The sequence below is a fragment of the Phyllobates terribilis genome, unplaced genomic scaffold (assembly GCF_046119375.1).
Source record: "Phyllobates terribilis strain yellow unplaced genomic scaffold, ASM4611937v1 Scaffold_11__3_contigs__length_659146591, whole genome shotgun sequence".
In the NCBI taxonomy this organism is placed as follows: Eukaryota; Metazoa; Chordata; class Amphibia; order Anura; family Dendrobatidae; genus Phyllobates; species Phyllobates terribilis.
The window spans coordinates 646,152,616-646,224,704 of NW_027362771.1; the positions used below are offsets into that span (position 1 = coordinate 646,152,616).

Genomic DNA, 72,089 nt, shown 5'->3' on the forward strand with positions numbered 1-72,089 from the left:
ACATAAAAGAAATTCATGAGTAGAGATGAGCGTTGTTCTACTCGAACTGTTCGCCAATCTCAAATTCGAGCTGTTTTGGGCGGTGTTCGAGCCGTTCGGCGAACACGAACAATTTGAGAAAAATTCGGCTGTTCGAGGTTATGTTCGATAACTGTTCGTGCACCAAAATCATAACTGGATTTTTTCTCAGTAATGATGAAAATTAATGTTAATCCGCAGTTTGAGTGTACAGCGGGGCGGGGGGAGGGGCAGGGGATGGATCTCTGCAGGAACAATGAAGATCTCCATTTTTTTTTCTCTTTCCCGCATTTACAGTGGGGAGGTGCAGTCTGTCAGCCTATCAGCAGCGCACACACGGAGCAAAGTGCTTTTTTTCACACAAGCAAGGGCATGTGTCATTGGCAGTGTATGTCACATGTCCTTGCCCTATAAGACCAAGCCATTTTCCCCGTCGCCACCATTTTCTCACTGCTGCAGCTGCGTGTTAGACGGCACCGCTGTTGCTGTGTGCGCTATACCTTGTTAATTTCAAGCCAATTTTCGCACAAATCTACAGATAGCTTGGGAGTAGGGAATAGTTGTGATTGCAGTCCTTTTAAGGACTAGGTTACAGCATTTCCTACGACTTTTATCAGGCAGGTCTGTGCTCTTAAATAGATAGATTGTGGGAGTAAAGACTAATTGTAATTGGAGTCCTTTTCAGGACTAGGTTACATCAGTTCCTATCAGTTTTTGCCAGGCAGGTCTGTGCCAGTGCTGTGCAAGTTTTTTTCACAGCATTTGGCTGAATCTAGCAAAGCTAATCCTTTTTGGCCTATTGCAGAGTGTGTTAGTCAGTGGAGTAGCCTATCTGTGTTGCAAGATATACCACCTGTGTATAGAATACCAATTTTTTTACTGCACCTAGTGAAGTAAAATCTTTTGGGCATAGCATCATTCTATTAGTCCATCTATACTGACCTCCATCAGGTTGCAAACTGAATATAATTTTTTTCTGCATCTAGCTCTGAAAAAATATTTGGCCTTCTAGCAGTGTGTGGGACTTGGTCTATTAGTCCATCTATACTGACCTCCATCAGGTTGCAAATTAAAAATAATTTTTTTCTTCATTTAGCTCTGAAAAAATATTTGGGCTTCTAGCAGTGTGTGGGACTTGTTCTATTAGTCCTTCTATACTGACCTCCATCAGGTTGCAAATTAAAAATAATTTTTTTCTGCATCTAGCTCTGAAAAAATATTTGGGCTTCTAGCTGTGTGTGGGACTTGGTCTATTAGTCCTTCTATACTGGGGACACCCTTATCAACCCCGTCTAAGCACAATAGCCAGCCCTCGGTCCCTCAGATGTGGACAAGTAAAAGACCATTTCCTCCTAGCCATGAGAAAGCTAAGAGGTTGAATTTCACCATCTGCAAGCTCTTGGCTACAGAAATGCTGCCTTTCCGCCTGGTGGACACAGAGGATTTTCGAGACCTTATGTCCGTCGCAGTGCCCCAGTACCAGATGCCCAGTCGGCACTACTTCTCAAAGAAAGGTGTGCCTGCGCTCCACCAGCATGTCGCACACAACATCACCGCTTCTTTGAGAAACTCTGTGTGTGACAGGGTGCATTTCACCACAGACACTTGGACGAGTAGGCATGGACAGGGGCGTTACATGTCGCTGACTGGGCACTGGGTAACTATGGTGACAGCAGGACAAGGGGCTGCTGTCCAAGTCTTGCCGTCCCCACGAGTTGTGCGTCAATCCTCTTTATGTCAAAGTTCCTCCACTGCTTCTGCCTCCTCAACCTCCTCTCGGTCTTCCACCTGCACCCAAAGCCTGTCTGGTCATGCCACAAGCTTTCTAACTGCGCAGAAGGGATCCTGCACACCTCCTTACTATGCTGGCAGTAGGGCTCAACGTCATCAGGCGGTTTTTACATTGAAATGTCTGGGAAATGTGAGTCACACAGCTGAGGAGTTGTGGTCAGCTCTGGAGAACCAATTTCATGAATGGTTGTCTCCACTGGACCTGAAACCAGGGAAGGCCGTGTGCGACAATGCTGCAAACCTGGGTGCGGCCCTTCGCCGGGGCAATGTCACACACGTGCCTTGTATGGCTCACGTGTTGAACCTGGTTGTCCAGCAATTTTTAGCCCACTATCCCAGACTAGATGGCCTTCTGCAGAGGGCACGGTCGCTGTGTGCTCACTTCCGCCGTTCGCATCCCGCAGCTCAGCGACTTACATCTCTACAGAAGTCGTTGGGCCTGCCACTTCACCGGCTAAAATGCGATGTGCCTAATCGGTGGAATTCAACTCTGCACATGTTGCAGCGACTGTGGCAGCACCGACAAGCCCTGGTGCAATACGTTCTGACGTATAGCCTGGGCCAACGAGATTCAGAGGTGGGGCAAATCACGCTGGAGGAGTGGTCTCAGATCAGGGACCTATGCACCCTTCTGCACAGTTTTGAAATGGCGACGAAGATGTTTAGTGCTGACGATGCCATTATCAGCATGACTATTCCGGTGATTTACATGCTGGAGCACATGTTAAACAGAATTCGGAGTCAGGTGGTGGCACAAGAGGAGGTGGAGGAAGTAGAGGAGGAGGAGTTGTATGCGGAAGGGCTAACATCTGCAAGGTCCAGACGGTCGGCAGCACCAAGGCGGCAGGCATGTGAGGGTGGGGGAGATGATTTTACCAGGGCGCATGGTAGCAGCCAAACTAGTGAGGAAGGTGCAGGAGCCCAGGAAGAAGTGGAACACGAACTGATGGAAGACTCATCAGATGAGGGAGACCTTGATCACATTTCTGTTGTGCGAGGTTGGGGGGAGAGGACAGAGGAAGGAAGCATGATTGTTACCTCGCCACCAACACAACAGGGACTTGGTGCTCCTGGATGCGCAACACACATGAGTGCCTTCTTGCTGCACTACCTGCAACATGACCCTCGAATTGTGAGAATTAGAAATAATCCTGACTACTGGGTTGCCACACTGTTAGATCCCCGGTACAAAAGTAAATTTGCAGAAATTATTCCTGCCATAGAAAGGGATGCACGCATGCAGGAGTATCAGCAGAGACTGTTGCAGAATCTTACATGTGCTTTTCCACAAAATACCAGTGGTGCACGTAGTGAATCTCACAGTTCCAACTTGCCAACCGTGGGACCGTCAAGTGTTCAGCACTCAAACCGTAACAGAACCACAGTATCTGCTGGTAACATCAATTTTGCGGAATCATTTCACCAGTTTTTTAGCCCATCCTTTGCAAGGCCACAGGAGACAAGAAGTCTGACACATAGTCAACGCCTAGAGACGATGGTACAGGAGTATCTCCAAGTAAACATTGAAGCCACGACTGTGTCACTGGACCCTTGCTCTTTTTGGGCTTCCAATCTGGATAAATGGCCGGAGCTAGCCACTTACGCCTTGGAGATCTTGTCATGCCCCGCAGCCAGCGTTCTGTCTGAACGTGTGTTCAGCGCTGCTGGTGGTGTGCTGACAGATAAGCGCACGCGGCTCTCCACTGATAATGTAGACAGACTCACGTTCATAAAGATGAACAAATCATGGATCCGAAACGACTTTTCTACCCCTGTGTCATCCTGGGGAGAGTAAAAGCTTGATGATTGGTTAAAATCACCCTACCAACCGTTTTAAGCTTTCAAATTACTAATCATGTTTATCTGTATCTTGACTGGAAAATAATTTGGGCTTTGTAGCAGTGTGCAGCACTGATCCTATTAGGCCATCTATACTAAAGCTTCACCAGATTTAAAATTAAAAATAATTTTTAGCTGCATCTAGCCCGGAAAATAATTTTGGGGCTCCGAGATGCGCAAGGCACATAAGTGCCTTCTTGCTGCACTACCTGCAGCATGACCCTCATATTGTCAGAATTCGAAGTAATCATGACTACTGGGTTGCCACACTCTTAGATCCCCCAAACTTTTCGATCAACCTTTTCATTTTAATAAAGACCAAAAAAATGGTCATTTTTGAAATTATAAGCATTAGCAGGTTGTTAGAAACTGAAATCAAACAGTTTTCAACTTAAAACTTTATTCTAGGTGATGTTACATTTTCACATAGGACCCCTTGTTCGAAAGGAGCTTCTGAACTCTCTCGTCCATTGAATTTGTCAGGTTTTGGATGGTTTCTGCTTCAATTGTTTTGCATGAGGACAGAATACCCTCCCAGAGCTGTTGCTTAGATGTGAACTGCCTCCCGCCATCATAGACACTCCTTTTGATGATGCTCCAGAGGTTCTCAATGGGGTTGAGGTCAGGGGAGCATGGGGGTCACACCATAAGTTTGTCCCCTTTTATGCCCATAGCAGCCAGAGATGCAGATGTTTTATGTGCAGCATGAGATGGTGCATTATCATGCAGAAAAATGATCTTGCTGTGAAATACACGGTTCTTCTTCTTGAACCATGGCAGGAAGTGCTGTTTGAGAAAATCCACATACATTATGGAGTTCATCTTTAGAGCCTTCAGGGATCCTAAAGGGGCCGACAATCTCTCTCCCCATGATTCCAGCCCAAAACATTACTCCACCTCCTCCTTGTTGGCGCTGTAGCCGTGTTTGCGTGGGGTGTCCATCAACCAGCCATCCTCCACTCCATCCATCTGGACCATCGAGCGCTGCACGGCACTCATCCGTGAACAAAACTGTTTTGAAATCAGTCTTCATGTAATGTTTGGCCCACTGGAGCCGTTTCTGCTTGTGTGAAGTGGATAGAGGAGGTCGACAGGATGGCGCATGCACAGCTGCAAACCTCTGAAGGACCCTGCATCTTGTTGTTCGGGGGACGTTGGAGGCACAAGCAGCTTCAAAAACTTGTCTGCTGCTATGACAAGGCTTTTTTGCCGCTGCTCTTTCAACCTGACGTAATTGCCTGTAGGAAAGAGTCCTCAATTTGCCCTTATCAGCACGCACACGTGTGTACTGTGAATCAGCTACATACTTCTTGATTGCCAAGACACTTCATCCTGATCATCGCACAATGTTGATTGTAGTCATGCCTTGACCTAAACACTCCACAATTTGTTGCTTCTCAGCAGCCGACACATCCTTTTTCTTTCCCATTTTGGCAGAAAATGTAGGCTGCTTAATAATGTGAGAGAGCCTTCTTAAGTAGTCTTGCCTTTCATTGGACACACCTGCCAAACTAATTAGCACAGGTGTCTGCAATTGCTTACAGTGATATAAAGAGCCCTGACACACATCACCATCAATGAGTTTAACTGACAAACAAACAAATTCTTCCCTTATCACTCCTAAACACTTTTTGCATAATAATTTGGAACGCGGTGTACATGTGCTTTTGCACAAAACACCAGTGGTTCACGTAGTGAATCTTACAGTTCTAACTTGCCAACCGTGGTCTGTATGGAGTTGTTCAATAAAGGGCCCAAAATTAAGATAACATAGATGGGAGAGGTCTCTATGAATAGGAATTCCTAAGTATTTGATACCCTGTGAGGGCCAGGCAAAGGGAAAGTTGGACTGGATGGAATCCTATATGGATTTGGGGAGGGAGACATCGAGGGCCTCAGACTTCGCTGCATTGATTTTAAAATTTGACCATGTAACAAAGTGATCTATTTCAGCCATAACAGCAGGGATGGATATATGTGATTGAGTGATATATACTAGGACATCATCAGCAAATAGAGAGCACTTGTACTCGGTGCCTCCCACCTCAATCCACCTAATATTGGGGTTATGGCGAATTGATGAGAGCAGGTGCTCCGTCACTAGGATGTATAAGAGAGGGGACAGAGGACATCCCTGCCTTGTCCCATTGGTGATTGTGAAAGGTGATGAAAATGTTCTGACGCACCCCCTGGGCCTTGGGACACCCGGAGCCGGACCCTTTTTGGTGGATGCTGGTGGTTGTAGTCTTCGTGGCGGCGACCCGGTTCCGTGGCTCAGGGCGGTCAAACCAGTGGCGGAACTATTTATGTGGTTTTCATGTTTAAATGTCCGACTACGCCACCCGTGGATTGCGGTCAGAGTGAACCGCCGCTCCAGTGCAGACCGCTGAGGCTGGTGTTGTGGGTGCAGCAGAGCGTAGCATAACTCCCCACGGGAGGAGTATAGCCTCAGGGCAGTGTATGCGGAGGATGGGGGTGATGGTGCAGGGCAGCAACAGTAACGACACGGAGTCAGTGATGCAGTTCAGGGCCTTTACTCACAGTTCTTATTATCCAGACCACGTCTGCAGGTAACGGCTGCCCACGTCGTACTGTGCTCACCAGGTGAGGGGCTCAGACAACTCCCAGATAACTTTGGAGCGCTTCACAGGACCCCCTTTGTGTGTCCTTTGTCTGGCCTTTCTTACCAACACTTCTGTCCGGCTGCCTCGGGCCTCCTCTTGGTAAACTTGGCGCCAGTTTCCCTGACCCTATGTGGTGCCTTCCTAGCGGGTGTAGCGAGGGGCTGCGCCACATAAAATGTCAGAGCCTCCGGTTTCTAGCTGAGGGTCGTTTCCTGCCTCCACTAGTTCGGGGACCGGTCTCCCCCTTTGGCCTGACCCCTCCACGCAGGTGGATTCGGGCGTGCGGTGGCTACTCGCCCGTCCGCACCCCTGGGATCCCTTCATTCCTCGTTCCTGGAGCCTTCTCCGCTCCTCTTCCTTCCTTCTCCCTCTTCCAGGCCTGGGCCTCTGTTACTAGGCCCGCCTCCGGAGCAGAGCTCATGCAGAGCCCCTGCTCCCTGCCACTTCTGCTCAGACTTCTCTGCACTGAACTAAGATGGTGCCCACCTTTTATACTCCCTTCTCAATGCACCCAGGAACTGCTTACTCCCTGCTCCTGCACTACAGGGTTCCCCTTCCTCAGTGTTCCCTCCCCCCACTCCAGCCAGGGACAGGGACTGTCGTGCCCATCTCAGGGGCATATTGGTCGCCCTGCCCCACGGCAATGTGGTGTAATGCATGCAGGTGTCGGGTCCTGATCCACACTCCATCCTTACCTGAGAGTGAGATATCACACCTCTGGGTGAGGTGCAATACGTCTGTAGCAACCGAGCCCTCAGGGTGCTACAGTTCCATTTATCTTCAGCCTAGGTGACGTATTGCGATACAGGGCCGTGATTTTGGCTATAAAAGGGTCCCCTAGACCCCTACCCCAAGCTTTTTAAGAGAATCATATATGGCGTGCCAGGAGACTCTATGGAATGCTTTCTCAGCATCCAACGAGAGTATCTAATTACAAATTTTTAACTGCATCTAGCCCAGGAAATACTTTGTGCCTAGTAGCAGTGTCTGCTAGTGAGCGGATTATCCCGGCTGTTAAGCAAGCTGCACCACCTGTAGTTTAGACACTTAATTTTTTCAAAGGAAATGCTTCGGGACCATGGGATACTTAGTGAAGAGCATCAGGAGGCACCCCAAGGCATAGGGGCTGGGACTGGCAGTAGGATGCCTTGCGGTGGACAGCCGAGCTCGATCCTTATAAAAGCTTTTTAACTGCAGCAGCTTTAGTGGACGCTACTGGAGCTGGAATTACCGCGGCTGCTGGCATGAGACTTGCCCTCCAATAGATCCTTGTAAATGGATTTAAAGTGTATTCATTCAAATTAGGGAGACAATTTAAATTAAAAAACTTAGAGCTGCCTCCACCACAGGGGGGCTCGCTCGACCCACCAGCGGACAGGCACCAGTATTGGGAGAGGGGGGCTGGCCGTCAGGGTTCACCGCGGCTCTGGCACAAACCCGGCGACACGGAGGTGGCACGGGCAGGAGCGGACTGGCCGTGTCGGCTTCTCACTTTTTGGATTTTAGAAGGGCATGACATGCCTATATCTGTGTCTCCCCCTCCTTTTACTCCTCCACCTCTTTTATTTTCGCATGACTATATGTACTTGTCACTTTTCCATGTGTTAGTTATGTCTTCTGAGCAGTTTGTCAGCTTTTGGACACCTTTGAAGGTGTTTTCTATGTGTTTCTATGTGTTTTTGTTTGCCTGCCATTGGTTTTAACGGTGTTCGAAGGTGTTCGACGAACCGAACCGAACTCGAACACTACGGGGGTGGCTCAACACTATTCATGAGATGAAATACACAAAATTGTTGCACATAATAAGCAGATGAACAGAATGGATTTGCACAATGTCTCAACCAGTACAAGGAGAGAGAGGTTTAAAATTTGATATGAGGGCAAAAAGTTGTGTAAGTAGGAAAAATTGATATGAATATATTTTTACTCACTTATATAATGCCATTAATTCCACAGCACTATACAGACATTTTGGGCACTGTCCCCATTGGGGCTCACAATCTAAATTCCCTATAAGTATGTCTTTGGAATGTGGGAGGAAACTGGAGAATCCAGAGGGGAGAACATACAAACTCCTTGCAGATGTTGTCCTTGGTGGGATTTGAACCCAGCGCTGCAAAGCTGCAGTGCTAACCACTAAGCCACCATGCTGCCTTATACAGTGGGTACGGAAAGTATTCAGACCCCTTTAAATTTTTCACTCTTTGCTTCATTGCAGCCATTTGGTAAATTCTAAAAAGTAAATTTTTTTCTCATTAAAGTACACTCTGCACCCCATCTTGTAGAAAATGTAGAAATTTTTGCAAATTTATTAAAAAAGAAAAACTGAAATATCACATGGTCATAAGTATTCAGACCCTTTGCTCAGTATCCCATATAGCTGCCAGCATCAAGGCCTAACATCAAGCCAGTAACTGACTTGTGTATCATCTGCTTATACTTATTGTACTACCAACTTTATTTGCATATCTGACCATTGTATATGTATATCCATTGTGTATATAGTGGTTTGTTTAGTGTGCCCTTAAGGCGATTAAATATCCTTGGGCTGCTTTTTATATCGATTCACGAATTCATACGTCCGTGTTCTCGGTTTAATGTCACATGCTACCAGTGCTGGTTTCTGGCCCGATATAATCCTGTTAACGGATCGGGCTTATATCTAACAAGGAACTGGTGGCAGACCTACCGGGCTGGCAGGGCTCTGTTTCACTGGTGATAGTGAAAGGGGTCTCTCAGCCTGTCAGGGTTTTGAGCGTGTGTTGTGCCACGTCGAGACACCTGGGCCATTCTCTCTCACTCCCCGTGCCTCCCTTTGCCCATGTGGACCCACATGGCTTGAACCCTGCTTGCCGCATTTGTATCCTGGCCCCTGCTCCACACAGGTCCTCCTTGACATGATAGAAATCTTACATTTTACGTTATTGCTCTACTAGAATTCTGCTTACCTGCACCTGCAACAGATGTCCTTGACAAAGACCATTCCCAACCAAAACACTGGACAAGATCTGTTTTTGACTCCTTGCCGGATCAAAATAAATTTACACTGCAGCAAGACCCACATTCTCATTTCATTGTCTTTTGTGGTGCTGAGGTTCCAGCTTCTATATAAGTCTGGACCATCAGTCCTTTCCTCAAGCACACAATTCTTTCAAAAGGACAGTGTGCCGGTCTTTCTCCTGATCTGGGACAACAAGCTCTCATACATTTTCTTGATAGGTGATAAATGTATTTAATGGAAAGAGCCCTTTTGTGATATGTGTCACCCACAGATTATCCACTCTTTTCTGTACATTATATGTGATTTTCCACGTTATTATATCGACCTTTGCTCTAATATCTTTTAACTGTTTTTCAAAATCGCTAAAACATCCCATAAACATAGCTAATAAACCTTGAGAAGCAGAAGGAAGTAAGCGTTTATACAGCAGAATTATCAACCTTCTCTTTTAATAGACAATTCCTCCTATTTCACTGTCTATAAAAATCATCATATAACAATAAGCTGCTAAAGATCAAGGTGTGCAATGTCACCGTTACATTGTATGTCAGCAGTACACAATGTCATCTGATACTAATAGTGATGATTGAGTATGCTCGTTGCTCGAGATTTACGAGCATGCTCGGGTGAGCACCTATTATCTTCAGCGTGCTCGGGCATTAAGTTTTCGTCGCTCCCTGAACATGATTTGAGACTGTTTGACAGCTTTAATACATGTCAAGAATGCTGGAAAAACAGGCATTCCTCACATGTGTTAAAGCTGTCAAACAGTCGCAAATCATGTTCAGGGAGCGACGAAAACTTAACTCCTGAGCACGTTAAAGATAATAGGTGCTCGCCCGAGCATGCTCGTAAATCTCGAGCAATGAGCAAGCTCGCTCATCACTAGATACTATATGATGGAGACATAGGTATGTTTCTGAATACAGAGATCTGATGGGAGGTGATCTCAAATGATGGACCTACTACAATTATTTCCTTACGCCCCTGTATCACTGTCATTGATGGAGTACACACCTGATATTTGGCTGCTTCTACTTCTTGGTGTTTATAGCCTGGAAACAGTCACTTCCAACTTTAGGGTACCGTCATGGGGTCCAACATCACCTCTCAAATCATATATATGGACTGGTATTCATCATTGTCTCCCTATGGAAGAAATACATTTTTTATATCATGGGAAGGATCAGAAGGGAAATTGTGTGTTAAACGAGAATCTGTCACTCCTCTATAAATATGTTTTGTATTTTTACCTGGTGTAAATGTCACTGTTCTTCAGAATGTGGCATCATTTTAATTTGTTCCTGCTCCTCTTTATTCCTGAGGCATGGCACCATCTTTTCTGTTTTTAAATCTAGTCTTTTTAGGAAAGTGGGACTGGTTCTCAACTCATCTCTTTGGAAATTTTGAGGATCATGCCCAGCTGGCAAAAAAAACTAGGGTGTCACACTTCTACTTAAAGCAAGATGGCACAGGCAAAACAGAAGAGAGAGAAACCTCTGCCACTTGGGAAGGATACAAGGGGGCACCCATGATACTTGGCCTGTGCCACCCTGAGCTTCCTAGCGTTCCTAGACAGGTTCTCTCAACCCGTGCGGCAATCATGTTCCTATCCCTGTCTTACATTAAGTACCAACCTGTTTAGTGAGTAGGACAGCAGGAACTCTAGTCCTGCTCTACTGAAAAGACACAAGGGGTAAACAGACAGGGATAAAAGAAAAAACCGCAATCTTACAAAAACACTATCAAACAATCAAGTGGGAAAATAGGGAAGGAGAGGGTGAGGCAAACCAAATGGGAATAGAGACTGGGAGACACAGACACAAACCAACTACAAGCAGATATCTCTTAAAACAACTCCAAACACCGGCTCCTTTCTCAGTTTACTCGTCCAGCTCCAAACCAGGTAGTTGCAAGCTATCACTGGCAACAACTAAGGCTATGTTCACACTTTATGTTTTTTTCTGTGTTCATTTTCTGCGGCAAAACCTGATCTCTTGCCAGGAGGTTGTTCAGGATTTTTGTTGCTGTTTTCTTGCTTTTTTGCTTTTTTTTTTGGTACGTTTTTTCAGTGTTTTTTTCACTGTCCGTTTGTTTCTGTTTTGTGCATGTACATCAAATTCGTTGGAAAAAAAAAAAATCTCATTCTGGTTTAGGCATAAAAAACACTTCGCTCTTAACTCCACAATACTGTTAGAACCTTGCTGTTAGGTTTTTTTTCCTTTGCTGGTCACATGACCTTGTTGGCCTATTTAATCCTGCTCCGCCCTTCTGGCTTTGCTGGACTTCATTGTATATCTACTTTCTAGCTAGCCTGTGCTCTGTATCTAACTCTGTTAGTTTGCTTGGTCTACGGACCTCTATGTTCTATGTATTTTGTTTGTTCGTCTGTCTGCTACTATTTCTGTTAGGAGGTGTCCCATATTCCTCCCAGTCCTTAGTACTTGTAGGGATTCCCTCCCCACATCTATAGGTCTCCGTACAGACTAGCTTAGGACTTTAGCAGGTCTGATCGCAGGATCAGGTCCCCTGTTACATCGTAGGGATTAAGCTGAGTTCTATCGTAGGGACAGATCTCCTCTCTTTCCTTAGCTCTGGTAGCAGAACATAACAGTAAGTCCAGCCAGCAAATTCTCTAAGGAAAGATTTTTCTGTTCCATCATGGTGTCGGTTCAGGATTTGGTTCATCACCTGCAGGGACTCTCTCTGGAGGTGGCCGAGCTCCGTCAGCACGTGAGTAACTGTCCTGGAGCACATTTCTTGGAGCCTAAGGTATGTTTGCCGGATTTATTTTTTGGTGAACACCGAGAATTTTTTTCATTTAAAAATGCTTGCTTATTGTATTTTCGTTTGAGACCTAAGTCCTCTGGGGATGAATCCCAGCGCGTAGGGTTCATAATGTCACTTTTGCGCAAAGAGCCTCAGGAGTGGGCCTTTTCTTTGCAACCTAGTGATTCATGCTTCAGATCAGTGGATAGTTTTTTTTCTGCTTTGGGACTATTATATGATGATCCTGACCGTGTCGCATCAGCTGAGACTGAGTTGAGACGTTTAAAGCAAGGATCAGGTAATGTGGAAAAATATTGTACTCATTTTCGTCGTTGGTCCACTCAAACAGGGTGGAACGATTCTGCTCTGAAAAGTCTATTTCTTGCTGGGCTCAGTGAAAGGGTTAAAGACCTGCTAATTGCTTATCCTACACCTGAGGATTTGCAACAGGCTATGCAATTAGCTATACGGGTGGATAGAAGACTGCGTGCTAGGGTTAATGAGAGCAAATCCTCTGCTATGTCAGTTTCTGGTTATGATAATGTGTGTACTAACAGTGGTGAACCGATGGAGATTGGATCGGTGGCACCTCGCTCTCAAGAAAAAGACCGTCGTTTTTCGGAAGGCTTGTGTTTCTATTGCGGAAAATCTGGTCATTTGATTAAAGGCTGTGAGCTTCGTATGAAGAAAGAAAAAAAAATGGTCAGTCACGCCCGTATTGCCTGTTTAAATTCCAAGGGTATATTTTTAGCTGCTTCCACGATTGCTCAGGAAAAATTGATGGAATTTCGGGTGTTTGTCGATTGTGGGTCTACACTGAATGTAATTGATGGGGGATTCGTGGAAAAACTCAATTTAAAACCTGAACCTTTATCATCCCCCATTGCTGTGGTTTCTGTGGATGGTTCCCCTTTGAAGAATATTACTCTCAAGGTCTGTGAATTTCCTCTCACTATTAATGGTGTTCACCATGAGAAATTGGATTTGGTAGTGTTGAATAACTTGCCTTCTCCAGTAATATTGGGATTGCCCTGGTTAAAATTTCACAATCCTGTACTGGATTGGTCTACCAGTGAAATTAAATCCTGGAGCCATAAATGTTATGACAAGTGTTGTAACGGGCGTATTGCAGCTTTGGATAGGGGAGAATTGCCTGTTCCTATTCAGGATTTTTGGAGAGTTTTTTCTGAGAAGGAATCGCAGGTTTTGCCTCCCCATAGAGACTATGATTGTTCTATTGAATTTGTCCCTGGAGCGACTCTTCCTAAAAGTCGTTTATTTAACCTTACCATTCCTGAGAGGAAGGCTTTGGAGGAATACATACAGACAAGTTTGGCCGCCGGTCACATTAGGCCCTCTAAGTCTCCTGTGGCGGTTGGATTTTTTTTTTGTAAAAAAAAAAGACGGCGGTTTACGTCCTTGTCTGGATTTTCGTGAGATTAACAAAATTACGGTACGCAATCCTTACCCACTGCCATTGATTCCTGATCTGTTTAACCAGTTATTGGGGGCCAAGTGGTTCTCTAAAATTGACCTTAAAGGGGCATACAATCTGTTGCGCATGAAGGAGGGTGATGAATGGAAGACTGCTTTTAACACTCCTGTGGGTCATTTTGAGAATCTGGTTATGCCTTTTGGTCTTACCAATGCTCCTGCATTTTTTCAGAATCTTATTAATGACATCCTTAGACCTTTGATCGGTAAAAATGTGGTTGTGTATTTGGATGACATTTTGATTTATTCGCCAGATCTGGAGTCTCATTGGCGGAGCGTGCGTGAGGTATTACAGTTATTAATGGACAATTCGCTTTTTGCTAAGCTGGAGAAATGTGAGTTCGCTGTACAGAGAATTAGTTTTTTGGGCTACATTATCTCCAGCAAAGGTTTTGAGATGGATCCGGTTAAGGTTCAGGCTGTGCAGGAATGGCCTAGGCCTATTGGTTTGAAATCGATACAGAGGTTTTTGGTTTCGCCAATTACTATAGAAAATTCATAAAAAATTTTTCTAGTATTGTCAAACCTCTGACCGATCTCACCAGGAAAGGTGCTGATGCGGTTCAGTGGTCTTCTGAGGCCATTGAAGCTTTTGTGTATCTCAAGGAGAGGTTCACCTCTGCTCCCATCCTTATGCAGCCTGATGTTACTAGGCCGTTTTTGGTTGAGGTTGATGCTTCCTCTGTGGGGGTTGGCGCAGTATTGTCTCAGGATAACGGGGATGGATTACATCCCTGTGCCTTTTTTTCAAAAAAATTTTCGGAGACTGAATTGAATTACGATATTGGTAATCGGGAATTATTGGCTATTAAACTCGCATTTGAACACTGGCGCCACTTCTTGGAAGGTGCGGAATTTCCCGTTCAGGTTCTTACGGATCATAAAAATCTGATATATCTTGATGCTGCCAAGCGCCTGAATGCCCGTCAGGCTAGGTGGGCACTGTTTTTCTCGCGGTTTAATTTCTCCGTTACTTACATCCCTGGTACTAAGAATGTTAAGGCGGATGCCTTGTCTCGCAGTTTTTCTCCCATAGTCGGTGCTGAGAAAGAGGAAAACATTTTACAAGAAGGTGTTGTGATAGCTGCTTTAGACTCCGTTTTGGAAGATGAGATTCTTAAAGCTCAGGAGAATGCCCCATCTAACACTCCCCATGGGAGGTTGTTTGTGCCTGAGACCTTTAGGAGAGATTTGTTTGTTGAGTGTCACGAATCTCGGTTGGCAGGTCATCCCGGAATCTCTGAGACCAAGAGACTGGTGGGTCGCAGTTTTTGGTGGCCTGGATGGCAGAAGGAAGTCATTAAGTGGGTGCGCCAATGTACTATATGTGCTAGATCTAAGTCCTCACATACTCCTGCTGCGGGGTTACTTTGTCCTTTGGAGGTCCCCAGTGCTCCTTGGACACATTTGGCTATGGACTTTATAACTGACCTTCCCCCCTCTGAGGGTTTTACTGTCATCTGGGTGGTCGTGGACCGTTTTAGCAAGATGTGTCACTTGGTTCCCTTCGTCAAACTGCCCTGCGCTAAAACTCTCGCTAAGGCCTTTGTCAAGGAAATTGTCAGACTTCATGGCGTTCCTACTGACATTGTTTCTGATAGGGGTCCTCAGTTCGTGGCTCGTTTTTGGCGTGCCTTTTGTGACAGGTTGGGAATTCATTTGTCGTTTTCGTCCGGATATCATCCTGAATCTAATGGCCAGACAGAAAGGAAAAACCAGGATGTTGAGCAGTTCTTGCGTTGTTTTGTGGCAGACAATCAAGAGGGGTGGTCTGAGTTTCTGCCACTTGCCGAATTTGCTCTGAACAATCATACATCTTCTTCTGCTGGTTGTTCGCCTTTTTTTTGTTGTTCTGGGAGACATCCGTCGTTTGGGTCGTTCTCCAAGTTGGGATCTGCCGTGCCTGAGGAGGAGAATTTTTCCGGTGATTTGGAAAGAGTTTGGACGGATGTGCGTGGTAATCTTCAGGAGGCCAACAGAAAATCTAAAGACTACTTTGATAGGAAACGACAGGAGGTTTTGTTCGCTGTTGGTGACATGGTTTGGTTGTCCTCTAGGAATCTGCGGTTGAGGATTCCTTCTAAGAAATTGGGTCCCAAATTTGTAGGGCCCTTTAAGGTGCTTCAGGTTGTCAACCAATCTGCTGTTAGGTTGGAGGTTCCTACCTCCTGGAGAATTAATCCGGTCTTTCATGTCTCTCTGTTAAAAAAAGCTGTTGTGTCGGATGGTGACGCCTCTGCCTCTGTTCCTCCGGTGGTGGAGGACGGGGAATATGAAATTTCTCGCATCCTTGACTCTAGACGGTATAGAGGTAGTTTGCAGTATCTTGTGGCCTGGAAAGGTTTCGGACCCGAGGATAACTCTTGGCTGAGGTCAGATTATGTTTCCGCGTCCAGACTTATCAGAGCGTTTCACAGGAGATTTCCTGATAAGCCTGGTCCTAGGGGATCCGGAGGATCCTCTTAGAAGGGGGGGTACTGTTAGAACCTTGCTGTTAGGTTTTTTTTCCTTTGCTGGTCACATGACCTTGTTGGCCTATTTAATCCTGCTCCGCCCTTCTGGCTTTGCTGGACTTCATTGTATATCTACTTTCTAGCTAGCCTGTGCTCTGTATCTAACTCTGTTAGTTTGCTTGGTCTACTGACCTCTATGTTCTATGTATTTTGTTTGTTCGTCTGTCTGCTACTATTTCTGTTAGGAGGTGTCCCATATTCCTCCCAGTCCTTAGTACTTGTAGGGATTCCCTCCCCACATCTATAGGTCTCCGTACAGACTAGCTTAGGACTTTAGCAGGTCTGATCGCAGGATCAGGTCCCCTGTTACATCGTAGGGATTAAGCTGAGTTCTATCGTAGGGACAGATCTCCTCTCTTTCCTTAGCTCTGGTAGCAGAACATAACAAATACCATGTATCGCTCTGATAGTCTGCAAGAGAAGCTTTCACCGACAACTACCCTATCAGAACGGCAGGTATTTGAAGGAGTCCCAATACTGCAGAATTAACTGCAGCTGGGCGAGGCTGGGCCTCCTCTAGCACAGAGAGAGAGAATTAACACCCTCCCTGCCGAAAAACACCAAGCACCAAAAACTCAGCTGCGAGAAGTCAGGCTGTGTAATCGCGACGATCTTCGTGGCGACACACCCGTGACAGCAAAGCACAAAATCCTGAACAAAAAAGAACCATGATGTGTGCATGAGATTTCTGGAATTGCATAGACTTAGCTGGTACTGTAAACCGCAGCTGAAAATTTGCATTAAAAACGCATCAAAAAACGCTGAAAAAAAACATGATGTGTGAACATAGCCAAAAGCTTAGAGGAGAGTATTTAAACCAGAGGGAAGTGGTGAAGTCAGAACAGCTGAGACAACTCATGAGGGCAAGCTTCAGGAGACAAACAGGACTGTTTAACCCTTTCAAGAGCAAATAAAACCTGAACTGCTAATAGGAAGGTGAAGTAGTTCTATCCAGTGTTATATAATCAAATATTAATCTCAATTCTGTACTTGTACATTGCACCAGCCACATGGAAGATTTTAGCTGACAGGACATTCAGGCTATTCTTGTGCATTTAGCTCAGGGTAGATGTTAGTGCCATATATGAAGAACATGTGCTATGTAGGACATATATAACCCATCTGAGACAGACCCCGGGGCCTCCTTTGCCACTTCACACCGACATCAGACACAGGGTCTGCACGATGAGGACAGAGCTGACAATGTAGGCCCGGACATGTGCTCAACAAAGACAGATGGAAACTATCATTCAGGACCCAGGGAAAGATGGACACTCATGAATGAATCTCTTTGTAACTACTTCACCTATTTTATGTTTTGTTGCAATTATTCTTTTTAATGGACAATCCAAAAATAAACCGCTACATATTTTATAAGAATATCGTGATATGTTCTTTGAAGAATTGCATCTGGTAACAAGTCCTGTATAAATAAATATACGAGAATAAATATACTGTATATATACAGTTATGGTCGAAAGTGTTGTCACCCTTAACATTGTTATTCACATGTTTATTTCCTTTGTGTGTATTAGAACACCTCAGAAAAAAGGCAAATTGGAAACAATTTCACACAAAACCCCAAAGATGGGCATGACAAAATTGTTGGAACCTTTTCAAATTTGTGGGTAAACAACTTTGTTTCAAGCATGCGATGCCCGTTCAAACTCACCTGTGGCAAGTAACAGGTGTTGGCAATATGAGAATCACACCTGAAACCTGATAAAAAGGGGAGAAGTTGACTCAATCTTTGGATTGTGTGTCTGTTTGTGCCACACTAAGCATGAAGAACAGAAAGAGGAGAAGAGAATTGTCTGAGGACCTGAGAAACAAAATTGTTGAATAATATCAACAATCTCAAGATTACAAGTCCTTTTCCAAAGATCTTGGTGTTCCTTTATCCACGGTGCGCAACATAATTAAGAAGTTTTACAACCCATTGCACTGTAGCTAATCTACGTGGACGGCAGAGAAAAATTGATGAAAGGTTGCAACGCAGGATAGTCCTTGTAGGTTCCCAGCAAAAAAGATCGCCTTGTCGTTGGCTTTTGGGCACACATGAATTGGCCAAATTATGCGCTAAGTATCTTCATTTTAACTTATAGAGGCATGTTCCTATGAGTTAAGAGCGCATCCACCAGATAGGTAACATATTAGCTAGCTGTGAGGGACAAGGAGAAGCATCATCATAGGAGTCTATAAGCTGATGTCTGATTGTGTCTGACTGTAAATTGCTACTGCAAGGCATTGCTGCCAAAAGAGTTGACTGTGAAAAGGGCCAACGCCCTTGGTATATTCTATACTGCACTGTGAGAGACACAGAGACTGAGGGTGAAGGATGTGCTGCTGAGGAGATTGTCAGCAAACTATCACAAGAATGTCTCTGTTGTCTGGCTTATTCATGTTATTACAATTTACATTCTTGACATTTATAGGATTTTTACTTCCTTCAGTTTAACATTTTTATTGGGAGAGGAGGCAAAGGTCCTTAATACTGATGTATGTTTATGATATTAATGTTGAACAGGAAGGAAAAGAATTAGACTCTGACCCAGAGCATCAAGTCATAAATCTGATCAGTGATAAGGCTGATCCTATGCTAGATGGGACAGAAGCAGATCTAAAGCTTTATTCCATCCACAAGGATGTAGCAGGTCATTTTGACCTTCAATGTCGAGAGAGTTTGTGGCGAGGAGCCCAAGTCTTTAGATGATGATTGTGTTCAGACCTCTGTTCTAGGATTATGCTTAATGACTGAACTCCTGGAGTCCAAACTTTCTGACTGGTGGAAATCACAATTCACTAGACTAACACCTTTTCAGGTAGTGAGATAATGCATGTCACTATGGTTATTGCCCTTGAAAAAGCAACCGATTAATCAATAATGTCGTTTTGCACACCAGTCTTGATCCAAGGTGCACTGCAGTATGATGCGCCAAGATTATTAAGAGGCGATCAACTGTTAATGAATTTGATGCATCTTTTAGCTGTTGCATTCCCACTTCAGAAATGGACAGCAATCAAGAATCATAGTAGATTTCTGCCATAATTTATGCCATGTTTGTAGCGTAAGTTATACTAAATTTATTGGGTTTCGCTTGGCCATGCCCTTATAAATAGGCTCCTCACATTTTTTCACAAACTTGATGAATATGATGTAAAAACATCAACATTTTTTACAGAAGTTCCAATTCCTCAAAAATGTTCCAACATTTCCAACACTTTTATTACAAAATTATTTTAAAAACTAATAAAATGGCCACTAGGTACTCTAGAGGGTGGAGAAAACAGGTGAAGGACGATACACTAAAGGGGTGGAGAACACAGGAGGATAAGAAAGATACACTAGAGGGGTGGACAACACAGGAGAAGAACGATACACTAAAGGGGTGGAGAACACAGGAGGTCGATACACAAGAGAGGTGGAAAACACTGGAGAAGTACGATATACTAGAGAGGTGGAGAATGCAGGAGAAGGATGAGACATTAGAGGTGGAGATCGCAGGGGAAGGATGAGATACTAGAGGGGTGGAGAACACAGGAGGATAAGAAAGATACACTAGAGGGGTGGACAACACAGGAGAAGGATGATACACTAAAGGGGTGGAGAACACAGGAGGTCGATACACAAGAGAGGTGGAAAACACTGGAGAAGTACGATATATTAGAGAGGTGGAGAACACTGGAGAAGTATGATACACTAGAGAGGTGGAGAATGCAGGAGAAGGATGAGACACTAGAGGGGGAGAACGCAGGAGGATAAGAAAGATACACTAGAGGGGTGGACAACACAGGAGAAGGACGATATACTAAAGGGGTGGAGAACACAGGAGGTCGATACACAAGAGAGGTGGAAAACACTGGAGAAGTATGATATACTAGAGAGGTGGAGAACACAGGAGTATGATACACTAGAGAGGTGGAGAACGCAGGGGAAGGATGAGACACTAGAGGGGGAGAACAAGAACACAGGAGAAGGAGGATGCACTAGAGAGGAGAGAACACATGAGAAAGATGATACACTAGAGAGATGGAAAACAAAGGAGAAGGACGTTACACTAGAGAGGTGGAGAAAACAGGAGGACGATACACTAGAGGTAAGAGAACAGGTGAGAAGGATGATGCACTGGAGGTAAGAGAAGACATGACAAGGAGGATACACTAGAGGGGGGAGAACACATGAGAAGGACGATACACTAGAGGTAAGAGAACACATGAGAAGAATGATACACTAGAGGTAAGAGAACACATGAGAAGTATGATACACTAGAGGTAAGAGAACACATGAGAAGAATGATACACTAGAGGTAAGAGAACACATGAGAAGGACGATACACTAGAGAGGTGGAGAACACAGGAGAAGGATGATACACTAGAGAGGTGGAGAACACAGGAGAAGGATGATACACTAGAGAGATGGAGAAATCAGAAGGCGTCTACCTGAAATGAGCATGTACAGACTTCATGGGTATTAGAAAAATATCATGTTTATTATTATATTACACATAAATATTCTTCTGTCATCTATTGTACTCGTGCGGTGACCTCTTCCCCGCATTGAGCTCCTTTGCTCTTGTATGGAATGCTTCTCACCCTTTCTGGTCTTTGTCTCTCATCCTTCTTTTAAGTCTTCTGTTCTTTTTTCTTCTCACAGTCTTTTTCGTTCACCTGTCTCCATATCTCCACCAATCTGTCTGGGCTGATTCCATGCACAACCAGCACCTCCTTGTACAGGCACACATTATATTTCAGCCCCTGGACGCGGAAACGAGGGTCGTGTCTGTAGGTCAAATTTGCTGTCAGAGCCAAGAAACCAAAATATACATCATCCAATGGGAAAACCGGCATCTTACAAGAGGCTTCATATAAACGAGGCACCGAGGCTCCTGAGAAGATGAAGCCTCCACCTGACACAAAGCCAGGATAGCGTTCCGGGGGGTAGAGAGACTCAGTGATTCTGTATTTGGTTTTACGCATGACGAGTGGGCGATGCTGATGGTAACCATGGACGAAATCTGGAGATCCAAAATCCCTAATAAGATCTAACACCAGATGTACGTTCACAAACACGTCATCGTCACCTGCCAGGGAAACACAAGACCATCCATGTTATATAAGGTCAGTGATATAAATGATAGGGTCAGAGATAATAATGTCACACAGGGGATTCCTATAAGTTGTAGGGTCACTGGCTGCTACCTACCCTTGAATATGTAATCCACTTCTGTGCTGTTGTGGTGCATCCACTCCAGGAAGCATCGTTCCTTTAGAGATAGGTTGTGATGTCCTTCGAGCATGTCCCACTGTAGGACGTCCCCATAGGTGTCGCTCTCCAATTTCACAATCTCCATTTGCCCTGATTTCTCCGTCCTCCCCAGCAGAAAGAGTCGTCTTACTTTGTAGCCCTTCAGTTCTTGTTCTTTGGCCCAGGTCTGTCGTAAAGCATTTCTCCTAATTCCAGCCCCTGGATGGGATTTTATGGCCATAATTAGGAGCGGTAAGTTGCTGGTATCGTATGGTGCCACCGCCGGACCGAGAATCACGGAACATTGGTACGTCTGCAGGTACGGGAACTCCGAATAAAAACTGGAGAGTTTCAAGTGATAATCATATTTCCCATCACTGAGGGTCTCTGATTGTCTGATCACAAGTTTCATGGGGGTCTCTTGGGGCATCTCAAGATGACTTCTAGACATGGAGGGGTTTGACTGTTCAATCCATTTAAAAATCAGGAAGATCGTAATAGAGATAAGGCCGGAGTGGACCAAAAACTTACTCTTTTTCATGGCCTGATAAGAAAGAGCAAAAGGTTCAAGGATAAGTATGAAGAAACATCTATCAAATATAAAATTTCCCCTTTTTTACATGAATATAACTACTATAATACTGCCCCCTATGTACAAGAATATAACTACTGTAATACTGCTCCTTATGTACAAGAATATAACTACTATAATACTGCTCCTATGTACAGGAATATAACTACTATAATACTGCCCCCTATGTACAAGAATAGAACTACTATAATACTGCTCCTGTGTACAAGAATATAACTGCTATAATACTGCCCCCTATGTACAAGAATATAACTACTATAATACTGCCCCCTATGTACAAGAATATAACTACTATAATACTGCTCCTATGTACAAGAATATAACTGCTATAATACTGCTCCTCTGTACAAGAATATAACTACTATAATACTGCTCCTATGTACAAGAATATAACTACTATAATACTGCTCCTATGTACAAGAATATAACTACTATAATACTGCCCCCTATGTACAAGAATATAACTACTATAACACTGCCTCTATGTACAAGAATATAACTACTATAATACTGCCCCCTATGTACAAGAATATAACTACTATAATACTGTCCCCTATGTACAAGAGTATAACTACTATAATACTGCCTCCTATGTATAAGAATATAACTACTATAATACTGCTCCTATGTACAAGAATATAACTACTATAATACTGCTTCTATGTACAAGAATATAACTACTATAATACTGCTACTATGTACAAGAATATAACTACTATAATACTGCTCCTATGTACAAGAATATAACTACTATAATACTGCCTCCTATGTACAAGAATATAACTACTATAATACTGCCCCTATATACAAGAATATAACTACTATAATACTGCCCCCTATGTACAAGAATATAACTACTATAATACTGCTCCTATATACAAGAATATAACTACTATAATACTGCCCCCTATGTACAAGTATATAACTACTATAATACTGCTTCCTATGTACAAGAATATAACTACTATAATACTGCCCCCTATGTACAAGAATATAACTACTATAATACTGCCCCCTATGTACAAGAATATAACTACTATAATACTGCTTCCTATGTACAAGAATATAACTACTATAATACTGCCCCCTATGTACAAGAATATAACTACTATAATACTGCCCCCTATGTACAAGAATATAACTACTATAATACTGCCCCCTATGTACAAGAATATAACTACTATAATACTGCCCCCTATGTACAAGAATATAACTACTATAATACTGCTCCTCTGTACAAGAATATAACTACTATAATACTGTCCCTATGTACAAGAATATAACTACTATAATACTGCCCCCTATGTACAAGTATATAACTACTATAATACTGCTTCCTATGTGCAAGAATATAACTACTATAATACTGCTTCCTATGTACAAGAATATAACTACTATAATACTGCCCCTCTGTACAAGAATATAACTACTATAATACTGCCCCTATGTACAAGAATATAACTACTATAATACTGCCCCTATGTACAAGAATATAACTACTATAATACTGCCCCTATGTACAAGAATATAACTACTATAATACTGCCCCTATGTACAAGAATATAACTACTATAATACTGCCCCTATGTACAAGAATATAACTACTATAATACTGCCTTCTATGTACAAGAATATAACTACTATAATACTGCCCCTTATGTACAAGAATATAACTACTATAATACTGCCCCCTATGTACAAGTATATAACTACTATAATACTGTCCCTATGTACAATAATGTAACTATTATAATAACGCCCCTATGTCTTGAAAAGTCTTCACACCCCATGAACTTTTCCACATTTTTTGCCATTACACCCACAAACGTAAATGTATTTTGTTAGGATTTTCTGTGATAGCAACACAAAGTAACAAGTATTTGTGATGTGTAAAGCAAATGATACAAGGTTTTCTAATTATTTTAATCTGAATAGTGTGTGGTGCATTTGTATTCATCCCTCTGTAGTCTTATGTCCATAAATAAATGCACCCAGAAATCACTAGTACATTGCGTTCACCTGGGTGTGATTTCTTCTCAGTATAACTACAGCTGTTCTGTGAAGACCTCAGAGGTTTGTGTGAAAGCATTAGGGATGAAACAGCAGCATGAAAGCCAAGGAGCTCACCAGACAGATCAGGGATAAAGTGGTGGAGAAGAGTAAAGTAGGGTTAGGTTATAAAAGACAGCTCAAGCTCTGGACATCACAAGGAGCACTGTCCAATCCATCATCCAAAAAATAATGTGCATGGCACAACTGCAAAACTACCAAGACTTGGCTGTCCACCTAACGTGATATCCCAAGCACGGAGAGCACTAATTAAAGAACCAGCCAAGAGGTCCATGGTCACTGGAGGAGCTGCACAGATCCACAGCTCAGGAGGGAGAATCTGTCCACAGGACAAATATTGGTTGTATACTCCACAAATTTGGCCGTTATGGACTTGCAGCAAGAAGAAAGACATTTTTGAAAGCCATAAGAAGTCCCATGTAGGGGACACAGCGAGCATGCGAAGGAAGAAGCTCTGGTCAGATGAGACCAAAGGAGAAGTTTCTGGGCTAAATGCAAAATGCAATGTGTGGTTGAAAACTAACACTGCACATAACCCTGAACACACCATCCCCACCGTCACACATGGTGGAGGTAGCATCCTACTGTGCGGAGACTTTTCTTCAGCAGGGGCAGGGAAGCTAGTCAGTTGATCAGAAGATTGATGGAGCTAAATACAGGCCAATCCTGGAGCAAAACCTGTTAAAGGCTGCAGAAAACTTGAGACTGGGGCATAGGTTCACCTTCCAGCAGGACGACAACCCCCAACATCATGCCAGAGCTACAGTGGAGGGTTTAGGTCAGAGCATATTCCTGTGTGTGAACGGCGCAGTTACAGTCCAGACCCAAATCCCAGAGAATCTATGACAAGACTCGAAAATCACTGATCACAAATGTCTCTATCCAATCACTGAGCGAGAGCGAGTGGTGCAAAAAAGAAGGGGCAAAATGTCACGTCTAGGTGTGCACCTCTAGAGAGACCCCAAAAGACTGCAGGAGAGACTGTCATAGAAATTTGTTTCATAGAAGATATTAACATTAGTGATGAGCGAGCACTAAAATGCTCGGGTACTTGTTGTTCGAGTCGAACAAATTGGAATGCTCGAGTGCTCGGACCGTGTAACGTGCCCAATGTAAGTCTAGGGGAAACTCGAGCATTTTTCGGCGGCTCCCCCCGGCGGTCTGCAGAAGGCCTAAAAATTGCCCAATCGATGGGAACAGTGCTCAAATGACATGGGAACAGCATGGGGAAGACCCCTGGAAGCATTTCTGACTCCCAGGTTACTGCTGTCAACAACGTTGTCAGAGGTATTACCCCACTTTTACGGACTCACAATAAAACATACAAAAACGAATCCAAAATGGATTTTCCTGGGAAATATGTTAAGGAACATCCTTTCCTGGGTAATGACTTATATATAAGGCAAAATAAATAATCAAAACCAAAAATAACCAAACTTTGTGAAGTGGTCTGTCATTACCAGGCAATGTTCATACCCGAGATGCGCTGGTCCAACAGTCAAATAGTCGATCATCAGCACCTCCAAGGGGGCAGAAGTCACAATGGTTTGTATGTGGACCCGCTGCTCCGGGGGCTTAACCAGCTCACATCCGACATATTCGACAAGTGTCTTCTATTTTTGCTCGCAGTCGGGGGTGATACACCAGCCTCTGCAACCACTGAAATGTCTTCTCTGGTCCGAAGTGAGCCCCTCCTTAGTCTCCTTAGCCACTATTCCGACCAACTTCTTTGGGCCCACCACTTGCCAGGTGATCCCGAACTCTCGCAGTAGAAGTACCCGTCAGTACAGCAGCCTGTCTCGCAAACAAAGTCTCTCCCATTGTCCCAGCATTTTCAGAGCTCCCAGGGACATTGTACTCCTCCCCTCTCGACTGGGGACCTGACTCAAAGCCACCCATTGACGTAGTTGGGCAACTTCTCTGTCATTCTGTTGAAGTCGGACCCAGTCATCTCTTGGCTGTCCTAGCACTTGTTCTTCCGACGTCTCTCTGATCTGTCCCTGCGCCGCGACCAGCTGTCCCACGAAACTTCGGAAGCTAGGGACCTCATCCGCCTCCAAATATTGATCGCGGTCATGATCAGGCCGTTCATATGTCACTCTGGAGAGGGAGTCGGCGTGAGTATTCTCTGCCTTAGACCGGTAGGTGATCTTATACCGGTACCTGGCCATGCGGGTCACCCACCGCTGCTCCAGGGCCCCAAATTTCGCACTCTCTAGGTGAGCCAGCGGGTTGTTATCTGTTCTCTCCAGTACTTCAGACCCGGACAAATACTCTGCGAACTTTTCGGTCATTGCCCAAACCAGAGCCAGTAACTCTAATTTGAAAGAGCTATAATTATCTCGGTTCCTCTCAGAGTCGTGAAGGGAGCGGCTGGCTTACGCAATCATGCGCTCTTTCTCATCCTGTACTTGCGATAACACGGCTCACAGACCATGCAGGCTCCCATCAGTGTGGAGTATGAATGGTTGGGAGAAATCTGCATAGGCAAGTATTGGGGCCATTTTTAGGGCACGGAAGGCCTCTTCCTGGCTGCTTCCCCACCAAATCGCCCGATTCTTGGAGCCCGCCAACACTCCCTTAAGTAGCTCCAGCAATGGGTTGGCTATGCGGGTGAAGTTCTTCACGAATCTTCGGTAGTACTCGGCAAGTCCCAGGAAGGCCCGAACGTCCTCCACTGTCTTCGGGGCAGGCCACTCCTGTACCGCGGCCACCTTTTCCCGGGTGGGCCTGACTCCTTCACCAGACACAGTATGACCGAGATATTCGATCTGTTTGCGGAATAGGTGGCACTTCTGGAGCTTCACCTTTAGGCCATGACTCTGTAAGCGACTCAGTACTTGCTCCAGTCGCTGGAGGTGCTCCTCGAAGGTGGCGGCATAGAAAATTATGTCGTCAGGATAAATCAGTGTCACCTCGAAGTTCAAATCACCCAGGCACTTCTCCATCAGACGCTGGAACGTCCCGGGAGCGGTAATCAGGCCGAAGGACATCCGATTGAACTCGAACAGTCCCATGGGTAATATGAACGCCGTCTTCGCACCGTCATGTTTGGCCATGGGCACTTGCCAATACCCGCTGGCCAGATCCTAGGAGGAGAAGTATCTTGCCTTCCCTAAGGCCGACAGGGACTCTTCGATTTGGGGTAGTGGGTAAGAGTCTCGTACTGTACAGGAATTCAATCGTCTATAGTCCACACAGAACCGCAGGGTCCCATCTTTCTTCCGGACGAGGATAATCAGGGCTGGCCACGGACTAAGACTCTCCCGTATCACATCATTCTGTAACATATGGGCTAGCATCTCCTTAACCTCTTTATACATTTGTGGAGGTATCTGCCGGTATCTCTCCCGCACTGGGACAGCGCTCCCCATGGGAATCTCGTGGGTAATGGCTTCGGTGCAACCAAAATCATCCTCATGGCGAGCAAAGACTTCCTGGTACCGCTCCAGTACCTCCCCAACCTGCTGCACCTGTCGAGGTGAAAGTCCCGTCAATTCAGCCCGCATTTGTTCTAGGATTCTTCGTCCCCCCTTCACACTAACACGGTGGAATTCCAGCGGCACGGTGACCACCAGAGTCCAGGGGTCTCCTCGTACAGCGGACAGCTGTACCACATTAAGTCGCACCAACTTCTCTGGCATTCCCAGAATCTGGGCTATTTCCGCCCTGGGACGGAGTGTGAGATCACCTTCACCCAGATTAACACACCGCACTATAACATTGCCACCCTGGACGGTGGCCAGTGTCCGAGCCACCAGGAGTCCGGGGGTTACTTTGTCCATCGATGTTGGTTCTATCTGAACTTCGACCCCCTCAAGAGGTCTGCAGGCCCGTGCGGGTAATGTGAGAACGGTTTGTCCTGGCGGTAAGGTGAGCGCCGTAGCTGCTGGTACTATTATTTTCCCCAGGATCTTCCCTTCATTCGACGTCTCCTTTGGGGGGCTCGTGGGTCCCACCGGTCTAGAGGAATCTCCTTCGGCTCACTAATCAGGATTTGCCCGATCTCTTTCAGCACATTCATTCCGAGGGTCAACGGGGGTCCACTTCCGGTTCCCCCTGTGACCAAGACGACCCCTTTTTTTCCCACATCTTTTCCACACACTCGGATCTTCATCCACACCACCCCTGCGACCGGGATGAGTAATTGATTAGCTGCCGTGAGTCTAATTACTGGTCCCCATTCAGGCCGCGCTATCTCTGGAAATCGCTGTTGAAAGTAGGCTTCTGTCATCGTAGTCACCTGGGATCCCATGTCAATCAGGCAGTGAACAGCCCGACCACTTATTTCGGCCCAGACAGTCGGGCTTGTGGAAACTAGATCCTTGGGACTTCCTTTTCTTCTTTCTCCTTCCTCAGGCTCCGTGCTGTGTCCCTCAAACACGGAGTCTGTTAGTTTAACGGCTGCCGCGACAGGGGCCGCCCTCGGCTAGCACAGCCCCTGGCGTAACATCCTGCGCCTCCACACTTCCAGCAGGTCGTGTCTCTGTCTGTGTAGGGCTGCCTCACTCCTCTACGGAACTCTCCTGCAGGTGGGGGTCCTGAATTCAATTCCTTTCATAACTGGAGCAATCGATCCGGGTATCTCTGGTGTCGGTGTAGGGGTCTTCTTGAGACTGGACCATTCACCCCCATTTCCTGTATCTCCTTTCGCATCTCTCGAGCCCATTCCGGTTCAGCTGCAGGTGGGGTGGGTACCTCGTTACTCCGGACCATCCCTGCCAGGGCCGTCACCCCCATCTCCTGCTCTCTCACACGTGCCTCTGCCCCCGCTTCTAGAAAAGCCATACGTGGGTTGGCGCGCAGGCGCTCCCGCAAGGCCTGCTTCAGCTTTACATCCCTAATGCCAACTGACCCCTTAAGATCACGTCAGGGGGGCCCATTCCCAAATTTCCCATGTCGTCTTTTCTAGTGATATAGGCATGCACCCTAATGTAAGGCATTAACATACTGCGTCACAGTCTCCTCCTCCTGCTGCACTTGGTGAAACAGCCGTATCCTCAGCTCTCCTATATTGGTGGGATCCCCATGCATCTCCTCCAGTATCCACACCACTTTTTCTACAATATCCCCCTGGTCATGGGGAGGGCGGTACATCACGGATTGTTGGGCCTCGCCATCCAGGGTCAGTAAGGCTATTTCGGCTTGCATAGCTGGGGTCATCAGATGCATGCGTAACATACTCTTAACTCTCTCAACCCAGTCCCACAGCATCATATTGTCCTGGTGAACTTTGGGAGATTGCTGAGCATAGCCCCCAGCGGCAAGCTAGATCCAGGGGCTCCCAGGATGGACTGCTCTGCAGTGTCTGTGTCTAAAGACTGCATCCTGCCGACTACGCCAAATGTAACACAGGTACTTTAGATGCAGCGACACAGAAACACAGAGCAGCCAATATGGGGTTAATAAACAGGGGGGATTTATTGTAACAGGGTCAATCTCCACGCAGGGAGTAACAGGGGAAATATGGGGACAACAAGGGGAGTAGCAGGTAAAAGGCTATAACCGACAATCCACAGTTTGGCTAGATGTAGTAGAATCGAGACTGTTGTAATCGGCAGTTTTACACTTATCTGACTCTTGTTCCTCACAAGGCAGTTGCCGGCTGATGCCGCTATTGTTTTCTTCTGGCTTCCCCGCCTAAACAATGCTCCGTCTTCTGGCGGCAGCGAGCGGTCTCTGGTTTGACCCGCTGAGCCCCTAGTCCATAACACTGCACCTCACTTGATCGGCTCCACAGACCTTGCATTTCTTCTCCCTCTAGTTGGGCTTGACTCCAACTGTCAACTGCCTGCTTTCCCACCCAAACCTCCTTTTTCTCCCTCTTCCTAGACACGCCCCCAGGTCCGTGGTCACCTGACCCCTGACACACTCTGGACACACCCCCAACTTCCCAGTCACTTGACTCCTGTGCTCGCAGCCTGTCTTCCCCTTGCAACCAGAGGCACGGCCTCGGCAGTTCCGGATCCCTTGTTCTGAAAGTACTTACACCCCGGTCTTCCCCCTTACACAACCAATAACCTTTTCACACTGCTCTGGGTTCAATAGTGGTGTTCTGTGGTCCCCTATTAATTGGGACAGGAAGGTCGTGCGAGAAGATGTGGGTGTTTGTTGTGGCACAATTTCAGCTTGCCCATGGCCACGTCCTCTGCATGCACCATCATCACCATCACGTCCAATTCACCGTCCCTTGCCACGTGCCTTGCCCATTTTAAATGGAGGACAATATTTTCCAGGCTCTCTACAAATGGCTGAATTTGGAGCGAACTTATATGTGATCCGTGTGACGGACAAACCACAGTTTTAAATACCTGGCCTGTAGGTAACTATTTTTAACAGGAAACTGGTGTCAATAACTTCGCTGACACACTGAAACAAAATTTTAATGGAGGCAAGAAATCGCAGAATTTCCAGCGCAATTTTATATGATCCGTGTGACGGACAAAACACAGTTTTAAAGCTGGATTTCTAGCACTGTAATATGGAAAGGACCTGGCTGTATTCTGCAGTGCCAACAAGCAAATGGCGCAGAAAAATGGTGTTCTCTGGATTGCTTTTTAAGCAAATAATCAGGATTAAGATAAAAACAAAAAATTATTCTTGACCTCTGATACCTGGGGCTATTTCGACAAATGTAATATCTGTGAAATGTGTGAATTTAGTATTGTGGCCTGTGGGGCATTAGCTGCGTATTTGCACTTGCATTCAAAGGACTGGGGTAGGGATAGCAGAATGCTGTACTGGGACAAGGACGTGGACGTGCTTGATGATGGTGCTACTTGAGAGGGTGCAACGACATGTGTAGGGTGGGAGACATCTTGGCATGCGCCATGGACAGGGGATTGGCGTGCATGCACAACAGTGTCACCCATAGACACTGTTGCTGGATCCTGGGGTCCGGCCCACTTAGTCGGGTGCTGTGCTGACATGTGCCTGATCAAGCTAGTGGTGGTCAGGCTGGTAGTTTTGCCACCCCTGCTGATGCTGGCCTGGCAGGTGGTGCAAATGACCTTTTTGGGGTTATCTGCAGAGTCTTTAAAAAATAACCAGACTTGTGAAGACCTAACAGTTGTACTGGAAACTTTATGAGGAACGCTTTCCCGCCTTGTGTCTGTGGCCACCACAATGCTTCTTGATGCCTGTTGTGGTGCTACGCCTCCCTCCCCCTGTGTGCTGCTGTCCTCGCTCTGCATGTCCCCCTGCCAGGTTGGATCAGTTACTATATCATCCACCACCTCGTCTTCCACTTCCGCAGCCTGGTCCTACTCCTGACTTTCTGGCAATTGTGTCTCATCATCATCATCCACCTCTTGAGACAGTAATTGCACTTTCCCACCGTCGCCTTCGTGTGACCGTGGCTGTTCCGATATTTGGGCATCGGTACACGTGTTCTCCTCTTGACTCGCTTGAAGCTGGCCGGGCTAGAGGCCCGAATCTACCAATGGAAAAGTGAACATCTCTTCGGAGTGTCAGTTGTCTCCGGGCACTCGGCATGGTGGGAGGAATGAGGATCAAGGTGAGGAATATGCGGTCGAGACTCACGGCTACTGAGACCTGACCATGTGGAAGACAGGGTGGTGGTGGCTAAGTGACTGGAAGCATTATCTGCTATTCAACCAATAACCTTTTCACACTGCTCTGTGTTCAATAGTGGTGTGCTGCAGGTCTCCTAGTAATTTGGACAGAAGATCGAGCGAGAAGATGTGGGTGTTTGTTGTGGCACAATTTAACCTTGCCCATGGCCACGTCCTCTGCATGCACCATCACCATCACGTCCAGTTCCCCGTCCCTTGCCACGCACTTTGCCCATTTTAAATGGAGGACAATATTTTCCACTTTCACGAGAAATGGCTGATTTTAAACTCAGTAATATGTGATATGTCTGACAGAGAACCACGGTTTTAAATAGCAGGCCTGTAATTTACTAATATTATTCTACACAGAGAACTAGTGTGAATAGCTTGACCGACACACTGCAACGGAATGAAAATGGAAGAAATGTATGATTTTAGAAGTCTTTTCGGTGATATGTCTCACAGAGAACCACGGCTTTAAATTGTAGGCCTGTAATTTACTAATACTATTCTACACAAAAACCTAGTGTGAATAGCTTGACCGACACACTGCAACAGAATGGAAAAGGAGGCCAATGTTTTTCACATTCAGTTTAAATTTCTGGATTTTTATAGTTGAAATTTGGAACAGATCTGGCTTTATTCTGCAGTGAGAACAAGCAAATGGAGCAGAAAAATGGTGTTGCTTTGTAAGCAAATAACCAGAATTAAGATAAAAAAAAAATTTGCCCTGGCCCCTGATATCTGGGGCTATGTCTACAAATATCTGTAATTATTACAGCAGCAGCAGAAACGTTCAATGGACCCTCTTGCACTATATGCACTGAAGTCTGCCACATATACTACCTGCCTGCCTAACTCCTGCTATCACCACTGAATATATGCAGCTGGATTAGTCCTCAGAAGGACTGTTAGTTCAGATGGATGTATATATATATATATATGTTGTGGAATACCTATACTAACTATAAACAAGCAAATCTCTCCCTAGCTCAGCAGCACCTCTCCCTACACTGCCTGATTCCGGAGTGACTGTGACGAGCATGGTGGTGCCAGGTCTGATATAGACCTGATGACGCTGTGCTGCCTGCCAATCACTGTAATGCCACAACCAACATGGCTATGGCATTACAGTGCGTGGCAGGCAATCTCTGCATGTTCATTGGCTCTCTAAAGAGCGCCAAACATGCAGGGAGTAGACCTGAGCTCCAGCCCGAGCAACCCGGAAATACTCGTTGTCAGGCAAAATGTATATTTGGTCCTAGCTTTAAAAAAATGAGAGCTGTCTCAAATTTCCACCCCCCCTGTCCATTTGTAAGACATAGAACTGCAGTGCTTGCCCCCACCCTAAGAATTTTTATTACCGTCGTAAACCCTCAGCGCAGAGCAGCTTCTAGTTCAAAATAGTTATTCCCTCCAAAATTCCTATTGTTTAAAAGCTTGTACAGTTAATGTAGAATTTAAAAACGCACAGGACTGTCACTAACCCAGGGACCACATTTTTGGAATGCTCACCTTTTCTCCATTATAATAGTATATCTTGCATAACTGAGAAACGACCGGGAACTGGGGTAATGGATTTTGAGTTTCTGAGCATCATAAAGTATTCATATTTGATATTAATCTTCATGAATAGTGGTGACGGCCAACATGATGTCTCCATCTTGGATGTGGGACCCCCCCACACCAAGATATGAAATCTGAAGGTTTTTATGTTCTATGCAGCTGGGTGGTTTCACAAAACCGAGCCCCCATGTGAGGTACACAATATGGGTGTTTACTAATCGTTTGGCCCCTTTAGTAAAAACCAGAGCGGCCATTTTCCAAGTCATTCTTGCCAGGGACGTCAGACGCATGCACACCGCTGCGTGGAAGAATCGCCTCTAATTTCCGGGGAGCCGTCCCCCCCACAGAATCTGAGACCATCACCACGTGGCACAGGTTTTGCTATTACTTATCCCTTTTATTTTAATAACTGTTTTATGCATATATGTAAATTGTCTCTTTTATAATATCTTGTATATCTTTTAAACACTGCCCACTTTCGGGAGTAAATCATTATTATTTACCAGTTTCGTTCTTCTTGTCCTATGTCGAGCAAACACGTTCCTCACCTGCTAATTCACGTTACCTACCAGGTACCCGATCCGCCTGTTAAGAGATCGGTGGTGGCAGTATACCAGTGTTTATGTGATATTGTGGTTTGAGGGTGGCTGGTCGGAGGTATATATACGTTCCTGGAAGGAACTGGTGGTATATATACGTCCTGTCACATCACGTGCCGCAATAGTCTACATAAATTAGAGCAGCTGCACCCGTACTGTGACCAGCAGGATAAGGTCAATACCGTGTGTGACCAGCAGGATAAGGGGGCGCCAGAGAGCTGCAAGGTATGACCCAAAAGTGGGTGTTGTTTCATGACACTCGTCGTACTCCGAGCATCTCGAGCAGTGAGATGCAGTGGCGCTCATCATTAGTGGTTATACAAAGTACTGACTCAGGGGCTGAATACTAATGCACCTCATCATTTTCAGATTACAATAATTAGTGACCTTGTATCATTTCCTTTACACATCACAAATACTTGTTACTTTGTATCACAGAAAATCCCAATAATATACATGTAAGTTTGTGGCTGTAACGTGAAAAATGTGGAAAAGTTCCAGGGAATGAAGACTTTTCCAAGGCGCTGTCAGTGCTGTTACACTGGTGCTGGTGCTGTGGGGCTGTCAGTGCTGTTACACTGATGCTGGTGCTGTGGGGCTGTCAGTGCTGTTACACTGGTGCTGGTGCTGTGGGGCTGTCAGTGCTGTTACACTGGTGCTGGTGCTGTGGCGCTGTCAGTGCTGTTACACTGGTGCTGGTGATGTGGGGCTGTCAGTGCTGTTACACTGGTGCTGGTGCTGTGGCGCTGTCACTGCTGTTACACTGGTGCTGGTGCTGTGGCGCTGTCAGTGCTGTTACACTGGTGCTGGTGCTGTGGGGCTGTCAGTGCTGTTACACTGGTGCTGGTGCTGTGGCGCTGTCAGTGCTGTTACACTGGTGCTGGTGCTGTGGCGCTGTCAGTGCTGTTACACTGGTGCTGGTGCTGTGGCGCTGTCAGTGCTGTTACACTGGTGCTGGTGCTGTGGGGCTGTCAGTGCTGTTACACTGGTGCTGGTGCTGTGGGGCTGTCAGTGCTGTTACACTGGTGCTGGTGCTGTGGCGCTGTCAGTGCTGTTACACTGGTGCTGGTGCTGTGGGGCTGTCAGTGCTGTTACACTGGTGCTGGTGCTGTGGCGCTGTCAGTGCTGTTACACTGGTGCTGGTGATGTGGGGCTGTCAGTGCTGTTACACTGGTGCTGGTGCTGTGGGGCTGTCAGTGCTGTTACACTGGTGCTGGTGCTGTGGGGCTGTCAGTGCTGTTACACTGGTGCTGGTGCTGTGGGGCTGTCAGTGCTGTTACACTGGTGCTGGTGCTGTGGCGCTGTCAGTGCTGTTACACTGGTGCTGGTGCTGTGGGGCTGTCAGTGCTGTTACACTGGTGCTGGTGCTGTGGGGCTGTCAGTGCTGTTACACTGGTGCTGGTGCTGTGGGGCTGTCAGTGCTGTTACACTGGTGCTGGTGCTGTGGCGCTGTCAGTGCTGTTACACTGGTGCTGGTGATGTGGGGCTGTCAGTGCTGTTACACTGGTGCTGGTGCTGTGGGGCTGTCAGTGCTGTTACACTGGTGCTGGTGCTGTGGGGCTGTCAGTGCTGTTACACTGGTGCTGGTGCTGTGGGGCTGTCAGTGCTGTTACACTGGTGCTGGTGCTGTGGCGCTGTCAGTGCTGTTACACTGGTGCTGGTGCTGTGGCGCTGTCAGTGCTGTTACACTGGTGCTGGTGCTGTGGCGCTGTCAGTGCTGTTACACTGGTGCTGGTGCTGTGGGGCTGTCAGTGCTGTTACACTGGTGCTGGTGCTGTGGGGCTGTCAGTGCTGTTACACTGGTGCTGGTGCTGTGGGGCTGTCAGTGCTGTTACACTGGTGCTGGTGCTGTGGGGCTGTCAGTGCTGTTACACTGGTGCTGGTGCTGTGGCGCTGTCAGTGCTGTTACACTGGTGCTGGTGCTGTGGGGCTGTCAGTGCTGTTACACTGGTGCTGGTGCTGTGGCGCTGTCAGTGCTGTTACACTGGTGCTGGTGCTGTGGGGCTGTCAGTGCTGTTACACTGGTGCTGGTGCTGTGGGGCTGTCAGTGCTGTTACACTGGTGCTGGTGCTGTGGCGCTGTCAGTGCTGTTACACTGGTGCTGGTGCTGTGGGGCTGTCAGTGCTGTTACACTGGTGCTGGTGCTGTGGGGCTGTCAGTGCTGTTACACTGGTGCTGGTGCTGTGGGGCTGTCAGTGCTGTTACACTGGTGCTGGTGCTGTGGCGCTGTCAGTGCTGTTACACTGGTGCTGGTGCTGTGGGGCTGTCAGTGCTGTTACACTGGTGCTGGTGCTGTGGGGCTGTCAGTGCTGTTACACTGGTGCTGGTGCTGTGGCGCTGTCAGTGCTGTTACACTGGTGCTGGTGCTGTGGCGCTGTCAGTGCTGTTACACTGGTGCTGGTGCTGTGGGGCTGTCAGTGCTGTTACACTGGTGCTGGTGCTGTGGGGCTGTCAGTGCTGTTACACTGGTGCTGGTGCTGTGGCGCTGTCAGTGCTGTTACACTGGTGCTGGTGCTGTGGGGCTGTCAGTGCTGTTACACTGGTGCTGGTGCTGTGGGGCTGTCAGTGCTGTTACACTGGTGCTGGTGCTGTGGGACTGTCAGTGCTGTTACACTGGTGCTGGTGCTGTGGGGCTGTCAGTGCTGTTACACTGGTGCTGGTGCTGTGGCGCTGTCAGTACTGTTACACTGGTGCTGGTGCTGTGGGGCTGTCAGTGCTGTTACACTGGTGCTGGTGCTGTGGGGCTGTCAGTGCTGTTACACTGGTGCTGGTGCTGTGGGGCTGTCAGTGCTGTTACACTGGTGCTGGTGCTGTGGGGCTGTCAGTGCTGTTACACTGGTGCTGGTGCTGTGGGGCTGTCAGTGCTGTTACACTGGTGCTGGTGCTGTGGGGCTGTCAGTGCTGTTACACTGGTGCTGGTGCTGTGGGGCTGTCAGTGCTGTTACACTGGTGCTGGTGCTGTGGGGCTGTCAGTGCTGTTACACTGGTGCTGGTGCTGTGGGGCTGTCAGTGCTGTTACACTGGTGCTGGTGCTGGGGGGCTGTCAGTGCTGTTACACTGGTGCTGGTGCTGTGGGGCTGTCAGTGCTGTTACACTGGTGCTGGTGCTGTGGGGCTGTCAGTGCTGTTACACTGGTGCTGGTGCTGTGGCGCTGTCAGTGCTGTTACACTGGTGCTGGTGCTGTGGCGCTGTCAGTGCTGTTACACTGGTGCTGGTGCTGTGGCGCTGTCAGTGCTGTTACACTGGTGCTGGTGCTGTGGGGCTGTCAGTGCTGTTACACTGGTGCTGGTGCTGGGGGGCTGTCAGTGCTGTTACACTGGTGCTGGTGCTGTGGCGCTGTCAGTGCTGTTACACTGGTGCTGGTGCTGTGGGGCTGTCAGTGCTGTTACACTGGTGCTGGTGCTGTGGGGCTGTCAGTGCTGTTACACTGGTGCTGGTGCTGTGGGGCTGTCAGTGCTGTTACACTGGTGCTGGTGCTGTGGCGCTGTCAGTGCTGTTACACTGGTGCTGGTGCTGTGGCGCTGTCAGTGCTGTTACACTGGTGCTGGTGCTGTGGGGCTGTCAGTGCTGTTACACTGGTGCTGGTGCTGTGGGGCTGTCAGTGCTGTTACACTGGTGCTGGTGCTGTGGCGCTGTCAGTGCTGTTACACTGGTGCTGGTGATGTGGGGCTGTCAGTGCTGTTACACTGGTGCTGGTGCTGTGGGGCTGTCAGTGCTGTTACACTGGTGCTGGTGCTGTGGGGCTGTCAGTGCTGTTACACTGGTGCTGGTGCTGTGGGGCTGTCAGTGCTGTTACACTGGTGCTGGTGCTGTGGGGCTGTCAGTGCTGTTACACTGGTGCTGGTGCTGTGGCGCTGTCAGTGCTGTTACACTGGTGCTGGTGCTGTGGGGCTGTCAGTGCTGTTACACTGGTGCTGGTGCTGTGGCGCTGTCAGTGCTGTTACACTGGTGCTGGTGATGTGGGGCTGTCAGTGCTGTTACACTGGTGCTGGTGCTGTGGCGCTGTCAGTGCTGTTACACTGGTGCTGGTGCTGTGGCGCTGTCAGTGCTGTTACACTGGTGCTGGTGCTGTGGGGCTGTCAGTGCTGTTACACTGGTGCTGGTGCTGTGGCGCTGTCAGTGCTGTTACACTGGTGCTGGTGCTGTGGGGCTGTCAGTGCTGTTACACTGGTGCTGGTGCTGTGGGGCTGTCAGTGCTGTTACACTGGTGCTGGTGCTGTGGGGCTGTCAGTGCTGTTACACTGGTGCTGGTGCTGTGGGGCTGTCAGTGCTGTTACACTGGTGCTGGTGCTGTGGCGCTGTCAGTGCTGTTACACTGGTGCTGGTGCTGTGGGGCTGTCAGTGCTGTTACACTGGTGCTGTGGGGCTGTCAGTGCTGTTACACTGGTGCTGGTGCTGTGGGGCTGTCAGTGCTGTTACACTGGTGCTGGTGCTGTGGCGCTGTCAGTGCTGTTACACTGGTGCTGGTGCTGTGGCGCTGTCAGTGCTGTTACACTGGTGCTGGTGCTGTGGGGCTGTCAGTGCTGTTACACTGGTGCTGGTGCTGTGGGGCTGTCAGTGCTGTTACACTGGTGCTGGTGCTGTGGGGCTGTCAGTGCTGTTACACTGGTGCTGGTGCTGTGGGGCTGTCAGTGCTGTTACACTGGTGCTGGTGCTGTGGGGCTGTCAGTGCTGTTACACTGGTGCTGGTGCTGTGGGGCTGTCAGTGCTGTTACACTGGTGCTGGTGCTGTGGGGCTGTCAGTGCTGTTACACTGGTGCTGGTGCTGTGGGGCTGTCAGTGCTGTTACACTGGTGCTGGTGCTGTGGGGCTGTCAGTGCTGTTACACTGGTGCTGGTGCTGTGGGGCTGTCAGTGCTGTTACACTGGTGCTGGTGCTGTGGCGCTGTCAGTGCTGTTACACTGGTGCTGTGGGGCTGTCAGTGCTGTTACACTGGTGCTGGTGCTGTGGGGCTGTCAGTGCTGTTACACTGGTGCTGGTGCTGTGGCGCTGTCAGTGCTGTTACACTGGTGCTGGTGCTGTGGGGCTGTCAGTGCTGTTACACTGGTGCTGGTGCTGTGGGGCTGTCAGTGCTGTTACACTGGTGCTGGTGCTGTGGGGCTGTCAGTGCTGTTACACTGGTGCTGGTGCTGTGGCGCTGTCAGTGCTGTTACACTGGTGCTGGTGCTGTGGCGCTGTCAGTGCTGTTACACTGGTGCTGGTGCTGTGGGGCTGTCAGTGCTGTTACACTGGTGCTGGTGCTGTGGCGCTGTCAGTGCTGTTACACTGGTGCTGGTGCTGTGGGGCTGTCAGTGCTGTTACACTGGTGCTGGTGCTGTGGCGCTGTCAGTGCTGTTACACTGGTGCTGGTGCTGTGGCGCTGTCAGTCTCCTGGTTCGTCTCTTGCACAATCGCAGCTTCTGTACGAGGAGGGATTCCTGACGGCTCCGGGTGGGGACGAGACTCTGTGACACTTTCTCCCTATCAGTCACAGACTTCTGCAGGTCGCTCTCGTCTCACCGTCGTATTTCTCGGCTTTTCCTATCACTCTGCAGTCAGTGACAGGTAAGTACCAGAGGCGACATTGGGGGGCGCTGCAGGGGTCTCTGTATTCTGGAATGTTATCATTTTTAATCTTATTTTTTTCGTTGCTACAATGTTACTACTTATTACTGAAGTATTAATGTGATGATATAAATGATAAAGGATCGTCCACGATCAGAGGCAGTAATGGAGGAGAGGAATATTACTGAAGTATTAATGTGATGATATAAATGATAAAGGATCGTCCACGATCAGAGGCAGTAATGGAGGAGATGAATATTACTGAAGTATTAATGTGATGATATAAATGATAAAGGATCGTCCACGATCAGAGGCAGTAATGGAGGAGAGGAATATTACTGAAGTATTAATGTGATGATACAAATGATAAAGGATCGTCCACGATCAGAGGCAGTAATGGAGGAGATGAATATTACTGAAGTATTAATGTGATGATATAAATGATAAAGGATCGTCCACGATCAGAGGCAGTAATGGAGGAGATGGATATTACTGAAGTATTAATGTGATGATATAAATGATAAAGGATCGTCCACGATCAGAGGCAGTAATGGAGGAGAGGAATATTACTGAAGTATTAATGTGATGATATAAATGATAAAGGATCGTCCAGGATCAGAGGCAGTAATGGAGGAGATGGATATTACTGAAGTATTAATGTGATGATATAAATGATAAAGGATCGTCCACGATCAGGGGCAGTAATGGAGGAGATGAATATTACTGAAGTATTAATGTGATGATATAAATGATAAAGGATCGTCCACGATCAGAGGCAGTAATGGAGGAGATGAATATTACTGAAGTATTAATGTGATGATATAAATGATAAAGGATCGTCCACGATCAGAGGCAGTAATGGAGGAGATGAATATTACTGAAGTATTAATGTGATGATATAAATGATAAAGGATCGTCCAGGATCAGAGGCAGTAATGGAGGAGATGGATATTACTGAAGTATTAATGTGATGATATAACTGATAAAGGATCGTCCACGATCAGAGGCAGTAATGGAGGAGAGGAATATTACTGAAGTATTAATGTGATGATATAAATGATAAAGGATCGTCCACGATCAGAGACAGTAATGGAGGAGATGAATATTACTGAACTATTAACGTGATGATATAAATGATAAAGGATCGTTCACGATCAGAGGCAGTAATGGAGGAGATGAATATTACTGAAGTATTAATGTGATGATATAAATGATAAAGGATCGTCCACGATCAGGGGCAGTAATGGAGGAGATGAATATTACTGAAGTATTAATGTGATGATATAAATGATAAAGGATCGTCCACGATCAGAGGCAGTAATGGAGGAGAGGAATATTACTGAAGTATTAATGTGATGATATAAATGATAAAGGATCGTCCACGATCAGAGGCAGTAATGGAGGAGAGGAATATTACTGAAGTATTAATGTGATGATATAAATGATAAAGGATCGTCCACGATCAGGGGCAGTAATGGAGGAGATGAATATTACTGAAGTATTAATGTGATGATATAAATGATAAAGGATCGTCCACGATCAGAGGCAGTAATGGAGGAGAGGAATATTACTGAAGTATTAATGTGATGATATAAATGATAAAGGATCGTCCAGGATCAGAGGCAGTAATGGAGGAGATGGATATTACTGAAGTATTAATGTGATGATATAAATGATAAAGGATCGTCCACGATCAGAGGCAGTAATGGAGGAGAGGAATATTACTGAAGTATTAATGTGATGATATAAATGATAAAGGATCGTCCACGATCAGAGGCAGTAATGGAGGAGAGGAATATTACTGAACTATTAATGTGATGATATAAATGATAAAGGATCGTCCACGATCAGAGGCAGTAATGGAGGAGATGGATATTACTGAAGTATTAATGTGATGATATAAATGATAAAGGATCGTCCAGGATCAGAGGCAGTAATGGAGGAGAGGAATATTACTGAACTATTAATGTGATGATATAAATGATAAAGGATCGTCCACGATCAGAGGCAGTAATGGAGGAGAGGAATATTACTGAAGTATTAATGTGATGATATAAATGATAAAGGATCGTCCACGATCAGAGGCAGTAATGGAGGAGATGGATATTACTGAAGTATTAATGTGATGATACAAATGATAAAGGATCGTCCATGATCAGAGGCAGTAATGGAGGAGATGGATATTACTGAAGTATTAATGTGATGATACAAATGATAAAGGATCGTCCACGATCAGAGGCAGTAATGGAGGAGATGAATATTACTGAAGTATTAATGTGATGATATAAATGATAAAGGATCGTCCACGATCAGAGGCAGTAATGGAGGAGAGGAATATTACTGAAGTATTAATGTGATGATATAAATGATAAAGGATCGTCCACGATCAGAGGCAGTAATGGAGGAGAGGAATATTACTGAAGAATTAATGTGATGATATAAATGATAAAGGATCGTCCACGATCAGGGGCAGTTATGGAGGAGAGGAATATTACTGAAGTATTAATGTGATGATATAAATGATAAAGGATCGTCCACGATCAGAGGCAGTAATGGAGGAGAGGAATATTACTGAAGTATTAATGTGATGATATAAATGATAAAGGATCGTCCACGATCAGAGGCAGTAATGGAGGAGAGGAATATTACTGAAGTATTAATGTGATGATATAAATGATAAAGGATCGTCCACGATCAGAGGCAGTAATGGAGGAGAGGAATATTACTGAAGTATTAATGTGATGATATAAATGATAAAGGATCGTCCACGATCAGAGGCAGTAATGGAGGAGAGGAATATTACTGAAGTATTAATGTGATGATATAAATGATAAAGGATCGTCCACGATCAGAGGCAGTAATGGAGGAGATGAATATTACTGAACTATTAATGTGATGATATAAATGATAAAGGATCGTCCACAATCAGAGGCAGTAATGGAGGAGAGGAATATTACTGAAGTATTAATGTGATGATATAAATGATAAAGGATCGTCCACGATCAGAGGCAGTAATGGAGGAGATGAATATTACTGAAGTATTAATGTGATGATATAAATGATAAAGGATCGTCCACGATCAGAGGCAGTAATGGAGGAGATGGATATTACTGAAGTATTAATGTGATGATATAAATGATAAAGGATCGTCCACGATCAGAGGCAGCAATGGAGGAGATGAATATTACTGAAGTATTAATGTGATGATATAAATGATAAAGGATCGTCCACGATCAGAGGCAGTAATGGAGGAGAGGAATATTACTGAAGTATTAATGTGATGATATAAATGATAAAGGATCGTCCACGATCAGAGGCAGTAATGGAGGAGATGGATATTACTGAAGTATTAATGTGATGATATAAATGATAAAGGATCGTCCAGGATCAGAGGCAGTAATGGAGGAGAGGAATATTACTGAAGTATTAATGTGATGATATAAATGATAAAGGATCGTCCACGATCAGAGGCAGTAATGGAGGAGATGGATATTACTGAAGTATTAATGTGATGATATAAATGATAAAGGATCGTCCACGATCAGAGGCAGTAATGGAGGAGAGGAATATTACTGAAGTATTAATGTGATGATATAAATGATAAAGGATCGTCCACGATCAGAGGCAGTAATGGAGGAGAGGAATATTACTGAAGTATTAATGTGATGATATAAATGATAAAGGATCGTCCACGATCAGAGGCAGTAATGGAGGAGAGGAATATTACTGAAGTATTAATGTGATGATATAAATGATAAAGGATCGTCCACGATCAGAGGCAGTAATGGAGGAGATGAATATTACTGAAGTATTAATGTGATGATATAAATGATAAAGGATCGTCCACGATCAGAGGCAGTAATGGAGGAGATGGATATTACTGAAGTATTAATGTGATGATATAAATGATAAAGGATCGTCCAGGATCAGAGGCAGTAATGGAGGAGAGGAATATTACTGAACTATTAATGTGATGATATGAATGATAAAGGATCGTCCAGGATCAGAGGCAGTAATGGAGGAGATGGATATTACTGAACTATTAATGTGATGATATGAATGATAAAGGATCGTCCAGGATCAGAGGCAGTAATGGAGGAGATGGATATTACTGAAGTATTAATGTGATGATATAAATGATAAAGGATCGTCCACGATCAGAGGCAGTAATGGAGGAGATGGATATTACTGAAGTATTAATGTGATGATATAAATGATAAAGGATCGTGCACGATCAGAGGCAGTAATGGAGGAGATGAATATTACTGAAGTATTAATGTGATGATATAAATGATAAAGGATCGTCCACGATCAGAGGCAGTAATGGAGGAGATGGATATTACTGAAGTATTAATGTGATGATATAAATGATAAAGGATCGTCCACGATCAGAGGCAGCAATGGAGGAGATGAATATTACTGAAGTATTAATGTGATGATATAAATGATAAAGGATCGTCCACGATCAGAGGCAGTAATGGAGGAGAGGAATATTACTGAAGTATTAATGTGATGATATAAATGATAAAGGATCGTCCACGATCAGAGGCAGTAATGGAGGAGATGGATATTACTGAAGTATTAATGTGATGATATAAATGATAAAGGATCGTCCACGATCAGAGGCAGTAATGGAGGAGAGGAATATTACTGAAGTATTAATGTGATGATATAAATGATAAAGGATCGTCCACGATCAGAGGCAGTAATGGAGGAGAGGAATATTACTGAAGTATTAATGTGATGATATAAATGATAAAGGATCGTCCACGATCAGAGGCAGTAATGGAGGAGATGGATATTACTGAAGTATTAATGTGATGATATAAATGATAAAGGATCGTCCACGATCAGAGGCAGTAATGGAGGAGATGAATATTACTGAAGTATTAATGTGATGATATAAATGATAAAGGATCGTCCACGATCAGAGGCAGTAATGGAGGAGAGGAATATTACTGAAGTATTAATGTGATGATATAAATGATAAAGGATCGTCCACGATCAGAGGCAGTAATGGAGGAGATGAATATTACTGAAGTATTAATGTGATGATATAAATGATAAAGGATCGTCCACGATCAGAGGCAGTAATGGAGGAGATGGATATTACTGAAGTATTAATGTGATGATATAAATGATAAAGGATCGTCCAGGATCAGAGGCAGTAATGGAGGAGAGGAATATTACTGAACTATTAATGTGATGATATAAATGATAAAGGATCGTCCTCGATCAGAGGCAGTAATGGAGGAGAGTAATATTACTGAAGTATTAATGTGATGATATAAATGATAAAGGATCGTCCACGATCAGGGGCAGTAATGGAGGAGATGGATATTACTGAAGTATTAATGTGATGATATAAATGATAAAGGAACGTCCACGATCAGAGGCAGTAATGGAGGAGATGAATATTACTGAAGTATTAATGTGATGATATAAATGATAAAGGATCATCCACGATCAGAAGCAGTAATGGAGGAGATGAATATTACTGAAGTATTAATGTGATGATACAAATGATAAAGGATCGTCCACAATCAGAGGCAGTAATGGAGGAGATGAATATTACTGAAGTATTAATGTGATGATATAAATGATAAAGGATCGTCCACGATCAGAGGCAGTAATGGAGGAGATGAATATTACTGAAGTATTAATGTGATGATATAAATGATAAAGGATCGTCCACGATCAGAGGCAGTAATGGAGGAGATGGATATTACTGAAGTATTAATGTGATGATATTAATGATAAAGGATCGTCCACGATCAGAAGCAGTAATGGAGGAGATGAATATTACTGAAGTATTAATGTGATGATATAAATGATAAAGGATCGTCCACGATCAGAGGCAGTAATGGAGGAGATGGATATTACTGAAGTATTAATGTGATGATATAAATGATAAAGGATCGTCCACGATCAGAGGCAGTAATGGAGGAGAGGAATATTACTGAAGTATTAATGTGATGATATAAATGATAAAGGATCGTCCACGATCAGAGGCAGGAATGGAGGAGAGGAATATTACTGAAGTATTAATGTGATGATATAAATGATAAAGGATCGTCCAGGATCAGAGGCAGTAATGGAGGAGAGGAATATTACTGAAGTATTAATGTGATGATATAAATGATAAAGGATCGTCCAGGATCAGAGGCAGTAATGGAGGAGAGGAATATTACTGAAGTATTAATGTGATGATATAAATGATAAAGGATCGTCCACGATCAGGGGCAGTAATGGAGGAGAGGAATATTACTGAAGTATTAATGTGATGATATAAATGAAGGAAGTGATCGGCCGTTGTCTTATCTGTGAATTATGGATCTGGACTTTCGGGTACAATAACTGCTAGAATCCTAGAATGTTCTCGTTGGAGGGGACCTAAATCATCTCAGACAGATGTCTGTCCAGCCTCTGTGTGAAGACGTCCATTGAAGGGGAACTCACCACCTCTCGTGGCCGCCTGTTCCTCTCATTGATCTCCTCACTGTCATACAGAGTCTTCTAATATCTAATCTGTATCTTCTCCCATTAAATAGAAATTCAGAAATACAGATAATTCCTCCAATAAAACTAATAAAAATGTTAGAATCTGTTATAATAGAAAGTCAGAAAAGGCGCAAAATGTGAACGACGTCTCAGAAAAGTGACAGAAAACAAAATGTAACGAAAAAATAAAGATGTAAAAAGATAAAATTCTGGTCTCTAATGATGGAATAAATGGTGGTGGCTCCTTGTGAGGTCAATGAGCAGAACATTAATGTCACCATTTCTGTAGAGAATCACCAGACCCTGTGACCACTGCTGTCAGTCATTACCTCAGTACAGTGCCCCCCATTACATGGATTCATTCCTCCCGGAGAGGACTATAGTGGGATGATGGGGATCGTACCTGTTCTCTCCGCTGACGATGATCTCTGAGGAGTTGCAGGATCTTGTCTGGATTTATATACAGGAAATCCCTGGGGGCCGGATAGTGAATCTGACATCACATGGTGGGAAGTGCTCAGCCTGGGGGCCGGAAACTCCTCCTGATGGGATCACACCTCACCTGCTCCTCTGGGAAAGTGTCATGATCCTCCTGCCAGAGAGGAAAGACCCCACAGCCGTATCCATATAACATCACAGCCCCCACCCAACCTGCACCTGGGGTCTACACCATCACCGCACTGTGGGGTCTACACTATCACAGCATTGTGGGGTCTACTCTATCACCACACTGTGGGGTCTACTCTATCACCGTACTATGGTGTCTACACTATCACCGTACTATGGGGTCTACACTATCACCACACTGTGGGGTCTACACCATCACCGCACTGTGGGGTCTACACTATCACAGCACTGTGTGGTCTACACTATCACCACACTGTGGGGTCTACTCTATCACCGTACTATGGTGTCTACACTATCACCGTACTATGGGGTCTACACTATCACCACACTGTGGGGTCTACACCATCACCACACTGTGGAGTCTACACTATCACTGTACTATGGGGCCCATTATGACAATATGAAAAATATCATATGTCTTTTTTTTTCTACCGGTCGCACAGAAGTAATGATCGTGTCCATTGTGCATCTCGTGTTCCACTTTTCCTGTCACTTCCGCATAGTTTTTATCTTTTACAGGTCCAGGAGCCGCTCGGTCGTTGTCATTGACATTGATTAGGACGCAGTAAAACTTTGTAACCTGAGAAACCTGAGACAGTAGAGGAAACGCTCAGAAAATGAGATCATCTGCAACATGCCGCCATAAATAGCTGAAGTAATACCGACACATGGCGCCACCAGGAGTCGCATCGTAGACCTCACCTCTAATGTCTTCTGCTGTAATATCTGGGGAAGCCGAGAGCAGGGATCGGGTTTAGGGTTGAATCTTCGGTGGTCAGGAGCAGGGCAGGGGTCTGCAGATCCTTCCTTCACTTCGTCTTGTCCTGGAGGCTGAGAAGACAAAGCCGGACAGTACGGCCCTGGGGCGGACACTGACAGCTTGGGGCCCCTTATGGCGACAAAGCTACATATATATATACATAGCCATGTACTGCATCTCACCCAGAGGTGTGGTATCTCACTCTCAGGTAAGGATAGAGTGCTGCCCGGGACCCTAACACCTGCATCCAACACTTCCACTTCAGAGGGCAGGGCAAGATTGCTCCTACGGGAGAGCACAGTCCCTGGCTGGAGTGGGGGGAACCTAGTAAGGGGGAACCATGTTGTGGGTGTGGGTGGAGGACGTAGTTAAGGGGAGAACTTGAAAGGAAGCTGTATAAAATGAGAAACCATCTTGAAAGTTCAGATTAGTCTGAGGAGGAAAGTGACAGGAGCAGAGGCTCTGCAGGAGGCTCTGCTCCAGAGGAGGGCCTAGTCAGTGAGGCCCAAGTCTGAGAGGAAAGAGAGAAGAGAGGAGAGGGAGCAGAGAGGCTCCAGGAACAGAAGAAGGGACCCTAGGGGTACGGGCCGTGCAGAAGGCCACCCGTACGCCCGCATCCACTGGAGGTGGAGGGGTTATGCTGCATACAGGGAACCAGATCCCTCAGCTAGCGGAAGACTGTACGTCTTAACTAGAAACCGGAGGCTGCATTATTTCATGTCCTGTAGCCAACATTCCATACCAGTCTCATCAGGAAGGTAGCTATATAGGACCCAGGGGACGGAATAGACGTCGCCCGCAAAGGCCCGCGGGTACTGGACTGGGACACTTGGCATGAGGTTCAGGGAGACAGCCAGAGAGAAGACACAGAAGGGGGTCCTGCTATGTACTCCGGAGTTACCTGGGGGTGGACTGAGCCCCTCACTGAGTAAACGCAGCACGGCACGGGAAGTTACTTTGACGTCTGTAACTTGGACTGCAATAACCGTGAGTAAATACCCTGGGACTGCACCACCTTGTCTCTGTGTTTCTTGCTGCGCCATCAACTCCTGCACTACAACGCCCAGCACAACCTGCATCATCTACACTGCCCTGAAGCTAGCTCTTCCTGTGGAGAGTCACACCATCCCTGCTGCAGTAACATCAGCTTCAGAGGACTGCTCCGCAGCGGCGGCTCCCTTTAGCCGCATTCCACAGGTGGCGTCACGAACTCTATAAACATTATAAATCCCCTATACATAACTCCTTTTATTGACCGCCCTGGGTCACGGACCGGGTCACCGCCACTGTGACATTCCCCCAGCATCTACCGACCCGGCACCGGGTACCCCACGGCCCAGGGGGCGCGTTATATTTGGCGTCACGAGCAGGATATGTAACCCACCCGTTATCACCGGGTATTGTGCGCCTAGAGACTGTGTTTAAAGACTGAATGTGGCGCCCGCCCCAGAAGAAAGGCGTGATCAATGTGCGTGATCAAAGACAACAATACAGAGCCTCCCATCGTGGGCCGGGTCCCAGAATGGCGCCAAAAGCGCAACCAGCCCCCTGCAACTGTGGCCATACACATAGATGTGTCTATCAAGGTGGGAAAGACACCCCCAGGTGTGACCGACAGCAAGCAGCCATGGGACCGCCCCAGAAAGGGGAGAGGGGAAAAGAATACTGGAAAACAGGGTGTGGTCTCCAGCAGACCAGAGAGAACACACCCGACAGGCAAGATGGAGGGAGGTGAGCCTGAGACCCCGGCCCGAGGCCTGCAGCCAAGAGAGACTCTTCTTACCCTGGCGGAGGTGATCTACAAGCTGACCCTGGAGGACGTGGAGTTCCGTCATGCAGAAATGCGTGAGCTCAGCCAGCGGGTAGGAGAGGCCAAGAGGACAGCCATCGCCGACTGGAAGAAGGAGGTGCTGGGGAAGATAGAGGCCAGGCGGCAGCGAGTCCAGTGTTCCACCGACAGCGCCCCGGCGGAGCCAAACCAGCACCAGGAGGCAGAGAGCAGCCAAGGAGCGGCCGCGGGACTAGGTAGGAAGAGTTTCCCTGTCCCGGGCGCAGACCGCGCTGACCTGCTCCTGGGCCCCCTGGCGGCGCCTCTGTACCCGGGCGTGCACGCTCCCGACTTGCTCCCAGGCCCAGAATCCACTACCCCGGGGGCCTGCTCTGTAGACCAGCTCCGCGATCCTCTGGCGGAATCTCCATACCACCTGGCCAGCTCCGCCGATCTGCTCCTCGGTCCCCTGGCGGAATCCTCGCACCAACCGGGTGCCTGCTCGGAAGACCTGCTCCTGGGCCCGTTACCAGAGCCGCATATCTCCGCATCCGAGTGGGGATACGGGACGCCCTCCTTCGACTGGTCCACCAGGAATGAAGGTCAGCAGAGACCCCCCCTTGCTCCCACACGTGCGCCCCGATTGCCTGCGCAGAGGGAGAGGAGTTCCAATGGGACAAACGGGAGGGGGACCTCATAGGGTTCCCGCAGGAGACTCAGGCCCAGGACCTCCGGTGAGAAGAGTACTGCAGGAGGCAGCTCCTGCAGATGGAGAAGGAGCGGTATGACCGGCAGGTGCGATGGGAGCGCATGGAGGCCAGAAACATGGCGGCCAAGACACGGGCCCGCCAAGCAATGTCCACTAAACCCAGTCCCCGTCTGGAGGGGATAATAGTGAAGTTTGACTTGGACGCCGGGTGGGGCTTTATCCGGGAGCCGCAGACATATCGAGACATCTTCGTCTACCGGCGGGACGTAGAACCCCACCTCCAGCAGGGGCATCCCGGCCTAGACCTCTATCCCGGTGACCATGTCACCTTCACCCATCACAAAGGAGAGCGCAGGTGGTATGCCCTCCAAGTCCACAAGGTGGCAAAGGAAAGAAAGGACATGCCCCCGCAGTACCAGGCTGAAGACCCGGCTGGGTCAGTTGGTAAAAATGAGGAGTTCCCCCGGCGGGAACCCCATTATTGAACATGTGTCCACAGGAACTGTATATAGTTACCCGTGAGGGTAAAGCAAGAATGCTGCAAGTTTGAAATAGTCTACAATAAAAAAAAAAATTCTTGTTTACATATGCCTTTAGTTAACCGCGAGGGTATAGAGACATTAGGGTAGAGGACGGTGATCTCCCTAAAAACTTTCCATTGTAAACAATTGCACATCTTAAAGTGCCCCTTATTGGTTTTTATAAATGTACAACAATGACCTCAGAACAAAAACCCGTTTGGCGTGGCCAAAGACGTGGTCCAACACCTGGATCATCAATGCCCTGCAGCCACGCCCAGGGTCTACGTTGGGCGTTTTCGGACGGGTCCCTCATACTCAAGTTTGCACCTTGATAAAGAAAGTGGACACCTGGTTGCAGATCATGCTGTAACCTGTTAACAAATGTTTAATATGAAGAATGTTTATGAGAAAAATGTTTTATATGCGAAAGATGTGTTTATACAAGTGAAAAGAGTTTTAAAATGTTTTATATATGTGAAGAAAGTTTTACAATGTTGTGATAAGAAACATAACAAGTAACGTTAGAGAAAAAGAGCCTCCCATAAAGGGAAGAAATGTTGTGTTGATGGTCTTCTATGCGAATGCATTCAAAAATTTTGCATGTCTTTAAAATGCTTTGTCTTTTACTCTGTTCCAGCCCGCGGACGTGCTGTGTTTTACCAGCGGGCTGTGTGGTGCCCCTGAGGGTTCGGTCACCACAGAGGTACTGCATCTCACCCAGAGGTGTGGTATCTCACTCTCAGGTAAAGAAGGAGTACAGCTCAGGACCCTAACACCTGCATCCAACACTTCCACTTCAGAGGGCAGGGGAGATGGCTCCTACGAGAGAGCACAGTCCCTGGTTCCTGGCTGGAGTGGGGGGAACCTAGTAAGGGGGAACCATGCAGTGGGTGTGGGTGGAGGACGTAGTTAAGGGGAGCACTTGAAAGGAAGCTGTATAAAATGAGAAACCATCTTGAAAGTTCAGATTAGTCTGAGGAGGAAAGTGACAGGAGCAGAGGCTCTGCAGGAGGCTCTGCTCCAGAGGAGGGCCTAGTCAGTGAGGCCCAAGTCTGAGAGGAAGGAGAGAAGAGAGGAGAGGGAGCAGAGAGGCTCCAGGAACAGAAGAAGGGACCCTAGGGGTACGGGCCGTGCAGAAGGCCACCCGTACACCCGCATCTACCAGAAGGTGGAGGGGTCAGGCTGCATACAGGGAACCGGATGCCTCAGCTAGCGGAAGACTGTACGTCTTAACTAGAAACCGGAGGCTGCAGTATTTCATGTCCTGCAGCCAACATTCCATACCAGTCTCATCAGGAAGGTAGCTATATAGGACCCAGGGGACGGAATAGACGTCGCCCGCAAAGGCCCGCGGGTACTGGACTGGGACACTTGGCATGAGGTTCAGGGAGACAGCCAGAGAGAAGACACAGAAGGGGGTCCTGCTATGTACTCTGGAGTTACCTGGGGGTGGACTGAGCCCGGGACAGCACGGGAAGTTACTTTGACGTCTGTAACTTGGACTGCAATAACCGTGAGTAAAGACCCTGGGACTGCACCACCTTGTCTCTGTGTTTCTTGCTGCGCCATCAACCCCTGCACTACAACGCCCAGCACAACCTGCATCATCTACACTGCCCTGAAGCTAGCTCTTCCTGTGGAGAGCCACACCATCCCTGCTGCAGTAACATCAGCTTCAGAGGACTGCTCCGCAGCGGCGGCTCCCTTTAGCTGCACTCCACAGGTGGCCTCACGAACTCTATAAACATTATAAATCCCCTATACATAACTCCTTTTATTGACTGCCCTGGGTCACGGACCGGGTCACCGCCACTGTGACATTCCCCCAGCATCTACCGGCCCGGCACCGGGTACCCCACGGCCCAGGGGGCGCGTCATACATACACATATATATCTTACATATTCTCCTTTATTATGTATATTGACGTTTCTTATTACACAGTGCCCTATCTTGTTATGTGCAGCACCGTCCCTTACATATTGGATTATCTATAGCGCCTTGTTCTTTATTACATAGCGTCCTCTCTTGTTATATATATAATGCAATGATGGCTGACGGAGCATGGGAAAGCTTCTTTTCTGATGGAGGAGCTGATGGACTGGTCTTCTGGTCACCGGCTGCTCCATCAGCCGTCATTTTATATCTAACAAGAGAGGATTATGTAATAAAAGAGGGCGCTGTGACTGATAAAAATTACAAGAATACGCTATGTAAAGGGTCAGCACTGTACATAACAAGAGAGGGCACTGTGAATAACAATAACAAGAAAACACTATATAAGGGACAACACTGTAAATAAAAGCAGGGGCGGCACCATACATAACTAGAGAGGATGGTACGTAATAAGGGACAGTGTTATACATAATAAAAGAAGAAACTATGTAACTAAGGATGGCGCTATACACAATAAGTGAGTACATTATATACTAAGGGACTGTGCTATACATATTAAGTAAGTACACTATATACTATGGGACTGTGCTATACATAATAAGTAAGTACACTATATACCAAGGGACTGTGCTATACATAATTAGTAAGTACACTGTATACTAAGGGACTGTGCTATACATATTAAGTAAGTACACTATATACTAAGGGACTGTGCTATACATAATAAGTAAGTACACTATATACCAAGGGACTGTGCTATACATAATTAGTAAGTACACTATATACTAAGGGACTGTGCTATACATAATAAGTGAGTACACTATATACTAAGGGACTGTGCTATACATAATAAGTGAGTACACTATATACTAAGGGACTGTGCTATACATAATAAGTAAGTACGCTATATACTAAGGGACTGTGCTATACATAATAAGTAAGTACACTATATACTAGGGGACTGTGCTATACACAATAAGTGAGTATACTATATACTAAGGGACTGTGCTATACACAGTTAGTGATTATACTATATACTAAGGGACTGTGTGATGTGTAATGACCGGAGGTACGAGAGAGATCCAGTGAGTCACAAACTGAGACAGAAATAAACAACACTTTCTTTACTAAAACAAGGATTAGACTTAAAGTTACGGTACCGTTAACCTCAGATGTGGTCTATCACAGGCCTGTGAATCGCGGTGGCTGCAGCTAGTCCCAGAAAACGTTGGCGCCAAATAAAAGAAAGCAACATTTACAAAAACAGCAAAGGTTCCTTGTCTGGTCGGCCGATGCCGAGCCCACAGGCCGGGGACTTTAGTCCTGTAGCCTCAGGTTAAGGTTTGGGAAGAACTCCTCACCAGGCTTGTCAGTATCCTCTCAATGTGAATGGCCCCGGACCCCGTCTCTTCTCTTACAGTCACACACTGTTTTCCAGACCACCAACCACGCGCTCCATCACAGAGTTGATATCCTCAGTCTCTTTCTCTCTCACTCGACACTTGGCTCATTCAGCACAAAGTCTCTAGTCCACTCAGCGTGGACTTCCACAAAACTCCAAAGAGCCACACAGCTTTCCCCAGCTCAGCACTCGTTCTTAAGCAGGGACACAGCTTCACCAGGGCCAGGGGTTAACAACTCCCACAAGAGAGCTTGTAGAGAGAGAGTGTTGCTGAAGTTCAGTCCTCACAGTTCTTCTCTGACTCTCCTTCCAGCCTCTCACACAGCAGACACCCTCAGAACACACAGGGTCTCCTGATCAGCCCCTGCTGTGAGCTCAGCCAGGCAAAACCAACAGGGTCCTAATGCTCTCCTGCTGCTATCACAGTTCACACTCTGACACTATGCATATTAACTACACTATATACTAAGGGACTGTACTATACATAATAAGTGAGTATACTATATACTTAGTGACTGTGCTATACATAATAAGTGAGTACACTATATACTAGGGGAGACTGTGCTATACACAATAAGTGAGTATACTATATACTAAGGAACTGTGCTATACATAGTAAGTAAGTACACTATACGCTAGGGGACTGTGCTATACACAATAAGTGAGTATACTATATACTAAGGGACTGTGCTATACACAATAAGTGAGTACACTATATACAGTGGGGGAAATAAGTATTTGATCCTAAAATACAAAAACAGCAAGGGATCAAATACTTATTTCCCCAACTGTAGTAAGGGACTGTGATATACATAATAAGTAAGTACATTATATACTGTGGGACTGTATGCACATAAGTGAGCTATGCATAATAAGTGAGTACACTATATACTAAGGGACTGTGCTAAACATAAGTGAGTATACTATGTACTAGGGGACTGTGCTATACATAATAAGTAAGTACATTATATTCTATGGGACTGTGCTATACATAATAAGTGAGTACACTATATACTAACGGACTGTGCTATACATAATAACGGACTGTGCTATACATAATAAGCGAATACACTATATACTAACGGACTGTGCTATACATAATAAGCGAGTACACTATATACTAACGGACTGTGCTTTATATAATAAGACTACATTCCTGTATCCGTGTGCTACGCACTTTTACAGATGCATTGGGCATGTCCTATTCTGAACTTCAAAATAGGATCAGAACAGGACATTCTCTGATCCGTACAAATCTCAATTTCAGATTTGTGATTTTCACGGATGTGTCAATGGATCTATAAAACTCTACGAGTCTCTGTGTCTTCCAATAAAAAAAATCTGGCAGTACACGGACATTTCACACAATTTTGAGAATGCAGCCTAAGGGATTTTACAAATAACATTATTAGTGATGAGCGAGCACTAAAATGCTCGGGTGCTCGATGCTCGGGTCGAGCACATTGGAATACTCGGGTGCTCGACCCGAGCAACGAGCCAAATGTAAGTCTATGGGAAACTCCAGCATTTTTCAGGCGGCTCCCCCCGGCGGTCTGCAGAGGGCCTAAAAATTGCCCAAATCGACGGTAACAGTGCTCAAATGACATGGGAACAGCATGGGGAAGACCCCTGGAAGCATTTCTGACTCCCAGGTCACTGCTGTCAACAACGTTGTCAGAAGTATTACGCCACTTTTACGGACTCACAATAAAACATACAAAAACGAAACCAAAATGGATTTTCCTGGGAAATATGTTAAGGAACATCCTTTCCAGGGTAATGACTTGTATATAAGGCAAAATAAATAACCAAAAACAAAACTGCTCCTCCACACCTTGGGCTATTGTAGCGCCCCGAGGGTTCGGTCGCTACAGAGGTATTGCATCTCACCCAGAGGTGTGATATCTCACTTCCAGGTAAGGATGGAGTGTGTCTCAGGACCCTAACACCCACATGCACTACACCACATTTCCGGGGGACAGGGCGACAATGCTCCCAAGAGTGAGCACAACTGCCCCTGTCCCTGGGTGGAGTTGGGGGAGGGAACACCTAGAAAGGGGGAACCCGGTAGTGCTTGGGTGGGGAGAGTAGATTCTGGGTGCACTGAAAAGTAGGAGTATATAAGGTGGGCACCATCTTGGTGTCAGAGAGTAGAGAGAGGGAAGAGCAGAGAGAGGAGGAGGCTGGAGCAGGGGCTCTGCACGGGCTCTGCTCCGCAGGCAGGCCAAGTCACAAGGCCTGAGCCTGGAGGAGAAGAAAGGAGAGGAGAGGAACGGAGGAGGCTCCAGGAGTGGAGTGAAGGGACCCCAGGGGTGGGGACCGGTCAGTCGCCACCGTACGCCCGACGCTATCAGAGTAGGGGGGGTCAAGCCAAGAAAGGGAACCGGATCCCTCATCTAGTGGAGGAGAGCAACTACCCTCAGCTAGTAACCGGAGGCCGTGGCATTGTACGTGCATGGCCCCTCACTACACCCGTTAGGAAGGCACCACATAGGACCCAGGGAAATGGAACATACATTTGCCCGCCAAGGCCCGAGGCAGCTGGACAGAAACGTGGTCAATTGTGGGGTACAACAGGCCAGAGAAAGGACACACGAAGGGGGTCCTGAAAAGCATTCCAAAGGTACCTGGGAGTTGGCCGAGCCCCTCACCTGGTGAGCACAGTACGACGTGGGCAGCCATTACCTACAGAAGTGGCTTGGAGTGTAAAACTGTGAGTAAAGACCCTGGACTGCATCACTGGACTCTGAGTCATTACTGCTGCTCCCGCGCACCATTACCCCCACCATCCGCACTCACTGCCCTGAGGCTATACTCCTCCCATGGGGAGTTATACTACCCTCTGCTGCACCCACAACATCAGCCTCAGCGGTCTGCCCGCAGCGGCGGTTCTCAGTGACCGCAATCCACGGGTGGCGTAGTCGGACATTTAAACATTACAAAACCAAATAAACAGATCCGCCACTGGTTTGACCACCCTGAGCCACAGGACCGGGTCGCCGCCACGGAGACCACAACCCCCAGCATTACACAGAGACCCGGCTCCGGGTATTCCCCTACACACGGCCCAGGGGGCGCGTCACTTTGTTCAAACGTAGCGTTTTTGATGCGTTTTTGCACTTTTTCATTGCTTTCAACAAGGGCCGGCTCCAGGTTCTTCTGGGCCCCAGGCAAAAGAGTCTCACTGGGCCCCTTTAACACATACCACGATTCATGATGCACAGATACCGCAGAGAAATATAAATATAGTACAATGCAAAGATTTCACTTCTTACATTACATGAGTGATATCTATTGTAAATTCTACAATATCTCAGAAACCGGCGAATCACTCCACAAAGTATACTGGCCCCCAAAAAATGCTCCATACAGGATACTGGCCCCCATATAACGCTCCATACAGGATACTGGCCCCCATATAACGCTCCATACAGGATACTGGCCCCCATATAACGCGCTATACAGAATACTGGCCCCCATAAAATGCTCCATACAGAATACTGGCCCCCATATAACGCGCCATACAGAATACTGGTCCCCATATAACGCTCTATACAGAATACTGCCCCCCATATAACGCTCCATACAGAATACTGGCCCCCATAAAACGCTCTGTACAGGATACTGGTCTCCTTATAATGCTCCATACAGGATACTGGTCCCGTTATAACGCTCCATACAGGATACTGGCCCCCATATAATGCTCCATACAGAATACTGGCCCCCATATAACGCACCATACAGAATACTGGCCCCCATATAACGCTCTATACAGAATACTGGCCCCCATATAATGCTCCATACAGAATACTGGCCCCCATAAAACGCTCCGTACAGGATACTGGCCCCCATATAATGCTCCATACAGGATACTGGTCCCCTTATAACGCTCCATACAGGATACTGGCCCCCATATAATGCTCCATGCAGGCTGTTCCCCCCACATAATGCCCTGTGCAGGATGTCCCTTTCCCCCCATATAATGCCCCATGCAGGATATCACCCCTCTCTCTTTATAATGCCCAATGCAGGATGTCACCCCCTCTCTTTATAATGCCCCATACAGGATGTCACCCCCTCTCTTTATAATGCCCCATGCAGGATGTCACCGCCCCATGTAATGCCCCATGCAGGATGTCACCCCCCCATATTATGCCCCATGCCTCCATACATTAAAAATAAATAAATAAATAAAATACTCACCTCACTCCTCCTCACCTGCTGCTGCTGCTCAGGACCGGACTCCAGCATCGCCGGCGGCGTCCCGCTCTGCGCTGCCTGTGACGGCTCAGGGGAGGGCGCGGTGGAAAGACGTCACCGCACCCTCTGACCTGAGATGTCACAGGGAGCTCACAGCAGGAAAACAGCGGATCTGCGGAGGCATGGGGAGAGGAAAGTATCCGGCTGCCGGGGCCCTGAGCATGCGGGGGAGAAGGGCGGGCGCTGGCACCGCTCTCCTCCGCCCATAGCCCGGCGGGGTGCCGACTGCAAGTGGGCCCCCCCGCCTGCTCAGGCCCCGGAACTTGCCTGGGTGCGCCCGGTGCTGACGCCGGCCCGGCTTTCAACCAAGACAAATGCATTCACCAGGAAATGTTATTTTAACATTTTACAACCTTATATCGGCATGTGGTGTGTGAGACATCATCAGACACATGAATACAGTGTTGAAAAGACATGGGAACAGCATGGGGAAGACCTCTGGAAGCATCTCTGACTCCCAGGTCACTGCTTAAAAGTGTGCCCATCATAAGTTATCCTTGGCACATGCAAAGTTGCCTCCCGCCATGCACCTGTCATTGCAGACTTGCAACAATCATCGTCCACGTCCTTGTCCCAGTGCAGCGTTCAGTTGTCCCTACCCCATTCCTTGGAATGCAAGCGCAAGTATGTAGCCAGCCACCCACCCACGCACAGGCTGCAATACTATACTGCCAAATTTTTGACAGTTGCTTGCACTTGAAATGTGGCCTTTTAGGCTCCTGGAGGCGGAAGCTGTGCACAATCTTATGGCGGCGGCCGGGTTTCCATACTCGGTCCCCAGCCGCCACTATTTGTCCCGGTGTCGTCTCCGCCTTCCACAAGCACGGGTCCCATAACATTACCGTGCCCTCCCCAGTGCACTTACTGGGAAGGACCGCCTAACCACAAACACGTGGACAGGTGAATGTGGCCAGGGACGGTACGAAGCCAGTCCACAGCTTTTTTTGCTGAGTTGTATTTCACCACAGCCATATTCTTTAGCTTGGTGAAAGGACTTGGGAAACCATATCTACCCAGCTGTCATTTCTCCCAGAAAGTCCTCTAAAGCTGCTTTCACTTGAAATGTGGCCTTTTAGGCTCGTGGAGGCGGAAGCTTTTCATAACCTCCTGCCGGTGGCGGCCGGGTGTCCATACTCGGTCCTCAGCCACCACTGTTTCTCCCGGTATCGTCTCCACCTTCCACAAGCACGGGTCCCACAACATTACCCATGCCCTCCCCAGTGCACTTACTGGGAAGGACCGCCTAACCACAAACACGTGGACAGGTGAATGTGGCCAGGGACAGTACGGAGCTAGTCCAAAGCTTTTTTTGCTGAGTTGTATTTCACCACAGCCATATTCTTTCGTTCGGTGAAAGGATTGGCATAGAGGGAAACCATATCTACTCTGGGTGTCATTTCTCCCAGGAAGTCCTCTAAAGCAGCTTGTTGTAGAAGCAAAGGCAGCCCGTCCAACATCAACTCGCACTTCTCGGTGGTGCTTTGACACACAAACATCTTTCTTTGCGCATTTAATTTCATGTCTACAGAGTTGGGCAATGGCCTGATCTGCAATCCAGTTTGAGAAATAACATGAATAAGCACGTCTGACCCACATTAAAAAAACAGCCATAGAGTGTCCGGGAACCTTCCCCCACACTTTTCTTAGCCAGGGCTGCTTCTCGGCAGGGTCGGACAGACCCACCAGAAAATTGGACACTCCTCCGGTGGGCCCTGGCTTCTCCTTCAGGAGAGTTGATAGTGCCGAGGTGAGGCCATGATGATGATAGAGGCCACCATCTGCTTAGTTTTCTGTTACTTGGAATGCAAGCGCAAGTATGCAGCCAGCCATCCACCCACAGGCTGCAATACTAAACTGCCAGATTTCTGGGCAGCTGCTTGCACTTGAAATGTGGCCTTTTAGGCTCGTGGAGGCGGAAGCTTTTCACAGCCTCATGCCTCGTGTCCATACTCGGTCCCCAGCCGTCACTACACTGTGTTCCAAATTATTATGCAAATAATATTTTCTCAGATTTTCCCAAATTACCTATATGAATTGCAGTCATTGTAATTTTTCAGTCAAATAACTATTAGAGTACAATTGAAAGGTTTTTGTACAAACTGCCTATGATAACAGTATATTTTTAAAAAAATAAAAAACTCAAACTGCACTCAAAATGCACGTTCCAAATTATTATGCACAGCAGAGTTTTCAACCTTTTCATTTTAGCAGGTTATTACACACTGAAATCAAACAGTTTACAACTCAAAACTTTATTCTAGGTGATGTTACATTTGCACATAGGACCGCTTGTTGGAAAGGAGCTTCTGAACTCTCTCGTCCATTGAATTTGTCAGGTTTTGGATGATTTCTGCTTCAATTGTTTTGCATGAGGACAGAATACCCTCCCAGAGCTGTTGCTTAGATGTGAACTGCCTCCCGCCATCATGGACACTCCTTTTGATGATGCTCCAGAGGTTCTCAATGGGGTTGAGGTCAGGGGAGCATGGGTGCCACACCATAAGTTTGTCCCCTTTTATGCCCATAGCAGCCAGAGATGCAGATGTGTTATGTGCAGCATGAGACGGGGCATTATCATGCATGAAATTATCTCGATGGTCCAGATGGATGGAGTGGAGGATGGCTGGTTGATGGACACCCCATGCAAACACGGCTACGGAGCTATCAAGGAGGAGGTGGAGTAATGTTTTGGGCTGGAATCATGGGGAGAGAGATTGTCAGCCCTTTTAGGATCCCTGAAGGGGTAAAGATGAACTCCATAATGTATGTTGAGTTTCTCAAACAGCACTTCCTTCCATGGCTCAAGAAGAAGAACTGTGCATTCCGCAGCAAGATCATTTTCATGCATGATAATGCCCCGTCTCATGCTGCACATAACACATCTGCATCTCTGGCTGCTATGGGCATAAAAGGGGACAAACTTATGGTGTGGCCCCCATGCTCCCCTGACCTCAACCCCATTCAGAACCTCTGGAGCATCATCAAAAGGAGTGTCTATGATGGCGGGAGGCAGTTCACATCTAAGCAACAGCTCTGGGAGGGTATTCTGTCCTCATGCAAAACAATTAAAGCAGAAACCATCCAAAACCTGACAAATTCAATGGACGAGAGAGTTCAGAAGCTCCTTTCGAACAAGGGGTCCTATGTGCAAATGTAACATCACCTAGAATAAAGTTTTGAGTTGAAAACTGTTTGATTTCAGTGTGTAATAACCTGCTAATGCTTAGAATTTCAAAAATGACCATTTTTTTGTTCTTTATTAAAATGAAAAGATTTAAAACTCTGCTGTGCATAATAATTTGGAACATGCATTTTGAGTGCAGTTTGAGTGTTTTATTTTTTTAAAAATATCCTGTTATCATAGGCAGTTTGTACAAAAACCTTTCAATTGTACTCTAATAGTTATTTGACTGGAAAATTACAATAACTGCAATTCATATAGGTAATTTGGGAAAATCTGAGAAAATATTATTTGCATAATAATTTGGAACACAGTGTATTTCTCCCGGTATTGTCTCCGCCTTCTACAACTTTTCTGTGGGAATTTGCTTGCCTCCTACCAGCCTGGAATATTTCCAGTAAACTATGGTACGACGCCATGGTATTAGCACTGCAACCAGTAACAGTAGCGAAGAAATCCCCAATTTCCTTCTCAGGAATTTTATTTGGTAGACTGAGTGGCTGCCCAAATACATTAGTTTCTCACAAAGGAGCTGAAAATAGAGTGGCAGTAGGTGCAAGTTTCTCCAGCCTCTTAGATATTAGAGGGTGAACGGCAGCACATTGGATCAGTGGTTAGCACTGAAGCCTTGCAGCGCTGGGATCCTGGGTTCAAATACCAGCAAGGAAAACATCTGCAAGGACTTTGTATGTTCTCCCCATGTTTGCGTGGGTTTCCACCTCAGTAAAAAAGCAGCCATAGAGTGTCCGGGAACCTTCCCACACACTTTTCTTAGCCAGGACTGCTTCTTGGCAGAGTTGGACAGTCCCACCAGAGAATCCTCTGGTGTACCCTGGTTTCTACATCAGGAGAGTTCATGATAGCGCTAACTTTGCAGCAGCTATGGGGCTCTTGAGTGGGGGAGAAAGGTGAGCCCTCAGAATCAAATCCTCTGGTGGGCACAATGTTTTTCAATCTGAAACAGCTTCTCAGTGGGAGTTGTATTTCACCACAGCCATATTCTTTAGCTGGCATAGAGGGAAACCGTATCAACTCCGGCTGTCATTTCTCCGTCACCAGGTTCCGCCCATTGTCACACACGACCATGCCTGGCTGTATGTTCAGCGGTGAGAGCCACAGATCAAGCTGCTGTGTTACAGTTTTCAACAACTCTGCAGCACTGGGCGGTTTTTCACCTAAGCATTAAGCATGTTATCTTCAGCACAGCCTGTTGCCGCTTGGCCAAGGCAGTGCTGCAGTGCTTTCAGCTTGTGACTGATGTGGTCATTTCGGACCTTGGCGTTGGGAGGACGTGTTCCGTCCCAAGGTCCGACTGGGTCCCGGCTTCCACTATGTTTACCCAATGTGCCGTCAGCGAGATGTACCATCCCTGCCCACAAGCACTTGTCCATGTGTCCATGGTTAGGTGGACTTTCCCGGTAACTTCATTGTTGAGGGCACGGCTAATGTTTTGGGACACATGCTTGTGTAATGCGGGGACAGCACACCAAGAGAAATAGTGCAGGCTGGGGACCAAGTACCGAGGAACGGCCGCCGCCATCAGGTTGATTCCGTCTCCACAAGCCTAAAATGCAACATTTCGAGCGCAAGCAGTTGTAAAATATGAGAATTTAGTTGTGTGACCTGTGGGGCGTTGGCTGCATATTTGCGCTTGCGTTCCAAGGACTGGGGAATGGACAACTGAACGCTGCGCTAGGACAAGGACATGGAAATGCTTCCTGATTCTGCAACCTGAGAGTGCGCAACGACAAGTGCAGGGCAGGAGGCATCTACGCGTGCGCCATGGACAGGGGATTGGCTTGCGTGCACAACAGTGGAAGAAGCAATGGTGCCACCTGCAGACACTGTTCCTGGACCCTGGGGTTCGGCCCACAAAGTCGGGTGTTTCGCTGCCATGTGCCTGATCATGCTGGTGGTGGTCAGGCTGGTTGTTTTGCCACCCCTGCTGATGCTGGCCTGGCAGGTGGTGCAAATGGCCTTTTTGGGGTTATCAGCAGAGTCTTTAAAAAACAACCAGACTCAGGAAGACCTAACAGTTGTACTGGCAACTTCCTTCATGTTGGTGTTACGGAGAACGGTTGCCTGCCTTCTGTCTGCGGCCACCACACTGCTTCTTCTTGCCTGTTGGGGTGCTCTGCCTCCCTCCCCCTGTGAGCTGCTGCCCTCGCTCTGCATGTCCTCCTGCCAGGTTGGGTCAGTTACTATATCATCCACCACCTCGTCTTCCACTTCCGCACCCTGGTCCTCCTCCTGACTTTCTGGCAATTGTGTCTCATCATCGTCCAGCTCTTGTGACACTTTCCCACCGTCGCCTTCGTGTGACCGTGGCTGCTCAAATACTTGGGCATCGCTACACGCGATCTCCTCTTGCCCCGCTTCAAGTGGACCGGGCGAGAGGCCCGAATCTATAAATGGAAAAGTGAACAGCTCTTCAGAGTGTCCAAGTGTGGGATCAGTTGTCTCCGGGCACTCTGTATGGTGGGAGGAAGGAGGATCAGGGTGAGGAATATGCGGTCCAGACTCACGGCTACTGAGACTTGACCGTGTGGAAGACAGGGTGATGGTGATGATGGTGGCTAACTGACTGGAAGTATTATCCACTATCCAACCAACAACCTTTTGACACTGCTCTGTGTTCAATAGTGGTGTGCTGCGGTCCCCTAGGAATTGGCACAGGAAGGTCAGGCGAGAAGATGTGGGTGTTTGCTGTGGCACAATTTCAGCTTGCCCACGGCCTTGTCCTCGGCCTCTGCATGCACCACCACCATCCAGTTCTCCGTCCCCTTGCCACGTGCATTGCCCATTTTAAATGGAGGACAATATCTTCCACGCTCACTACAAATGACTGAGTTTGGAGCGAACTTATATGTGATCCGTGTGACGAAAACAGAGTTTTAAATACCTGGCCTGTAGGTAACTAATTTGAACAGCAAACCAGTGTCAAAAACTTCACTGACACAGTGAAAAAAAATTGGAATGGAGGCCAAAAATGGCAGTATTTTCTGACAACGTATATGTGATCCATGTGACGGAGAAAACACAGTTTTGAATAGCTGGATTTCTAGCGCTGTAATATGGAAAGGACCTGGCTGTATTCTGCAGTGCCAACAAGCAAATGGCGCAGAAAAACTGTGTTCTCTGGATTGCTTTTTGAGCAAATAATGAGGATTAAGATCCAAAAAAACGTATTCCTGGCCCCTGAGACCTGGGCCTTTGTATAGAAATATCTAACAGCAGCAGAAGGCAGAACTGGAATGGAGCCTCTTGTGCTATATGCACTGTAGTCTGCTATATACCCTGTGTCAAGAATTCCAACCCACACTAAGGGACGACACCGGGGAGATCACGCAATATCTCGCCGTTGCCGTCATGCCGTTCGTCTGTTGTCCGGAGTCGCGAGCACGTGATCCAGACTACTCGCTCTCTAAAGAGCGCCAAACATGCAGGGAGGAGACCCGAGCTCCCGCCGAACAACCCCGGAAATACTCGCCGAGCTCCGAGCATCTCGAGCAGTGAGATGCTCAGGCGAGCACCGAGCAGTAGCGAGCATGCTCGCTCATCACTAAACATTATCACTCCAAGTCATACAGTGCAGATACAGAATAATATCTACATCCAGGCACTTACCGCTGACGTCTCATCTGATCAGAGTCGGTTTCTGCTGCTTCTTCTTCATGTGATCAGACCTTCATGTTGACATCTCCCAGCCACGTCTCGTCTTGTCACGATGATCTCCAGCCTAGAAAATAACAAGGTCACATCTATAATATAACGCTGCAAGCGTGACTCTGTCTGAAGTCTCGATAGACTGCACATGCGCGACGCGCAGTCTGGCTCCAGACAGAATCACGCATCCAGCCGTTACAGGTAAGAGGAGTGTATGGCGCCGGAGATCGTGGTATGCATAGGCACTGAACGCATACCGCAATCTCCGGTGCCATACTTACATACTTACCTGACCGGGAGGAGCGTTGCCGCGGCGCCTCTCTTTGCCGGGGCAGGAGTGAGGCGTCGGATCGACGCATGCGCATAGCACTATCCGGCGTCGTTTTATTGAAGACACATGGAACACAGAGTATAACTTTATTTTTTTGTATGTGTGTACAGTGTGCAAGGGATAAGGGGGCCACACAAACCAGGATTGGGGGGTGAGGGGACCATGCATTCCAGGATTGGGGGGTGAGGGGTGCCACACATACCAGGATTGGGGGGTGAGGGGGTACCATGCATTCCAGGATTGGGGGGTGAGGAGATCATGCATACCAGAATTGGGGGGTGAGGGGACCATGCATACCAGGATTGTGGGGTGAGGGGATCATGCATACCAGGATGAGGGGTACCACACATACCAGGATTGGGGGGTGAGGGGGCCATGCATACCAGGATTGGGGGGGTGAGGGGTACCACACATACCAGGATTGGGGGGTGAGGGGACCAGGCATACAAGGATTGGGGGTGAGGGGTACCACACATAGCAAGATTGCGGGGTGAGGGGACCATGCATACCAGGATGAGGGGTACCACACATACCATTATTGGGGGGTGAGGGGACCATGCATACCAGGATTGGGGGGTGAGGGGACCATGCATACCAGGATTGGGGGGTGAGGGGACCATGCATACCAGGATTGGGGGGTGACGGGACCATGCATATCAGGATTGGGGGGGGTGAGGGGACCATGCATACCAGGATTGGGGGGTGAGGGGACCATGCATACCAGGATTGGGGGGGTGATGGGACCATGCATACCAGGATTGGGGGGTGAAGGGACCATGCATACCAGGATTGGGGGGTGAGGGGACCATGTATACCAGGATTGGGAGGTGAGGGGTGCCATGCATACCAGAATAGGAATGCGGGATACCATGCATACCAGGATGAGGGGTACCATATATACCAGGATAGGGATGAGGGGTACCATGTATGCCAGGATAGGGATGAGGGGTACCATGTATATCAGGGTTGGGGATGAGGGGCCAATGTGACGCGCCCCCTGGGCGGTGGGGTACTCGGTGCTGGGCCAGTCGTTGCTAGGGGAGATGTCACAGTGGCGGTGACCCGGTCCGTGACCTAGGGCGGGTCAATAAAAGGGGATATTTACAGGGGATTTATAGTTTTTATATACAGTTCGTGACGCCACCTGTGGTATGCGGCTATGTGGAGCCGCCGCTGCGGAGCAGGTCCTCTGGAGCTGGTGTGAATGCAGCAGAGTTGGTTTAGCTCTCCACAGGTAGAGCTTAGCCCAGGGAAGAGTAGATGTTGTTGTTATGAAGTAGCACTCGTGGTGCAGTGTGGTGCAGGGGGTGATGGCGCAGCAGCAATAACTGACAGAGACGGTGGGGTGCAGTCTTCAGGGTTTTACTCACGGTTTTCAGACTCCAAGTTACCAGGGCCAGGGTAACCTCCCACATCGTCCTGTGCTTACTCAGGGAGGGGTTCAGCCAACCCTCAGGTACCTCCAGAGTACATAGCGGGACCCCCTTCTGTGTGTTCCTTCTGGCCGTCTCCCTGCACCTCACACCTAGTGTCCCAATCCAGTGACCGCATACCTTGTCGGGCGACGTCCTCTCTGTCCCCTGGGTCCTCTATGGCCACCTTCTTGGTGAGATAGATGTGGCTTGTGGCTGCAGTACCTGAAATACTGCAGCCTCCGGTTTCCTAGTTGCGACTTGAAGAATTCTGCTAGTTTAGGGACCGGTCCCCTCTGTGCGACCTGACCCCTCCACCGCCTGACAGATTCGGGCGTACGGGTGGCCTCCAGCACTTCCCATACCCCTGGGGTCCCTTCCACGTTCCCGGAGCCTTTCTCCTGCTCCTCTCCTCCTCAGTCTGTCCTGGGCCTCTCCTCAGGCCATCCTCCTGAGCAGAGCTCCTGCAGAGCTCCTGCTCCCAACTCTTCCTCTCACTGAAGAACCCTTCTAGAATGTTCCGCCCTCTTTTTATATCACTCCTTTCAATGCTCCCCTGATTTACTTCCTCCACCCACACCCACTACATGGTTCCCCCTACTTTGGTTCCCCCCACTCCAGCCAGGGACAGGGCTCAGCAGGAAGCGCGACACATCTTGCCCTTCCAGCTGGTCTGGAGTAGTGTAGTGTTGGATGCAGGTGTTAGGGTCCCGGGCTGTACTCCATTCTTACCTGAGAGTGAGGTACCACACTTCTGGGTGAGATGCAGTACCTCTGTGGTGACCGAACCCTCAGGGGAGCCATACATGCATACCAGGATAGGGATGAGGAGTGCCATGCATACCAGAATGTGGGTGAGGGGCCCATGCATATCAGGATTGGGGAAGAGGGGTGCCATGCATACCAGGATTGGCGGTGAGGGGTGCCATGCATTCCAAGATTGGGGATACCACACATACCATTATTGGGGGTGAGGGGATCATGCATACCAGGTTTGGGGGGTGAGGGGACCATGTATACCAGGATTGGGGGTGAGGGGACCATGCATACCAGGATTGGGGGGTGAGGGGACCATGGATACCATACCAGGATTGGGGGGGGGGTGAGGGGACCATGCATACCAGGATTTGGGGGTGAGGGGACCATGCACACCAGGATTGGGGGGTGAGGGGACCATGCATACCAGGATTGGGGGTGAGGGGTGCCATGCATACCAGGATTGGGGATGAGGGGTGCCATGCATACCAGGATTGGGGGTGAGGGGTGCCATGCATACCAGGATTGGGGGTGAGGGGTGCCATGCATTCCAGGATAGGGATGAGGGGTGCCATGCATACCAGGATGTGGGTGAGGGGTCCATGCATAGCAAGATGAGGGATATTATACATACCAGGATAGGGATGAGGGATGGGGTACCACACATACCAGGATTGGGGATGAGGGGTGCCACACATACCAGGATTGGGGGTGAGGGGTGACATGCATACCAGGATTGGGGATGAGGGGTGCCACGCATACCAGGATTGGGGGTGAGGGGTGCCATGCATACCAGGTTTGGTGGTGAGAGGTGCCATGCATACCAGGATGAGGGATACCACACATACCATTATTGGGGGGTGAGGGGACCATGCATACCAGGATTGGGGGGTGAGGGGACCATGCATACCAGGATTGTGGGGTGAGGGGACCATGCATACCAGGATTGGAGGGTGAGAGGACCATGCATGCCTGGATTGGGGGGTGAGGGGACCATGCATACCAGGATTGGGGGGTGCGGGGACCATGCATACCAGGATTGGGGGGTGAGAGGTGCCATGCATACCAGGATTGGGGAGTGAGGGATGCCATGCATACCAGAATAGGGATGTGAGGGGTGCCATGCATACCAGAATAGGGATGAGGAGTACCATACATTCCAGGATAGGAATGTGGGGTACCATGCATACCAGGATGAGGGGTACCATACATACCAGGATAGGGATGAGGGGTACCATGTATGCCAGGATAGGGATGAGGGGTACCATGTATATCAGGGTTGGGGATGAGGGGCCAATGTGACGCGCCCCCTGAGGAGTGCCATGCATACCAGGATGGGGATGAGGGGTGCCATGCATACCAGGATTTGGGTGAGGGACCCATGCATACCAGGATGAGGGATACCAACACATTGGGACATGCAGCAGAATTTTCTCCTGCAAATGCTGACCCAGGGCACATAACCTTAGTCCCTGTCCTGTGCCCCCCCCCCTATTCTTTATAAGTCCCTGATAGCATCATAATACATTTGGGGGTGGGAGAAGACATTATTAGGTACTTTACATCTTCCGTCACCTCCCAATGCATTATTAGTCCCTGACAGCGTCTTCTCCCATCTTTCAATTCATTTCGCTAAGGGTCATCGGCGCCAAGTGTGGGCAGTTATTTCATTTGGCAGTTAGTCATTGCAGGAGTCAGGTTGCCACACTTTATACCCTCTTTAACTACGCACCAAAAAGATAGTACATATTCACACTAAGCAATGTTTCTATATGTTTTCACTCTTTCCCCTATAGTCCTTCACTTTCTACTAACCCCCCTAATACCTACACCTAGTAATGAACTGTTCATCTCTCCCTCCATCCTACCCCTCCATCTCACCTCCTCCTCAGAATTGTTCTTTCATATCCAATCCTGTGTATCCAAACACAGACAGTCACCTCATGGTCTCTCCTGCTCCCACCTGCTAACACTTTCTTTCCTCCTCCTCACTGCTGGCGATATCTCACCAAACCCTGGCCCTCCTCACCACATCCCCACAGTCACTTCTACCTGTTATCCATGACCTACAGCAAATTTCCGTAACCTCTCTAATCTTATACCCAGCCGTCGCTTCCCCAGTCCCACTAACAGGAGCTCTATGGAACGCTCACTCCATCTGCAACAAACTTTCCTATATCCATGATCTTTTCATTACTAACAAACTCCTTCCTCGGCATCACAGAAACCTGGCTCAACCCCTCTGACGGAGCTTCTCCAGCTGCACTTTCCTATGGCAGATTCCATCTTTCCCACACAACCCCGCTCCAGCAGCAAGCAAGGCGGAGGAGTTGGTATCCTCCTGTCAGATAACTGCTCCTTCTCCCCAATTCCACTGCCGCCCTCTGTTACTTTCCCCTCTTTCGAGGCACACTGTGTGCACATCTACTTCCCCTCCAACCTCCTGGTGTCTTCCCCTCATGCTTCAAACATGCCTCGATCGCACCCATCCTCAAAAAGCCCTCCCTTGACCCATCCTCTCTGACTAGCTATCGCCCCATATCACATCTCCCTTACGCCTCAAAACTACTGGAACAACACTTCTATTCTAAACTGTCCTCCCACCTCACCTCCTGCTCCCTCTTTGACCGCTTACAATCTGGCTTCCGACCGCATCACTCCACTGAAACTGCCCTGACTAAAGTCACCAACGACCTACTAACTACCAAATCCAAGCGACACTACTCTGTCCTCCTCCTCCTGGACCTGTCATCTGCCTTTGACACAGTGGACCATTCCCTCTTACTACAAACTCTCTCATCTCTGAGCATCACAGACTTGGCCCTATCTTGGATCTCCTCATACCTAACAGACAGGATCTTCAGTGTTTCTCACTCACGCACCAGCTCCTCATCTCACCCCCTATCTGTCAGTGTCCCCCAAGGTTCAGTCCTAGGACCTCTGCTCTTCTCAATATACACCCACGGCCTAGGACAACTCATACAGTCTCACGCTTTCAGTATCATCTCTATGCTAACGACACACAGATCTACCTCTCTGGACCCGATATCTCCTTACTAACCAGAATCCCACAATGTCTGTCCACTATCTCATACTTCTTCTTTGCTAGATTTCTAAAACTTAATATGGATAAAACTGAATTCATCATCTTTCCCCCCTCTCACTCAGCCCCCCATCTGACCTATCCATCAAAATCAATGGCTGTCCACTTTTCCCAATCCCACAAGCTCGCTGCCTTGGGTTAACCCTGTGTAGCGCCGGCGTCCCTGCCCTCTGCTAGGCAGGGACGCTGTTCCCCTCACCTCTCTGCTCCTAGCCCGGCGTCCTCCTCCCGCTCTGCTGGCAGCGCGCGCTCCTTCCCGGCCACTGTGCTTAGGGCGCGCGCGCGCTCCCTCCCTCTTAAAGGGGCCGCGCGCGCCGTCCTAAGGAGTCCCCGGCCAATGGCCGGAGGACTTCACCATATATAAGGCACCTCCTCCAAAATGGAGGTGCCCGAGTAATGTTGTTGCACTGTTCACTACTCTGCTTCAGCCCTCAGGTCCCGTTGCCAGTTACCTGCCAGATTCCTGCCAGTTTGCTGTCTGATTCCTGCCTGATATTCTACTTACCTGCCTGCTAGCCTGAGGTCCGACGGTCTGCCTACCAACTCCTGTCAGTCTGTCTATGGACCAGCTTGCCCGCTCACCTGGGAGCGCACATCAGCTACCTGCCTGCTAGCCTACCTGGAGGCTCCGCCGTCACGTGCTGTGACCACCTGCCATTCCAGAGACTCCTGCCCGCTCACCTGGGAGCGCACACCTGTTACCTGCCTGCTAGCCTACCTGGAGGCTCCGCCGTCACGTGCTGTGACCACCTGCCATTCCAGAGACTCCTGCCCGCTCACCTGGGAGCACACACCTGTTACCTGCCTGCTAGCCTACCTGGAGGCTCCGCCGTCACGTGCTGTGACCACCTACCATTCCAGAGACTCTCGCTTGCTCACCTGGGAGCACACATCAACCATCTGCCTGCTAGCCTACCTGGAGGCTCTGCCATCACAGGTCGTACCTACCCTTTACCCAGAGACTGCCCCGGTCACTTGCCGTGACCTCCTGCCCGTTCATCTAGAGACTGCCCCGGTCACTTGCCGTGACCTCCTGCCCGTTCATCCAGAGACTGCCCCGGTCACTTGCCGTGACCTCCAGCCCGTTCACTCAGAGACTGTCCCGGTCACCTGCTGTGACTGCCTGCCCGTCTTCCCTGGTCGCCACCCGCTCCCTTACAAGGACCGCCCCCTTGTATAGTAGCTCAGAGGTTCCGCCTCCCAGACCCGTTACAGTTTGCTCGGGCCATGGAACCCGGTGGCACCCAAGCTCCCTCGCTCTCGGACCTGTGTCATGAACTGTCCCGTCAGAGGTCCCAACAGGAGTCCATCCTGGGTCACCTGCGGAATGTCAATTCTCGCCTGGACACTCTGACTGCTCCGCCAGCAACCTCCGCCAGTGCCATGACTCGCAATCCGGCAGCTCCGCTGCCCACCAATACTATGGTATCCTACCCCGGACCCCGGCTTTCTGCACCTCCTCTCTTCGGAGGCGACTCCGCCCAGGCTCGGGGCTTCATAAATCAGTGCACCCTGCACTTTGAACTCCTATCCCACCAGTTTAACTCCGACCGGGCCAAAATTGCCTTCATCATGTCCCATCTCACCGGGGAGGCCCTGGCCTGGCTAAATCCTCTATGGGAGAGAGGAGACCCCCTGGTGTCCGACTTGCCTGCCTTTCTCACGGCCTTCCGGAAAGTCTTCGACGAACCCGGACGGAAGACCTCATCCGCATCATCACTGCTACGCCTCCGTCAGGGAAGTCTCACCGTGGGCCAATATGCCATACGGTTCCGTACCCTTGCCTCGGAGCTGGCCTGGGATAACGACGCACTGGTATCCGTCTTCTGGGAGGGTCTGTCCGGCCGTATTAAAGATGAACTTGCCGGTCGGGACATTCCTACCACCCTCGATGACCTAATAACTCTTGCCACCCGGATTGACCTACGGTTCCAGGAGCGTGCCAAAGAGGTCACCCGT

General features: G+C 47.6%; 1 protein-coding gene across 1 annotated transcript; it reads right to left on the reverse strand.

Annotated features, from left to right (window-relative positions):
• Nucleotides 1-20,518: 20,518 nt before the first annotated feature.
• LOC141167169 (beta-1,3-galactosyltransferase 5-like) lies at nt 20,519-46,271 on the reverse strand. The gene is made up of 3 exons (XM_073654573.1): nt 46,144-46,271; nt 21,253-21,838; nt 20,519-21,130 (listed from the first exon to the last, which is right to left on the reverse strand). The coding sequence occupies exons 2-3, from the start codon at nt 21,833-21,835 to the stop codon at nt 20,673-20,675; spliced, it is 1,041 nt and encodes a 346-aa protein (XP_073510674.1). The 5' UTR covers nt 21,836-21,838; nt 46,144-46,271; the 3' UTR covers nt 20,519-20,672.
• Nucleotides 46,272-72,089: the final 25,818 nt, after the last annotated feature.

Coding starts and splice junctions, on each gene's coding strand:
- LOC141167169 (XM_073654573.1), bottom strand. CDS start 21,835: ATGAAAAAGAGTAAGTTTTTGGTCCACTCCGGCCTTATCTCTATTACG. Junction 21,131..21,252: donor AGTGGATTACATATTCAAGG/GTAGGTAGCAGC, acceptor TTTCCCTGGCAG/GTGACGATGACGTGTTTGTG.